This window comes from Dreissena polymorpha, chromosome 6, assembly GCF_020536995.1.
Source record: "Dreissena polymorpha isolate Duluth1 chromosome 6, UMN_Dpol_1.0, whole genome shotgun sequence".
In the NCBI taxonomy this organism is placed as follows: Eukaryota; Metazoa; Mollusca; class Bivalvia; order Myida; family Dreissenidae; genus Dreissena; species Dreissena polymorpha.
The window spans coordinates 58,917,802-58,989,890 of NC_068360.1; the positions used below are offsets into that span (position 1 = coordinate 58,917,802).

General features: G+C 33.4%; 2 protein-coding genes and 1 long non-coding RNA gene across 8 annotated transcripts; all 3 read right to left on the minus strand.

The window, feature by feature from the left end:
* Positions 1 to 15,325: 15,325 nt before the first annotated feature.
* On the minus strand, positions 15,326 to 52,013 carry LOC127833540 (heavy metal-binding protein HIP-like). 5 transcript variants are annotated; one of them, XM_052358849.1, is made up of 2 exons: positions 51,566 to 52,013; positions 15,326 to 15,848 (listed from the first exon to the last, which is right to left on the minus strand). In XM_052358849.1, the coding sequence occupies exons 1-2, from the start codon at positions 51,972 to 51,974 to the stop codon at positions 15,439 to 15,441; spliced, it is 819 nt and encodes a 272-aa protein (XP_052214809.1). In that variant the 5' UTR covers positions 51,975 to 52,013; the 3' UTR covers positions 15,326 to 15,438. The 5 variants fall into 5 exon arrangements, with proteins under 5 accessions (XP_052214809.1, XP_052214811.1, XP_052214808.1 ...); XM_052358851.1 differs by lacking the exon at positions 51,566 to 52,013 and adding an exon at positions 16,663 to 17,096 and having other exon boundaries at positions 15,705 to 15,848; XM_052358848.1 differs by lacking the exon at positions 15,326 to 15,848 and adding an exon at positions 41,198 to 41,904.
* On the minus strand, positions 26,032 to 27,972 carry LOC127833541 (heavy metal-binding protein HIP-like). The gene is made up of 2 exons (XM_052358853.1): positions 27,416 to 27,972; positions 26,032 to 26,651 (listed from the first exon to the last, which is right to left on the minus strand). The coding sequence occupies exons 1-2, from the start codon at positions 27,822 to 27,824 to the stop codon at positions 26,248 to 26,250; spliced, it is 813 nt and encodes a 270-aa protein (XP_052214813.1). The 5' UTR covers positions 27,825 to 27,972; the 3' UTR covers positions 26,032 to 26,247.
* Positions 52,014 to 61,279: 9,266 nt separating the features above from the next.
* On the minus strand, positions 61,280 to 66,802 carry LOC127833544 (uncharacterized). 2 transcript variants are annotated; one of them, XR_008027466.1, is made up of 3 exons: positions 65,976 to 66,783; positions 64,006 to 64,069; positions 61,280 to 63,919 (listed from the first exon to the last, which is right to left on the minus strand). It is a non-coding gene; the product is annotated as an uncharacterized LOC127833544 (long non-coding RNA). The 2 variants fall into 2 exon arrangements; XR_008027465.1 differs by lacking the exon at positions 64,006 to 64,069 and having other exon boundaries at positions 65,976 to 66,802.
* Between the last annotated feature and the right edge of the window lie 5,287 nt (positions 66,803 to 72,089).

Sequence of the window (72,089 nt, forward strand, 5' to 3'; positions counted from 1 at the left end):
ATCAAATATGTAAAAGAATAAATTTATTTTCCTTATATTATGCACGCTTTGCACAGTGTTAATCCCACTTTTACAAATATGAGCATTTTTAAGTCGGCAATGAATGTTTTAGCTAGCATTTCAACAATCGTTCTCAAAAAAAAAATTGCAAGAAGATATATGTTGTTCACTTCAGTGAAGTTGATATTTACATTGAACTGCATACATACAGATGCTATTGATAAGGGCTTACATTTGTCCTGTACATCTCTATTACTAATCGTCATATAAGTGTGAATGGGTCATATTAATCCGTTTTTCACAATTTACATACACACATGTACATGTACACGATAACATACCTGTAAGGTACATAATTACATACCTGTTCAAAATCTTAACACATCACTCACTGTATTAGTCGCTGAAATATATGTCGAAAGTAAATAATCAGTTTTATACTCCTCGCTTTTTTCTATCACGTATTACCAAAATAGCTGACGTACATGTTTCGGCATATACTTTCATCATTCTACAGCATTGAGAAACTATGTTATAAGAATCATCAAATGTTTCACAATAAGCACGGCCAAATTTCCCGATGATAAAATTGTAGACGTTTATATAAACGGACATAACGATGTTCGATTGTTCCAAGAGTATGTATAATTCTATTATGTATTACCTCCCATATCACTCCGTTAACGGGTCTGACAGGAGCAATAAAATGGCGGATTGAGGAAGGTTAAATTGTGCAATTAAAATATGAAGAAAGATCATGTGAAATAATCGACAAGCTGTTTTGGCATTGTGTTTGCGATAGACTGAACATAATTTTTGAACTCAAGTTCTCTTTTACCCATGATAATAAATCTACTTTTAAACATTCGTCACAAATAGGGTAATTATACTATTCGCTCTTAGACGGTTCATTCGGTATTTATTATTTGCGATTCGTACCGTATAATTTCATGAATGTTTGTGCGCATCAAACGAAGAAAAATGTTTCAGTATGAAACATTGTGATATATATATTGCTGGTTCACACTTGTGTTATTGTAAATTGGTATATTGTACTTGCGTTGCATAACTACAATTTATGTTGGTAATAAAATTTGGAATTTAAAGTAAATTTGTGATTGTTTATAAAACTCGCAATAGCATACCCTTTCTTATCAATCCTCATTTCCGTTTTATAAAATAATCCACAATTCCATATTTATAATTTGTAATAGTGTGTAGTAATAGTATATACTCCTTATTTCCAGTTCATTTCAATCTTATAATACAACTTTTTTTAAACAATGAATATAAAAAGAGATCAACAAGTAAATGTGTCTGTAACACTTTTAACTCATACCACAAAAGTTTGAAACCCACACGAATTTACTCTAAACCATTAATCAATTAACTACCGCACTCATTTGTTCAATTTCTCCAAATGTCAGCGTGTGAAAAAGCCAAATGGTTATCAGAGGAAATGTTTGCAGAAGGTTACATAAACGCTACGGCAAGAATAAATGAGTGGTTGGATACATTTTGGGACAAATCAGCCGGTTCATAGACATAATGATTTTTTGGTTCATTGAATTTTCATAAAATTCTTAAAAAATAAATAAGCTTTATAGATCAAGTGAAGAACTCGTTGGTATTCAAAATCGTTCGAAGAATTTACGCTTAGAAATTTTCTTCAATAATAATTTTTCCTAAACTATTAATAATTTTAGTTATAATCTTCGAACTTTTTTTTAGAAATTCGCTAAAATAATAACATCATGAACCAGCCAATCGAGTCACTAAATTATTAAGATGAGCAATTATTTAAACACAGTGAATGCAATTGATAGATGTGAAAGTTATTATTTTTAACTGAAAACAAGTATTTTATTGTGAAAATTATTTAATTTTCTAAGATTTAAATCAGTTTTTAAATAAAACACTCTTAGTTCTCTCCAATTATCATATTTTTTTAAAGAAATAATCTAAGTATAACTGTATTTTCTTCCAATGATAGACGGCTTTGCAGCAGTGTAAAGTGTAAAACGTTAAGACAAACCGGATCATCTGTCAAATTGGAACGCGACCGAGTTCAAGCAATGGATTCTTGATGTTGAACCGTGCGAGTATTTAGAAAGGTAGTTACTTGAAGATGATTTGCATCACCAATAAGTATAATTATTAAAATTCACTATCGTGATTAACATGTTTGTACCCATTTATATAATAGCTACATACGATCGGTCCTGTCAGATATACTGTTGTCTTATGGACAGAGATCTATGACTGGTATTTTACTATTTATATTGATGGACACAATTTTGTAACAATGTGTTCTCATTATTTGTTTTAAGTGGAAAATATTCGGGTTTTTTTTAATTCAGATGTCTTGGATTGATTGATGGACTTCAGTCTTCCAGCAAATTACTTGCACGTACATTCCAAGAGTGATGGCGTCTTATGTGTACATCCCCTACTTTTGAAAGTGGACTCTAGTAAATAGACCCTTAGAACACACTGACTGTGCCAGTGCTATAATATCTTGTTAAATATCTATACCTATAATGTCTTTACAGAATACAGACCGTTCGAAGTATTAATGAAAATCAAAATCGATTAATTGAATATGCATGTGCTTTGCTAGATCTTATCATACTGTTATCAATAAAAAAAACTGGTGTTAATAGGCGAGACATTTATGGCGGACCTTAATCACACAGAGGTTCAACGGTTTAAACTTCAACCACGACGGTAAAATGTGTTTTCCTTTATCATATAGAGGTTCAATGATTTCATCTTCAACAACGGCTTTAAAGTGGACTGAAAATGTGTTTATGTCTGATAAGACTGAATTCAAATGTGAAAACTGATTGCATTCAGTATAGTTGTTATAAACTCCACTTGCATAAGCAAAACTGAAATAGTATCGTCAATGACAACGAGATCATTATTAATGTCAATTGACTAAATCGAGAACATAGATATAGTAAAGCAAATACCGACATAATGATTACATTGACACTTCCACAGCCAATGAGTAATGTGAAATATTTTTTTCATGTAAGCCTGTATTAGACACAGATTGTGCACGATCTACTCATGAAAACAAAACTTGGAAGAAAACGACGATGAGTGTCGTAGTATGTAGGCTTGACATCAATAATCTTCCGTCTTTGCCTTTGAGTGTTTTTGTTTGCAAATTGGACGCACCTAGTCTCTTATGTATTTCAATGAAAGAGGCCAATTTAAAAGATTCACTTAATATAACACTAAAGCACAATTTGAGAAAAAACATATGGGTTGTGCTCTGTGAAAAAGGGGTTTAATGCATGAGCGTAAAGTGTCGGTCCAGATTAGCCTGTGCAGTGCACACAGGCTAATCAGGACTACACTTTCCGCCTAAACTATTTTTGCTAGGAAGAGACTTTCTTAAAACAGAAAATATCATAAAACGCACATGCATTAAGCCCCTTTTTCACAGAGCACGGTTCATATAGTTTCAAAACCATGTATTAAAATCCGAACTTTTAAAGTCGCGTAAAATCATGCTTACGCAAGAATTACAAGTCGAAAAAAGATTCCGGTAAAATAATAGTGCGCTTCCATTTATGTTTAAATTATTTAAATGGGTAAAGTAGACAGTTAATTTTCCTTATTGCCTGCACTCTTTTTCAAAAAAAATCATCTCACTTTTACAATGACGAGCTTTGTTCATTCAGCAAGGCACGTATATCGATATTCAACTTACATTTGAACCATCGTTCTTAATAACAGCAAAGTGCTTAAAACATTTGCAAGAAGATGTACGTTGTTTACCTCCCTAATGATCATATTTATATTGAACTGCATACATATGAATAGTATTGATATAGGCTTAAATTTTTGCCTATAAATCTTTACTAGCATTCAGATAAGTGTGCATCGATCAGATAAGTTCCTTTTAAACATTAACAGAAGAAACATAGACATGTACACAATTGCATACCTATAAGGTACTTAATTACATATAATTAAAAAACCTAAACCAATTACTTGCTGTATCAGTCTCTTTAATTGTATGTCTACAGAGAAACATCGTTTTATGTAACTCGCTTTTTTCTATCTCGTAGCCCGTCCACTTTTTTCTTCGTATACTTTATTAATCACACAACATATACAAAAAAGAAACTGTTTGTTTCGTTATAAGAATTATATACTGCTTCACAATAAGCACGGCAGAATTTCCCGATAATGTTAGTTGGGGCGTTTATATAAACCAGAACTTTAACGCTATTCGATTCTTCCAATAGTATTTATTAGTCTAGTCTTGGTTACCTCCCATATCAATACATAACCATTCTATACATAGATGGTGACGTCACTACGTTATTGTCAGTAAGACCGGTGTGTACACAATGATACATAACGGGTCTGACAGGGGTTACACAATGGCGGATTGAGGTGGCTAAAACTGAGCAATAAAAAGAAAAAGAAAACTCGTGAAATAATGATGCAGCTGTTTTGATATTATTTTTGCGATAGAATAAACAGAAGGTTACATCTCAAATGCTCTTTGACCTATGAATTTTAATGTACTATTAAACATTCGTCACAAAATACCACATCTAGCGTTGAAATTTTTTGCTATTGCCACAAGGAACATTATTTTTTATACATTAACTTTATTTTCGAAATATTGTACGAAATATTCGTTGATTTTGAGTGTTTATGGACATTTAACAAAATGCAAAATGCTCTTTTTTGTGGGACACTAAATTCAACACATGTTACGAAATATTTTACGAAATATTCGTTGATTTTGAGCATTTATTTTACTTTAACTAGAAAGTATTTTTGTTTATTAAATAATATCTATTGACTAAAATATATGCTTATTGTATGAACCAAACAAGTTACTTGATGAAAGTCATTTTTGTTTAAAAAAAGTAAAAAAACAACAGGTAAAATAATAAAACAATGTACAGTGTTGTTTAATATTAGGTAATATTTGATTTATATAAAACAGACTGATCTAATGATATTATGTCCTTTTGAGCTCTTCGTCAGGAATTATGGTTGTTTGAAACAAAATGTCTGATTGACCAGTTGTACATTTATCAATCAAACAGTAAAGTTAATTGTAATAACCTGCAATAATATTATATACTCATTTATATGTCCAGTTTATTTCAATGTTATAATACCCAATTTGTAAAGAAAATGTGTTACTATGAACATTAAAGAGATGAACAAGTCATTGTGTTTGTAACTATTCTATCCCAAACCAAAGAAGTATGAAACCCACACAAAGTTACACTAAATTAAAACAAATTGGACAATAAAATACCACACTAATTTTTATTTCAATTTCTCTCGATTATAGCATGTTTAAAACAAATCTATACAAATTACTCGCTTTATCAGTCGCTTAAATTTATGTCGACAGAAAAATATCGTTTTATGATTCTCGCTCTTTTTCTGTCCCGTAGCCTGACCACATGTTTCCGCATATACTTTATTTATCATACTGCATATACAAAATAGAAAATCCTTGTTTTGTTATAATGATCTCCCGCTTCACCACAAGCACGGCCAAATTTCGCGATAATGTTAGTGAGGGCGTTTATATACACAAGGACCATAACGCTATCCGATTGTTCCAAGAGTATTTATCAGTTTCGTCTTGATTACCTCCCATAGCAATTCATAACGGGTCTTACAGGTGCTACGCAATAGCGAATTGAGGTGGCTAAAACTGTGCAAGTACAGTAAAGAAGAAAACTCAGGTCAAATAATGGACCAGATGATTTAATATTATTTTTTGTATAGAATAAGCAGAAGGTTAGAACTCGAATGCTCTTTGACCTATCAGTTTCAATGTACTATTGAACATTCGTGACAAAAAGGGTAATTTAGCAATTCGACCCAAAACGGTTAGTCCCGCATTTAAAGCGATTCGTCACATATTTAAATGAAGAAAAATGTTTCGTTTTAAGGTGATATATAGTGCTGGTTCGTACTCGTGTTCCTGTAAATTGGTATATTGTTTGACTTTTTTTTTAATATGCATTGTATTACCACAATAGATATAATGGTAATACAATTGGAATTGAAAATAAATGTGTGTGTCTAGTATGTTTAAAACTTGCAATTGCACACACTCTCAGATAAACCCTTATAACAGTTTTCTACCTTATATTCAATTGAATAGTTTGAATTATATTGCTTATTTTGAATACATAGCATAATTCGCGTTGAACATAGCCAGACAGAAACATATAACAGACGATAAATACTTAGTCAAGGGTGTGGGAATGGCACCAACAAGTTATCTTGAACATGAACATTAAATGTCAAATCAGTGCCACAACTTTGAAATTCCACCTTTCAGACTACGCCAAAAAAGGTTGAGAGCGTCTAAAATGGACACTTGAAAACACTCATTAACATTGACACACAAATAACGAATTTTTATTGGTGAGATTCATAGAAAAGTGTAGTTGAAAATATTTTTATTTATTTCATAATGTATGTTGACTCAAATATAAGCTTACAGGATGAACCAAACAAAATTACTTCATAAAATACTTTTTTTATTTTAAAAAGCTGAAAACAGGTATAATAAATATCGGATGTGTTTAATGTACATAGTTTTTTAATTTTTATGTACCATTGAATTCTTCTTCAGGAATTATTGTTGTTCAAAACAAAATGTCTGCCTGACCGGTTGTGCATTTATCATGCACACAGTAAAGTAACTAGTAATATACTGCAATAATATTATAAACTCATTATATCCATTTAATTTCAATGTCATAATTCCCACTTTGGCAGCTTTTTTAACTATGAACATCAAACAGATCAACAAGTCAATGTGTGTCAATGTAACTGTTCTATCTCGAACCACAGACCTTTGAAACCCACACAAAGTTACACTAAATTAAAACCAATTGAACAATTAAATACCACACTTTTTGTTCAATTTATCCCGATTGTAGCATATCATGGATGTGCACTTGATGATTTGTAACTTAAAAGGGGCATTTTATAGTGCAAAATGATACGTTTTCTAATATTATTGCATCTTTTTCTAATAAAACTGTGTTGATCCCTTATTATCATAAATATATTAGAAATAATATAAGCATTACGTTTTCATACCTTTAAACATTAGGATGCTTTGCAGCAGATAAAATGTAACCCGACCGAGTTAAAGCAATTGTTTCTTGATGTAAGTATTTAAATGCGAAGAAGATAAGGTACTGGAAGACGTTGCGCTTGCATCACATTATTTTTGTTCCCTTGACAATATCAGCCTTATTTACATGGTTTGGTATTGAAAATATTGAAATCAACGTGAGAGTGTGAAGAATAAACATATGATCATTTAAAGTTAAATAAAAACTGATAATCAAAACGACAATAAATACCGTTCTTTTAATGCAGAGATTTGTAATATCCACGTCCAACTTATTTGTCTGAAGTTCAAATGTCATATTTTCAATGTTCGCGGTTTCTTCATTTAAAACTTGCTTTTGTTTGTCAATGCTCGAGGTCAAATTTTCAGTGTTCACGCTGACTTTATCAACGCCATGCTTTTTTCACAAGTCCGAATTTGTATAATTACGATGGCTTCATCAGCCATTTGCTTTGGTTTCTCAAGTCTCGAAGTCAAATGTATAATTTTAACGCTGTTTTCACCATCACTTGCTTGTGTTTTTCAAGTATCGAGGTAAAATTTTCAAATTTCACGCTGTTTTCAGCAGCCAATTTTTCAATTTTCGACGCTGACTACGTCAACCACAAATGGCGCATATGTATGAAGAAACCAATAAGTAAAAAACTTTTTAAAAGACTTTACCGAAAATGATGCCAATGTACCTCTTAAAACGTATGATATGTATCTAACAGTACAAATATTTATGGCAGTCGTAACATTTTTTATTGTAAAAAGATTAGATGGAGATCGCAACAGTCGCTCAATATTTCACAATCTTGTTTGCACAGAATATTAAGGAAGATATACTTTATCAAAACTCCGGTACGTTTCTTAAAGTAAAGATGTCGTGAAAGCATAGCACAGTACGATTATTTGGTATTGAGGACCGATTTCTTAGTTCGTCAGTATGTCTGTATTTGTCTTTAATATTTCTGTGAATGTCCAATTGATACTTTTTAAGAACTCGTGGATAAGAAAATATTCAATTGTGTTATTTGTGGCAAAAACTTTGTACTTCTGTTCTTTTACCTTTTAACTGTAATGTATAACATTGAATTTTGAAATTCTTGAACGGTAAAAGCTGGGCAATTTTTTTGACAACCGGTACTCTTTCGGGACAAATTGATTCCTATAATATTATATTCCACTGCCTACACTTTTTATGGCTATTTGTAGCGGCCTCTTCATCTTTTAGAAAATAATATTCTCTCTATGTATATATATATATATATATATATATATATATATATATATATATATATATATATATATATATATATATATATATATATATATATATATATATATATATATATATATAACGTACTTCTATATGGGGTTTGCTACTAGGTATGTATGTGTTAAGGTAGTGCACCTCTTATGATTTCCCGCGATTTCTTCGAAGGTTGAAGAGCCTACTATTAGGTGCCGTAGCCTAGTGGTTAAGGCGATAGACTAGAAATCTTTTGGGATATTCCCGCGCAGGTTCGAATCCTGCCGACGACGTATACTTTTTTGCGACGCGTTTTATTTATTTTCTAACGTAATTTGATTTAATATGGCATATAAGCTATATTTATTGTTAAATATGTTGCAATTTTTATGCACATTTTTCAATTATTAAAATTAAAACAACGTTATGGCGAAATTGGGTGATTTACTGTTGAAAATACGAACCATGCATGTTGCATTTTTATTTTTATTTCAAAAAGTAAACGGTAAATCTGTCTAGTTCTTGGTATTTTTGCTGTATATAGTGTTTCTATAAAAACTAAGTTTAAAATATGACTTAAATGATACTATTTTGAATTTTATGACACTTTGTTTTTAACCGACCCAATTTTTACTTGGCTGAAATCACTTACATTTCATGGTGCTCTTCCATAGATAAAAATTTGTAAAAAATAAATGTCTGTAAAAGAATACTTATTTCATCTTGTTTAAACTTTAAACACCTTTACAGCATCTGTACACACCAACTGCATGCCCATATTTGGAAATTTGAATGAATTATGGAACTTTTATATACCCCAGGGGTGAAAATAAACTGGACAAAAGCCGAGCGTGGGGGTGGTTTTGAAAAAATCGGTATATTTTTTTAAAAAGCATGGAAAGCCTACCTACAAATTTGCATGTAGTTCAGTGAAATGATGCTGATTAAGAAAATAATTAATTAGATTATATTTGGATATGTGCCCATTAGAGGTGCACTACCTTAAAGCGATACATTGTCCTCCTTTGTCAAAGTTGACTACTTGAACTTTGTTATTTCCAAAAACAAAAGAGAGTTTGAATAAAGCGCATAACTCAAGCGATATCTCAGATGGGTTTTCATATGATAAGTGGGTGACTTTCGATGTCATCGATGCAAAATACGTTATCGTACCGAAATGCCGCAACTTAAACCTTATAGTCTACTTTAACTTCCAAAAATGCACTTAAAAACGTATGTACATGTTATCATAAAGCATACATTAAAATATACTTACAATTCTTAAAAACATTATATTATGTGTGTTATTTTGACATATTGTTTACCATACCTGACCTAATTTTGATATCCACATGATAAATGTTCTAATACATTTGCATAAAGACAGTTATTGCTCTTTGTGTCTTACACGCTTTTTTTCAATTTGATAAAGTGAGAGAATTTTATTTTACTTAATAATTTCATGTTCGACCATGATATTATTCGGCAATTCTTCTTACCCTTTTGTGAAGATTTTGCAATCAATGTGGCATCTATATTGTTAAGATGCGATTTGTTTTATTAAACGTTTTGACCCAGTTTTTGACTCCACATGATCCAGTTTCGAACGCGTTCGATATAGCATAGGCATACAAATTCTGAAAAAGACTTTATTCGAAATGGTAATAAATCCGATGATTTGAATATTGAATAATCATAGGTCGAAGTTTGACGACGGACGATGCGCGACAGACACAATGAGATCATAAAAGCTCACCGTGAGCAGGTTGTGCTTAGGTTAACAAGCAAAATATTCGCATTTGTATGTTTTAAAACAAACACAAATGTGCACTGAAATCGTTTTAATATTTATAAAAAAACATTTGGTATGCACTTTTTATTTTAAAATCACATTATCTTAGGGATTAACACATGTAAAGGTATTGCTTCAACTTTTTAACACAGTATTTATAGTTTCTTTCATAAAGCAAAAACAGCAGACTTCTGAAGCTATCACCATTCTTTTTATATGACTCACATACACATCCGCCTTCCAATAGATGTAGATCTCGGAACGCAATTGAAAGTTGAAGTAATTATGTTTTTGACATTAGTAGACCAATAAATGCTGCGTGTCAATATTTCCGTTTTGCTGACACTAAACAGAGACTTGAGGCATTGGTGCAAAACCATTAACGATAAGTAAGATAAGCCTTCAAACCATCAGGCAATCAAACCGAATAACAGATAACAACTAAGGTTGGCAGATTGTGTTTTGCAGGAAAAAAGTAAATTGACATTCTTTTTTAATGCATCCAAAACTCTAAACAAAACCCCACCATTTAAAGACCGTACATAAACTGTCTCGCGATCTATCGAGATCATTTATTTAAACGACGAGTGAATGCCGTCCAAATATAGTGTTGTATTCCGGCATAGAACCGCACACACGTGGTAGACATTTTTCTGACAATGTTCAGAAAAAAATATAAATTTCTTTTTCCCGGAAAATAAAATACTAAAATGATCCATTGAATTCTTTAAATTGTAATATGTTTGTAAATAGCAATTTTCATGACAAAAGAATAACCCCATTAAGTGACTTGATCATGGATTTTCGTATTGTTAAGAGTATTCTTCAATGTATCTACTTACTATTTGTCGGTCCTGGGATTTTAACCTGGGACATTTATAAGCAAAAAATAGCATGCTACCACTAGCCCAAGAAGGTTTTTGGTATTGGACGATTACTCCACACGCGATGCATGTTATCAAATAGATTGATTATTCATTACAAATAAATCGATATTTTAACATTTTTGATTCAGTAGTGTAATTTCGATTGTTCGAAATATATTATATACCTGTTTTTGACTCGTATGACATTTTTTGTTTGGAATATTGTCATTATAACAATCGTGTTCGCTAAGAAGTTTATTATGTCTTTTTGCGCCTGAATCTGCGTTATATAATTCGAGAAGTTTGTCCGAAGCAATGCTACGTAATTAACTTACTTGACTCAAAAAAGTTTGGACACGTTTTGAATTAAAACTGTAATTTCCAGCAGCTGCTTTTTACTTAAAGATAAACACTGTTCGGTTAGTCGTTTGACGTGTTCGACAGCCAGAGTACACGGAGGAAACCCGACCTGCCCAGTAAAGCAACCATCAACCAAGCCCATATGCGATGGGAGCGGAGATTGAAACAGGGTCGCCTAGATGAAAAGCGTGTGTACCAACCACAACGCTAGCTTGACAGCCAACCAAAATGTGAACAAATGGCCTTAACTTTGTTTAAGCAAACCATACAAAGTACTCCAATATGTTTATTGTATAAAGACATGAATGCGATGCTGAAATTAACGACATTGTGTATACATAATACATCAATTTTAACGTGTTTTCAAATCATGAGGAACAAGAACCACTCAGACTGATTGTGAAATAAATGATCAATCTTTCCGTAACATATAAGACAAGTGATATACCAAAGTTTCTTGAAGCAAATTTCAAACACACTTATCTTTCTTTGCACTATTTCTTGTTATTTACAACGTTAAATCTTATTGGCAAAAACTGTAATACATTTGTATGTTACCATGACTGTAAATAAATGCACAGAAAATAATTCCTCAAAGATCATTACCACCTTGTTTCTGAACGAGAAACATAAACACCATTCTTTTAACTATCACTCATTTTAACTTTGTGTCAAAAATAGAGCGTCTAGGTAATAAGACAGAGAATAATCGGATAAAGTAATATAAACCTTGCTTACAGTTTATGGTTTGTTTTCCTACCTTTGGTATTTTTACAACTCCGAATCCCAATTACTTATCCTAAGATGTGATAAAATCGATATCATGATGACATGTTAACAAAACAACTTTCATTTAATAAATATCCAAACTGTCGGTATTGATCTGAGCAAACAAACTGCAAAAGGCATGGATATCTGGCATAATAAACAAATAATGTCATAACATTAACACCATGCCTCTTTTGACTTGGAATAGTGAACGATAGAGATATAATTTCACGCTTTAACTCCCACATTGACTGAAGACGGACGCAATATTCCATGAAAATTTCTGTTCCTTCTGTTCCTTCCCAGCGAAGCTTCCGTACATGTTTTCGTTCGATAAATCATGTCTTTATATCTTACTAGTATGTCGCTTTTGAGGCTATGGAACTTATTATAAATACAGCAAACATTAACAAGTGTCTAATCTGTACTCATGTATAATGTTGAAAAAGCTCTTGAGAGATCATTAAAGTTCAAATATGAATCCCGAATCTACCGAGTATTAAATGTACATCCATATTACTCTAAAAGTAACCAGCAAAATACAGTATAACACAGACACGGCATATTAAACAACAGGGACCTACAGAGATATGCCGAAAAAATAAGACAGATTGTTGAACATAAACGCATGGCGATTTTAATCATTCCTATCTACCATCTATATTTGTTTAATTTGTCATAGACTGTTTTGCTGCTTTGCGATCTCCAAATGTCACGTCAAGTCCAATTTTGACGTTGAAGATTGATTGGAGTGAAAACCAGAGTAAACAAGAGTCTCATGTTCTGATCAGAAGAGTTTTCAACAAACCCTCATAGGTTAGTTACGATTTATTAACCAAATTTTGAAGTGAACAATGTTATGCAACCCAACAGGCGTATTGAAACAGTGTCCTTTGATTTTATCTAAAATCCTTGTAAAAACATCAATATCAGCCATTATCTTAAGTTAAAGCCTTCCTTTCAGCGATTTGAAGAATGAATTATTAAGTTACTAAGTTAACACATGAATGAATTAGATCTTAATACGGGAAAATGATTTTGATTTCACTTCTTGCTTAGGTGAACAAAGGCTTACGACGGACGACGCGCGACGAAAGACGCACGACAGACAAAGGGAGATCATAAAAGCTCACCATAAGCACGTTCTGCTCAGGTTATCAAACAAAATATATGCATTGGTATATTTTATAACAAACGAAAAAAACACACAATATTTTAGCACTGAAATCGTTTTAATATTTATAACAATATTTTTTTTTAATATTTGTAAATCACAGTATCTGGGGATTGGCATATATAAAGGCAATGCTTCAACTTTTTAACACAATATTACTAGATTGTTTCATTTAACAAAAAAAAGGCTACTGGGGCTAACACCATTCTTTTAAATGACTTTTATACTCATCCGCCTTCCAATAGAAATAGATCTCGAAACGCAGTTTAAAGATGAAGTTATTCTGTAATTGAAGTAATAAACCAATAATTGCTGCGTGTAAAAATTTAAGATTTGCTGATACTGAACCAAGACGTAAGGCATGGGTGCCAAAAGATGAACGATAAGTAAGATAAGCCTTCAAACCATCGGGCTATCAAACCGAAGTACAGATAACAACACCGGCTTGAAGATTGTGTTTGGCATGCACAAAATGTTTATAGACGTTTTGTTTTTATGCATCCAAAATTCTGAATTAAACCAAACCATGTGAATACCGTACATAAACGGTCCTGTTATGTATCGGGATCTTTATTTTATAAGACGAGTGAATGGCATCTAAACATATTGTTGTCTTACGGTCAAGAACTGCACACACCTGGTAGACATTGTTGTGAAAATGGTCAGAACAATGAAGAATGAATGATTAAGTTACTAAGTTCACATATGAATGAATACGATTTTAATACAGGAACATAGTTTTGATTACATTTCTTGCTTAGGTGAGCCATTGTAAGCACATGTCCGGCGTTGTGCGGCGTGCGGTGTATGTCGTCCATCTTTAGCTTTTCATCACTATAGAGGCCACATGTTTTATCCAATGTTGGTGAAATATCGGCATAATGGTAATCTTGACAAAATCTAAGCCCATTTTGAAACTGAGTCACTTACGTCCAAAATAAGGTCATCAGTTCAATGTTGGACAAATTATACAGGCCACATTCTGACTCAATCTTGATCAAACTTGGTCTGACTGTTTATCTTTAGAATGTTTACATATAATAAGAATATGGGTCAAGTGGCCATCAATGGGCCATCAGTTTAAATGTGACAGAAACCTTGTTAAAGATCTGGAAACCTCATTTTGACACTGTCTTGATTTAACTTGCTGATAAGGTAAACCCTGCAATATATGGGCCGAGTTTGAATACGTGCGATAAGAAACTAGGTCAATTGTTCAAATTTATAAAACATTGTGTTACCTATGAAGTGGCCACATATATGAAAATAATGACTCAACCATGACGAATTATGGTCATAATGTATCACCCTGGAAAGTAGTGACTTATAAAAAAGTATATTTTCTCATCCATTAAAAAAGTAATTTTATATATACCATTTTTAATTATTACATCATTATGTGTGGCCTGCACAAATTCGTGCATTTTAGTGGCGACTAAGTTAGCATATAATTATTTTGTTTATTGCAATGTTCGAATAGTGGAAAACATAAACTTTATATAAATATGCAAGATCAAAGATAACAAACGCCAAGAAAGAAGCCCTGAACGCCCATCGTTTTGTCATTGATCACAATAAAAATTTAATTTAGTATTCTCTCACCGCAACGGTGTTAGAATAAGTTGGTCGGTATAGATTTATTCAAGCGGGACAAGTATTTTTCGGCATAGTCGTTATTTATGATATTTATACAGGTGTTCTCCCTTTAGTCTTCTGGAGCTTGCAGTTTCGTAGGTGTCTAGTCCACCTCGACGTATGCTACATTCTTTTTTTGTGTTACGATCAGTCCTGATTATTTTTTTACGAATGTATGTAACGTTCCTCTTTGTATTGTATAATTCAGTTGAATGTGTCGAAATTATCGAAAACAAACATTGCGAATATGAAATAAAAGATTAATTAAGAGTAAAATATATTCAGTTTGCATAAAGTACGTGGGAGTATATTTGGGATGATATTCTGAGTAAAACAGACACGGTGTCGGCAATAATATTTTATAGTTTAACAACTATATGTCATCATAAAACTGCATAAACGTCATACGATTTCACCAACTATCATGTGTTATGTGTACGCATGAAAACATTCCAGTTATGTGTGTATCAGGACTCCCGAAAAAGACGACCAATAATATGGATTGGTTTCAGATAAATAACAGTTTCCAGTCCATCCATTATCAGACCTCACCCAGATTTGCTCACCAGCAGCAACCGTGGCAAACGCTTGCATACTGCTACACGCATAGTTGCTGCCAGCGTGGTTAACGGAATTTTGTAAAGTGGTTCCATTTTTCACAATTTCCAAACATCCCCATTGGTTCGCTTGAGAACAGTACTGCACTGCAAAGATATAAATGCCAGAAACAGGTGCCGTAAACTTGCCGGTATCGCGAGCATAGCCTTGTCCTGTATTCACAACCACAGTGTTGAAGATCGCAATTTGATTATTTGTTAAGGCAGCGTCTTTTGGTGTACGAGCGAAAAAGAGCACATTCGTTAAATCTGAAATTATATACACAAATTATATATATTTGCATGCAATTTTGATGACGGGGGAAAGCACTATGTCGTTAACATAGGAGATTTATATTGGTCAAAACATTTAACTGTAATCTTTATAAATTAATGTTTTTAAATACTGATATGATAAATAGATCAATTCTTATAAGTAAGCCATTTTTAAGACATACAGTCCGACAGAATTGTATTGGCCTTTACGAATGTACCGTTCTTTTCCGTTTCTTCCCATCTGATACATATTTGTCTATTCCGACTAAATGTTTAACGAGTTTGAGGCAAAACGTATCCTCATATTGTTTATACGAATAAAACCGTTGCTCTACTCATTCATTAGCGTTATTTAAGTATGGTTAGTAACTTAATATTACGGTGTTGACCGGATTTTTCGTTTGAAGCTTTGTACAATGACCATGTATATTTGAAATACTGCATTCGTATCATTTTAAACTCAAAATCAGACTATGAACATATTTTGTCTCCATCAATGATGCACATTAAGCATTAGACACTCGTTACCGTACGACGCACGGTTACTTTGCGTATATAAGTATATAGTATAATACTATTGTATAAATGATTGCGGTAACATAAGAAATATAATGAAGAAATAATATTGTTAGCCGTTTCCTATAAAGAGAAATTTAATCTTAATTTAAAACCGTTATTACAAATTGTGAGCAGCATCTATATTAACTCACTCTTAATTACAAGGTTTCCTATTGAAATAATTGAAAATCAAAATGAGATAATGGAGTATCAAAATAAGGTACGTGATAATTACTATAACTTTAAATACCGTAATTTGTGAGCGGATAGTTATAAGATCCATTTCAAGCTTCTGCTTCTCAAGTCCCAACGTCAAGTTTTCAATTTTCACGCTGATTGCATTAACCACTTGATTTTGTTTGTCAAGCCCCAACGTCAAGTTTTGAATTTTTCCGCTGGCATCATCAACCACTTGATTTTGTATCTCAAGTCTCGACTTCAACTGTTCAATTTTCACGCTGGCTTCATCAAGGGCAGAATTGACATTGTCATTGATGGATTTAATGTCATTTACGATCTGTTCCCATTTGATTTCGTTCCGTATCATCCTCTCCAGAACCATCTCGTCGTAGTGATACTTAGAACACACCGGACACGACGGTTCAGCTGCATGTGCCGTCAAGAGTGCGCAGGCGACAACTAAAACACACTCAATAGCTCGCATTCTGAGTCGATCTCACTGTTCCTTAGTAGTCTTGTTCAATGTCTAACGCTGAATGGATTTGCTTAATATATGCATTCGCAAGCGCAAAAAGTGTGGAGTATATGACGTCAGATGTTATTGTCTTCTGGAGCTTGAAACGATACAGATTCCAAAAGCACGCAGTAAATTGCACATTATTTATTTTTATACTGTTTACGAAATGCCAAAAAGGCGTCATAGAAGGAACAATAATTATCAGTTCACATCTTTAGGTTAATGTTTCAAAGAACAGAATCTTAATCTCCGTAAACATGCACATCTCTTTATATTCAATTTATAGAAAGATCTTAAGAAAAGTAGAAAGGAGCTGCCACCTGCTCCTTGTTAGTTAATTTTTTCGCCTGAGAAATGTTTTAACAATTTAACGTGGACTATTGAAGGAATTTTCTTTGAATTTATAAATGACGCATATTACATTTGTCCAGCATATTTTCATCGAGTATTTATGATATTTTTATTAAAATTTCTATATACAACGCTAATCATGTTTATAGTATACGCCTCCAGTGGGTTTCGAGCTCACGCCAACAAAATTAGCGCACTTCAATGGGTATTTTTCACTAACAGGGTGCTTTAATCAAAAAGTGGTACTGTTTATAAGCGTTTATAAAAATGGCACATGTGTGTAAATGAACCATTGAGTGAATTTTTTTAAGCACCTTACCGTACATGCTGGCGATATGTCCCTTTAAACGTATGATATGTATCACTCACACAAAAAATCGGACATTCATGAAATGTATAATATAGAAGGCTGAGATGTAGGTCGTATTACTCTCTGATTTTGTCTTACTAATCAAGCTTGTTTGGACATTATATTAAAGAAGATATATTATATCAAAACTGTGGTAACTTGCTTAGAATAAACATTTCTTTATATCATCGCACAACACGATTAATTGGCACTGACAAGCAATGACCTAGTTCGACAGTATGTGTGTATTGGATTTTTCATGTGTCATAAATAGTTAAGTGAATGTCCTTTTGTTACTTCTTTAGATTGAATGTTGGAAAACATCGATTGTTGTACACATGAAATATTTTCGTTTTGCACTAACTCAATGAAAATCCTAAGTTTCGAAAAGTTTCGCACAATATTCGAAATGACGTCTTCAAATTGCTTAAGATAGGGCACGAACACTATGTCCGTAACATGGATTCTACGTGAAATTTAGGATACTAAACTTTGTGCATGTATCGTTAAAAATGAATACATATAAACAAGTTAAAGCAGATGTATTCCGCGAAATTCATCATCATGTTATTGAGTATTACAGAATAATACTATTCTGAATGATATTTTCTCAAATTTTAAATGACTAAAACTTTTTGTATTTCTAATGCTGTTTAAACAGAAATACTATTTATTGTATGTCATTCAAGAGAATATTACGCCAACTTAAGATTTTTTGTATATGTGTATCTATGCATATAAATGAATATAATTATATACATGTGTGAATGTGCGTGCGTGCGGACATGCGCGTGTTTCGGATGAAATATGTGAATCTTTTTGCTCTACTACATGAAATTACTGTATACTGTTTTAGCATGCTATTGTTAAGCATTGTTTACCACTCGACTATATGTTTAAATACTATGCTAACCATTTGTGCACACACCATTGTCTGCATGAATTGTAATATATATGTATGTGTCAGGGGCCGGATGCCTATATCACAAATAAACAGATTCATATATAAGAACTTTATAAGAACGCGGGAAATTGGAATACTGCACGCCACAATGAGTAACTAGAGATACCAAATAGCGTCAGAGTTGAACAGACTTGGGAGCTAATCCGGACCTTGTAATTCAGTCCATTATTTGGAATCCATTTCATATATCCTGTGGAGTGATAATAAGTAAGGGTTTCGTCAAATTTGAATTTATATTTGTTTTACAGCACGCTGTACTTTAAAAAGAATCGCAGCTTATTGAAAGAATGCAATCCATAGCCAATACTTCTTAAGGAAGCATAATACTGAAATTCTCTGATTCTGTAAGCTCTCTGTCAGACAGAACACTAATAGAGTGTTAACTATCCCGTATTCTCATAGTATCGTTGTATCGTGAGTTAAACGACTTCACTTGAAAACCCCTAAAGAAGTGTTTTACAGTTAATGCTTTTCAATTTTTGGAAGGTTTAATGTCATGGATATATTTAAATACATATAACAATTTGTGTATGCTTTTTTCATTACATAATATAGAGTTGGACAAGTATATAAGCAATTATTAATGTTTACATATGTTAAAACAAAACAAAGCTACTGGGGCACGTGTCATTATATTTGCATGACGTATGCCTCAGTCACAAATAATTCGGCCGAAGTGTCCGATCTCCAGGCATCGGGGAGACTGGACACGTCGGAGCCGTCCGCCGTCCGATGAGTGACAAAGTTTAAAACCTCAGTCACAAATAGACACCAATCACCGTCCGATCAGCGGCCGACTTTTTTTTACCGCTCATCGGGATCGCGCCGGCCGATGATCGCACGCACATCGGGTCATTTTGTGGCATCGGGTGGCGTCCGGATTAATTTTTTTATATCACAGTTTGTTTTACCCGACATCGGGCCCGGGAAAGAATCGAGTTGAGATCGAAAAAAGATCGGACGATCAACAAACGGTTATCGCCCGGCGTGCGCCCGACATCGGATTCATTGTTCGTGTATCATAACGAGCATCGTCCGGCGTCCGTCGGGCATCGTGTGGAGGCCCTCCGGCAATCAGACGGTCGCCGGCCGATGTGTATACCTCTGGGAAATACCTTTACTTTTGCCGATACACGTTCAATGAATCCGATGTCGGGCGATTGCCGGGCGATACCCGTGCGTTGATCGTCCGATCTTGTTTCGATCTCAACTCGATTCCTTCCCGGGTCCGACCTAGGGTAAAATTTTAAGTGATAATTAAAATTAATCCGGACGCCGCCCGATGCTACATATTGGCCCGGTTTCCGTGCGATCATCGGCCGGTCGCCAGCCCGATGAGCAGAAAAATACGTCGGCCGCTGATCGGACGGTGATCGGTGACTATTTGTGACTGAGGTATAAATACGCATCATCCTTCCAATTGAAATGGATCTCGGAATTCAATTGAGATGAATTGTGGAATTGACATTAATAGACGCATAACTGCGGCTCGCCAACATGTAAAAGTTACTGATACCGAGCCTTGAGCCATCAGTTCCAAAACATTAACGATAAGTTATATAATTAAGATATCAAAGGAATCTAACAACAGTTTTCTTTTAAAACATATGGCTTGTCTCACGGTAACATTACAGCTTCTTCGTCGAAAGCATGCCATTAAGCCATCATTCCAAATAACAAACTAAACAAAGACTGGCAGATTGTGCTGTGCGTGAACAAAAAGTGATTTGACGTTCTGCTGTTATGCCTTCCGAAGCACGGGGGAAAACCCTCACAAACTTCTAACATTAATGTTATTTCTGTTGTTCTCTATTCGTTTATTGTTGTCAGTTAAATGTTCAGATTGCGATTGTTAAAATTGTATTCATGCGTTTCAACAATACGTTTCCTATTTTTAGGGACTATTTTACGTATGGTAATTGTTTGTAGTTTCAGCGTATTAACTGTTATTATCCTCCCTCATTCATCAAGTTTTTTTGATAACTTGGTAACAATATTCTTACAAGAAATACATGTAGTTTCACAATGGCATAACCTACAAAATGTTTAAATAGCAGAGAGGCGTACACATCTCAAATGTGGGCGTTACTAAAATTATATCGGCAAGAGACATGATAATTATGGTAATGAGTGGAGTTAATTTGTGTATTCGGTCAGGGGTGTAATAACAAAGTATTCGGTCAGCGTCTCCAATGTAGTTGTGGAATGGTGGATAATAAAAGACAGCTCCGGGTTGAATTTTTTAAGGCTATCTAAAAACAATTGAGCTCGAAACGCTATCTGAACAAAATGGCATCAATAATGAAAATATCGCTTACAACTGAAACTTTAAAACAGATCAATTACACTATTTGAGCTTTCAAATCAGTCATTAACAAAAATTAATAAAACGGCACGCTTCTTTTTATAAGAACTGTAATCCAATGCTCATAACAATAGCAAAAAAACGATGATAATGTGCGCTTTTATTTTCTGTTCTTCCATCCATTCATCTTAATTCAATTTAAACAACCATATTTTTTGGAAACGTTTGTATCGAATACTAACTATCCTGACCAAAAACACGATTTACTGAACAGAGCAAATTGATGGTGTTAATATTAAAGTTCCCTATTATGCATGACAAACACAAACTCTAAAATATATTTAGGATTTGCTCGATGCATATTTATCAAACTTTTATTTCTATAATATTTTATAGAACCACCTTCGTTTAACTCGACCCCCATAAATTTCACTACGACCTCATGGCTGTAATCAGTTTTTATTTTTATTATTTATTAACGTGCATTGAAAACAACAGGGGTCGAAATCAAGTGCCCTGAAAAACAGTGAGTTCTTCAAACAATAGTTCATAAATAATTTCAACTTTGCAGAAACCATTTGCATATTGAACACAACAGACCTGTTCAATGTTAAAAAATAGTTGGCATTTCATCACATCGAATGCCGATTACAAATGTATTGAACTGTATTATAAGGATTTCAAAAGCTGTGTCAATATCCATAGCACTATTGTGTCCATATTTATAAACTATGTTGTGTTTTCATCGGGAAGGTGCTTTGTTTGGATTGTGCAAAAACTATATATTTCTTAAAATGACCATTTCGATACGTTTTAAATTGCATATATAGTATTCTTTGTGTTCAGTTCATGTTTTAAAAGATAAAAGGTCCGTTGCTTGAGCAATAAACTGATACCGTTGTTTCTGTCAAAAATCGATTTTGACCCATTTCATGTTTCTCTGAATCTTAATTTTCCATATTGCCCATAGCATGCTGGCCGTTTTGAACGTTTCATGCAAACTTCCCTATGAAGTTAAACTGTGTGCAGTGGAACGGATTTCCCTCTTTTACATTATATGGTTTTAACAGTTTATTTATAGGGACTAAAATGTTTCCATTTTAGCAAAGTTGAACTCATCTTGTATTTTTGCTAACAAAATTGCTACCCGTTATTTACATATTTTTGTGGATTTCATAAAAAATAAGTTTAAATTAACAAAAGATTATATATAAATAATTATAGTTTACATTTCGATTTTTTTTCCCAAACGCTAAACCATACAAATGTAAATTTTACTTTTTTATACCATATGTGTTAACATTTATGACAGCAATTATTTTATAATTTATTTAAAACATACCTTCCAATTCCCGCAATTTAATATAGAGATCATTTTTCTCTTCCTCATAGTTTGCTGTTAAATGTGTAATCTTCGCGTTTTCCTCAGACATCGTATTAAGAAAAGACTTTACATGTTCGTTCAAATCTTCATTGTGTCTCATCATCAGCTCCAATTTCAACTTATTCCGGATCATTTTTTCTAACAACTGTTCTTCATATTCAAATTTTGGTTTGTGCATTACTAAATTCTTATCGTTTTGAAAGTTTGAGCAGAGCTTTGTTTTAAAATAATTTACATAAATTTTAGTATCGATTTTGATTATCCATTAGACATGTCAGTGGCCATTTGCTAATTCGACTACTGGTAATTCTAATTTAGCAAGAAGTTTGTTGAGAATGCTTTTGATGAATTAAGGAAAAGATGGCAAAGCTTTTCCCGGTTTAAAATATCATGAACAAAATATGCCTCACATTGGCTAAATTCTCCATAATTCTAAAAGTATTTATTTACAAAGTGTACCCAATTTGTTTCATTGAATATCCATTAGACATGTCAGTAGCCATTTGCTAATTCGACTACTGGTAATTCACGTTGTGCTCAGGGTAACAAACAAAATATATGCAATTGTATGTTTAAAAAAAATACTTGTGCACTGAAATCGTTCTAATATTTATAACAATTTTTGTATGAATATTTTAAATCACATTTCATCTATCTGTGGAAGTGACACATATAAAGGCATTGCTTCAACTTTTTAACAATATATTTATAGATGTTTTCATATACCAAACACACGAGGCTTCTAGGGTTTACACCATTCTGTTAAAATGACTTATATCCGCCTTCCAATAGAAAAATATCTCGGCACGCAATTGAAAGATGAAGTATTTATGTAAATGACATTAATAGACCAATACATGCTACGAGTCAAAATTTTAGATTTGCTGATAATGAACCTTGACTTGAGGAATGGGTGCCACACCATGAACGATGAGTAAGAGTAACCTTCAAACCATCAGGCCATCACACCGAATAACAGATAACACTGCAGGCTGGCAGATTGTGTTTTGCATAAAAAATGTTCATTGACGTTCTCCTTTTATGCATCCAAAACACAGAACGAAACCCCACTATTTGAGGATTGTACATAAACTGTCTTTTTATTTATCGGGCTCATTTTTTTCACACAATTTTATGACATATTAGCATATTGTTGTCTTACAGCCTAGAACTGCACACACCTGGTAGACATTTTTCTTGATATCAATCGGGATCATTTTTTTACAAGACAAGTGAAAGCATCTAAACATATTGTTGTCTTACGGCCTAGAACTGCACACACCTGGTAGACATTTTTCTGACAATTTTCGGGAAAAAAAGAATATGAATTTCTTATTCCCGGAACATAAAGTACTAAAATAATCCATTGAATTATTCAAATTGAAAAATGTTTGTGAACAACGATTTTTATGAGAAATGAACAACACCATGAAAGGGACTTGGTCAGAGATTTACGATATTTTAGATTATGTTTCAATGTATTTACTAACTATATTGACTGTCCCATAAGTTTAGACCGGGACTTTAATAAGTAAATGATAGCATGCTACCACTAGAACAAGAAGGCCTTTGGTATTGGACAATTTTTTTAAATCGAATAGATTGAGTATTTATTATAAATACATCGATAGTTTACATTTTTTGTTTCGGTAGTGTTATTTCGCCTGTTTGAAAAATATTATATCACGTTTTTTACTCGTATGGCATTTTTTGTTTGGAATATTTTCAATTTAACAATCATGTACACTAAGAAGGTCATTATTACTTTTCGCGCCTGATTCTGCGTTATATAATTCAAGAAGTTTGCCGAAGCAATGCTACGTAATTAACATACTAGACTCGTAAAAGTTTGGAATTAAAGCTTTTATTTTCAGCAGCTGCTTTTTACTAAACGATAAACAATGTTCGGGTTGTCTTTTTACGTGTGAAATAGCCAGAGTACCCGGAGTAATCCCGACCTGTCCGGTAGGGTCACCATCAACCAAACCCATATGCGTAGGGAGCTAGATTGAACAAGGGTCGCCTTGATGATAAGCGTAGTACCTTCCTGGATAGCCGACCAAACGGTGAACAAATGGCTTTAATTATGTTTAAGCTGACCATACAAAGTGCCCCAATATGTTTATTGTATAAAGACATCAATGCGATGCTGAACTTAACGACATTGTGTATACATAATACATCAATTAAAACGTGTTTTCCAAACATGGTAAACAAGAACCACTCAGACTGTCTATAGAATAATGATTAATCTTCCGTAACAGATAAGAAAAGTGATATAACAAAGTTTCTTGGAGCAAATTGGAATAGCACTTTTCTTTTTATGCACTATTTGTTGTTATTTACAATGTTAAATCTTCTTCGCAAAAACTGTAATATATTTTCCTGACTGTAAAAAAAACCAAAGAAAATACTTGTAATAAGACAGAGAATAATCGGAGAAAGCAATATAATCCTTGCTTACAGTGTATGGCTTGTTTTCCTACCTTTGGTATTTTTAGACTCCGAATCCCAAGTACTAATCCTAAGATGTGATGAAATCGATATCATGATGACATGTTAACATGACAACTTTCATTTAATAAATATCCCAACTCTCGGTATTGAGCTGAGCCAACAAACTGCAAAAGTGATGGGTATCTGGCATAATAAAAAAATAATTGCTTAACATTAACACCATGCTTCTTTGGACTTGGAATTGTGAACGATAGATATATAATCTCACAGTTTAACTCCCACAATTAGTGAAGGACGCAATATTCAGTGTAAATTTATGTTTAAAGTTCCTGACCCGCGAATCTTCCGTACATGTTTTTGTTAGATAAATCGTGTCTAGTATTTCGCGTTTGAGGCTATTGAACGTATTATAAAAACATTAACAAGAGACCAATCTGTACTCATGTGTAATGCTCAAAATACTCTTGTGAGATCACCAAATCCTCTTTTTGTCAATACATGCAACCCCAACCTACCGAGTATTGAATGTACATCCATGTTACACAAACACGTCTAATTCAACCACAGAGACCTACAGGGATGTGCCGGAAAAAAAGGTTTGTTGAACTTAAATGCATGACGATATTAATCATTCATCTTTGTTTAGTTTGTCATAGACCGGTAGGAACCGTTGGAGAAAAAAACACAGTTTCACTGCTTTGTGTTAGTTTCGACTTAGCATATTTTTAGCATTTTTTATTGCGATTTTCGAATATACAAGATCCAAGATAACAAACGGCAAGAAAGAAGCCTTGAGCCTTCACTTGTTCGTTATTGGACACAATTGAAATTGAGTGTAATCGCACCTCTAGAGCGTTAAAATAACTTGGTCAGTATAAATTAATTCAAGCGATACAAGCATTTTTCGGCATAGTCGTTATTCATGATATATATCCAGGTGTTCTCTCAATATTGTATTGTCGTAGGTGTCTTTTCCACCTCGACCTATGCTACATTCTTTATTGTTTTAACGATCGGTCCTGATTTTTTTACAAATAAATGTAACGTTCCTTTTTGTATTGTATAATTCAGTTGAATATGTCGAAAATAACGCAAAACATACAATGCGAACGTGAAATAAAATATTTATTCGAAGTAAAATATATTCCTTTTGCAAAAAGTACGCAGGAGTATATATTTGCATTGTGTATGATATTCTGAGTAAAACAAACAGAGTGTCGGCAACATTATTGTATAGTCAAACACCTATATGTCATAATAAAATTGCAAAAACGTCATACGATCTCACCACCTATCACGAGTTATGTGTACACATGAACACATTCAAGTTATGCGTGAATCAAGACTCCCGAAAAAGACGACCAATAATATGGATGGTTTTCATATAAAGAACAAGCTGAATATCCATTAGACTGCACCCAGACTTGCTCACCAACAGCAACTGTGGCAAACGCTTGCATACTGCTACAAGCCATGCTGCCTGCTAGGCTAACGGAAGTCTGTAAAGAAGTTCCATCTTTCACAATTTTCAGACATCCCCAATTACTTGAATCTGAACAGTACTGCACTGCAAACATATAAATCCCAGAAACAGGTGCCGTAAACTTGCCGGTATCGCTAGCATAGCCTTGTCCTGTATTCACAACCACAGTGTTGAAGATCGCGATTTGTGATGCTGATGTTAAGGCAGCGTCTTTTGGTGTACGTGCTTGAAAGAGCACATTCGTTAAATCTGAAATTATATACACGAATTATTGACATCAATTCATGCAATTGTGATAAGAGGAAAGAACTATATAGTTAAGATCAAGCGGTTATACATTAAAGTAAAATCTTTATGGATGAATATATTGAATACCTATCTGATAAATATTGTTTCGTGATGTATTTCTTATTCGCGATTTGTCTCCAATCTATGTAAGTTTATATAGAACTTATGATAATATATTCCAATTAATTGTTTACTAGTTCAAGGCAATACACAACTTCAGATTGTCTATACAAACACACTGTTCCTTAACTCATTCAAAATCGTTATTCAAGTATTAAAATTGATTATATGGTCACTTTAAAAGATTTTATTCGTATTAAATTGTAATGCACATTCAAAAAGTGAATATGTGAAACTCAACATAGGACGGTACACATGTGTTGTTTCAACTAAAAATACACATTAAGCATTAGTAACTCGCTGACGGATGCCGCTAAGTTTCTGTGGGTATACGAATTTACGTATACAGTATTTAAATGTTGTTTAATTCATTGCAGCAATGTACACATAATATTGTTTAGCGTTTTCTATAAAAATCTAATTTAATCTCGATTTCAAACCGTTATCAGAACATTTCAATATAATATATAATACATAAGTCTAAATTACAATGTTAAGTATTAAATCATTGAAAATCAAACTGAGAGTCGGGATGGGGTATCAAAAGAGATTATTAAGAACCAAAATGAGATATCTGATAATAAAATCGACTATAAGTACCGTACTTTGTGAGCGTTGGTTTATAATATCCATGTGTAGCTTTTGTTTCTCAAGTCCCATTGCCAAGTTTTGAATTTTCACGCTGGCTTCATAAACCACTTGATTTTGTTTATCAAGTCCCAACGTCAAGTTTTCAATTTTGACGCTGGCTTCATCAACCACTTGATTTTTTATCTCAAGTTTCGATGTCAACTGTTCAATTTTCGCGCTGGTGTCATCAAGGGCAGAATTCACCTTTTCATTTATGGATTTGATGTCATTTACGATCTGTTCCCATTTGATTTCGTTTCGTATCATCCTCTCGAGAACCATCTCATCATAGTGATACTTAGAACACACCGGGCACGACGGTTCAGCTGCATGCGCCCTCAGAAGTGCGCAGGCGACAATAAAAACACATTCAATTGCTCGCATTCTCAGTCAATCTTAATGTCACTGTGTTTTCTTGTTCAATGTTTGCTGAATATATACTTTCGCGCAGAGTCTGGATTCTATGACGTCACATGTCAATCCACTTACCTTCACTTACGAGTTTGACTGACACGAAACATATTCCTAAGCTTTTCACATCATTTATTTGTTTACTTTTTAAAATGCAAGCAGTGCGTCAAGGATGGACATTAATAATCGGTTCCCATCGTTTTAGTTTATGTTTCAAATGACATAAAATCTTAATCGCCGTAAACATATATAGGCAGCTGTTTATATTCAAATATGATATAAAGATCTAAATCGATAGTGAATGGAGCTGCCACCTTATCGTTTGTGTAAACAAACATCTTTTCTCCGCATTAAAATATTTTAGCAACTTACCGTGGAATAATGAAGTTATTTTGTCTGAATTTAGAAAGGAATACAAATTAAGCATACTGCATTTGTCCAAAATATTTGAGTCAAGTAGAATTGATATATTGTTTAAAACTTCTATATGCAAAGAAAATAAATATTTTCTATATACGCCTTCGGTAGAAATCGAACTCACGCTCTAGTGTGTATTGTAATCAAACACAACAATTTTCAAAAGTGCGATGCGTATAGCGTTTATTAATATGACCCATATGTGTTATTTGTAAAGCACTTTACTTTTAATGATGTCGATTTGTCGATATGTCGATTTAAACGTATGTTTTTTGTCTTAGAATTAAATAGTTAAGACAGTTTTCAAATCTTGTATTGAAACGTGAGCTGTTGATCGCAAAACTCACTAAATTTATCTTACTTAAAAATCTTTTTTGCGCATGTTGAAAAAGATATATAAGATCTAAACTGTGCATCTCAGAGTGTACACCTTTTGTTATATCATCACACATACGATGAAAAGTCATTGAAAACCAAGTCTCAGTGTTAACATATTATTGGTTTAAAATATAAAAATATCTCAATCATGTGAATGTATATAAACTATAATATACCCTTTCACATATGTTTTAATCCGTTAGTATGTTTCTGATTGTCGTTTTTCATAAAAATTTCTATGAATATTTTAATGTAACTTCTTAAGATTTAACTTGAAAACAACAATATTTTATTTTATTATTTTTTGCACATGTTTAACAATTTAAATGTGCACTAACTCGCTGCAGAAAAAAATCAAAGTCTTCAACAACCCTAAAATATTCGAAATGGCTTGTCTCAGAAATTGCTCTCTATAGGGCATGGACATTGTATGGCAGCTAGTCCTTCTGTGAGGTCAAAGATGGATTCCACCATAATATACTACACCAAGATATATGCATATACTGTGAAATCATTTATTTTCGCCAGCACGAAATTTCGTCATTTTTATAAAAATGACGATTTCGTCAGCACTTAAATTCGCCAATTCCTGACTTTGAAAAAAAATGCTTCAGTCAATATCCGAAATATATCGCGGTTGCGAAAAATCGTAGTGGGGAAAGAGGGAGGACACTTGAGAGTCACTTGCATGAGGTGGGTCCTGTTTGTCACATGTCAATATACTAGTCTTTTGTTATCAGGTGATCAGTAATTTGCCCCCATTAGTGTATCATTATTATGATTAGTTGATTAGTGGGACCGAATAACCGTTAACGACTGTTTGAAACCCGGGTTTGAAACAGTGAAGCCAGTTGCCAATTCGTCCTATTCATTTATTATCATGGCCAAACTAATAACAATCTTACCTTTATCGGCGCAAATTAGAGAAGGTGCGAAGATTATTGGTTAAAATTAGTGTTAGCAAACTGTTTGGTCAGTTTTCAATAAAGTTTCAAGAGTTTTGCATCGTAAATATTTGATCACTTTAAGTACAATAATTTTCGGAAGTGTAAAATTAACAGTGCATTATGGGACAACGGTTTCATAGGGCAAAGTTCAGATTTAATTGTAACCACCAATGGACGAGTTAGTTTAAATTAGATTAAATGCAATAGGATACAAAGCAATGTTTTATTGCGTCATACTCAGTCATTCGAAACACGTGCTTTCCGGGGATTTCCTGGAAATCGCGCAAAAATAAAAGTGAATTTTTGAAAACAATTTCCCTACGTTTTGATGGAACTAATCGTTATGATTGCTAATTTCTCTTTACCTGTTACGTTATCAATTTCTACAAGTAACAATAATTTGAAACATGTATCGTAAAACTTCCTAAAACTAACTAAGATGTCAATGATTAAAAAGATCGATAGCCCATAAAACGAAGCACAAGCTATTTTTACACCTGTATTGTAGTTAAACGCAAACAACCAAACTGTTCTGTATTTATTTGTAAGCAATGCGGGGAATGTATACGGTAAGTATATACATCACCATCTTTTAATTTTGTTTATTGTCTTTGATTCGGATCCAATCCGGTGCGTGGAGGCTGTATAATCTTCTGCAACAACACTGAAAAACACAATACACACAATGGGTAATAAAGTTGTTAACAATTAGCGCTTATCATTACAATTCTACCTAAACGAAGTCAACGCAGTCGATACAGCTGTTCTGCTTTCGCGTTTTAGAGCAATGTCACGTGTCAGTTACGTACACTGTGTAATCCACGCCCTTTTGTGTCAAAACCGGATTTATCTTGATTACGTAACAGACGGAGTATGTATGCGTGGATTACGTTGGATTTTAGTGCCTCATGCCTTTGGTAATTCAGTCTAAATTTGTTCAAATATGGGACATAATTGTTCGTTAGGATCTTGAATTCGTCAATCGGTCGACTGACAAAATATACGAAAATTAATGCTTGACGATATATAATGGTTTCACAGTATATATTTAAATAAAGCAAGAGCTCCGCAGAAGGTGACATATGCCCCCCTCCCACCAAACAGGGTTTTGAAGTAGTGGCCCAAATTTCAATAGGGTTCATCTACTGTCGAAGGCAAATGCGCATGTAATGCATCAAGCCAATGTGACAATTCGATGACGACTTATTGATCGGAAACGATTTTCACACTTATTGTAACAGTGACCTTGACCTTTGACCTTATTACCAAAATTTCAATAAGGGTCATCTACTGTATAAGGCCAATGCACATGTGAAGTATCGGTCAATTCGTTGACGAGTTATTGATCGAAAAATATTTTCCCACTTATTGCGATAGTGACCTTGACCTTTGAACTAGTGACCTCAATTTCAATAGTTGTCATCTACTGCCCAAGGCAAATGCACATGGAAAGCAACACGCCAAACTGTCAATTCGTTGACGAGTTATTGATCGGAAACTTTTTCACACTTATTGTGAAACTGACCTCGATCTGTGATCTGGTGACCCCAATTTCAATAGGTGTCATCTACTGTTCAAGGCTAATGCACATGTGAAGTATCAAGCCAATCGGTCAATTCGTTGACGAGTTATTGACCGGAATCGATTTTCCCACTTATTTTGACAGTGACCTTGGCCTTTGACCTAGTGACTCCAATTTCAAAAGCGGTCATCTACTGTCCAAGGTTAATGCACATGTGAAGTATCAAGCCAATTGGTCAATTCGTTGACGAGTTATTGATTGGAAACGATTTCCAAACTTATTGTGATAGTGACCTTGACCTTTTACCGTGTGACCCCATTATCATCTACTGTCATCTACTGTCCAGGGCCAATGCACATGTGAAGTATCAAGCTAATTGGCCCATTCGTTGACGAGTAATGGATCGGAAGAGATCTACCAACAGACCGACAGACAGACCCGACAGACCGACATCCTGCAAAAAAATGTACCCCTTTTGTTCCAATGGGGTGGGGGTGGCATACACATACGTACAAACAAGTGAAATGCATGGGTCAAACGATGGACAAATTCTTGTACAGATGAACCCGCAAAAAATCGAAGCACGTACGGGACAAAGTTATTTCTATAATAGTATATATCCTGCCATTGGTCGTGGGTGTTAAATGAACACTTTTTCCTATAGATATTTTCAACAGTCCCTTGATATTTTATCAAAATGATATTCTACATATAAAACGTGTACATCGATATGGAGGTTGTGTAAAAGTTGGTCACGTGTAATAAGTATGTAATAAGTATGAATTGTTTATCTTCGTCAAAACGGACAGCTAAAACTTTGTTAGTTTGCAAAACATCACGCTATTGTTGCAAAAACCGAATATCAACCGATGCGACACATTTTGCATTAGTATTTGTGTGTACTTAAAAGATGTACAAATAGACATGCAAATGTAAATTAATTAAAAACACTATAAATATTCGTTTTATTTAACGGTATTGTCTATGTTTATGCCATATAATAGTGCTATTTAAAGAACCAGTATTATGGTTTGAACTTAAGTAATATTTCTGAGTTTCCATAGTCATATTTCTGCAATGGTTTGTTTAAACGAATAATTTTTGCGCATTTAAAGTGATATTATTGGCATTTTTCACTGTTGAATTAAGCTGAAAAGAATAAACAGGTCAAAAGAGTTAGTTATAATGTGGTAACTGACCAATTATCTACAACTCATCTTGTCAAAACGAAAGTACGGTAGATATTCAAATGCCTTATTTTTCTATTTCCGGTTTATTGTTATAGTATGTTGATACTGCATAAACAAATATAAGTGCATATAAAGTGAAAACACTAAAAATAAAAAAGGGTTGCGATAGACACCTATAAACTGTTAGATCCATCACCTTAAATAATTAAAAATAAAAAAACATTTAGCTAACATGGTCTACTACATTTCTTCCATCGACGTTGACTTTTATGTTTTTGAAGTTTTATATGCCTATAGTGCATATTGTAAGGTAGCGCTTTTTATGCTATAAACGTCCTATTTAATGCAATATTTAAAAGTCTTTACTCTAAAACTATATATAAAACAGTAAACGTATAAAAAAAGTGCCCCAACACCGGGCCCTCATGTTTTGAAAAAAGGCACAATCATTTTCAAAATATAGCCATTCGCAGATAGTTACAGATACAGATAACAAAACAGTTTATGCTATGATCATGCTTACCAATAAGTATATCAAAAGAATAACGCCTATAATATCCGAATGGTTTACTTACTGCCGCACTCCTTTCTCATTGCAGACACGTTTTTAAAAAAACTGGAACCATTTATAACTCAGGCGGAGAAACCTTAAGGTCACATGTTTTGAGCAAGTCAAAAACAATCGCAAATGTAAGTGTTACCAATATTTAAATAGATTTTACCTTGTCATCTAATTTTACCCTACATGACCAAGTTTCGAATTTGACCGAGATATTATCGGGGTAAATAAGAATAAAAGTTCTGACACAGTTTCATGACGAAAATAAAAGCTCAACGTGATTTTACAATCGTTTTCTTCAATTTTAGCTTGTGTTTAGCCAACTTAATTCAGTTTCAATATCGATTAAGATATAATTGGGATGAATGTTCTAACCAAGTTGCATGAAGATTTGCCAAGATTGTCCCCCTGAGTGTTAAGATGCGATTTCTTTGATTTGACCTTGGGACCAGATTTTTGACTCAACAAAACCCAGTTTAGAGCGCTGTCAATATATATCATCGGGACAAAAGTTCTGAAAAAAATTAATGAAGATTCGGCAGCAAATCCGGTACCTTGAATATGCATATAGGTAAAATGTTGACGACGGACGACGCGCGACGGACGACGAACGGCACACGGAGTGTGATCACAAATGCTCACCATAAGCACGTTGTGCTCAGGTTAACTAACACAATATATTAACAACCAGATTTGACAACAATAACAATGTTTGTAATGGATTTGTTTGAATAGAGATTCAAATTTGTGTATGAAGTTTTATATTCCATTAGCTTAAGAAAGACAATTATTTATGAATGGATGTAACTTTTTTAACATAGTATTTAACTATTTATATATGTATTCATATACTTTAAACAAAGAGCCTCAGGGTCACATGGCATTCTATTAAAATTACTTAAATACGTATCATCCTTTCAATCGAAATATGTCAAGAAATGAAATTGACAGATTTCGAATTGACATTAATAGACCAACAACTACCGACCGTCAACATTTAAGATTTCCTGATACCGAGTCTTGAAGCATGTGTGTCAAAACATTCAAGATAAGACATCAGGTACTCAACATCTAAAACCTGATTTGTTTTAAAACGTATGACTGATCGGAAGGTACCATTACCATTCAGTTTGGGTGGAAAAATATACCTACACACAAGTATGAGTTCACATTACTTCGTAACAAAACCAAGCAATAGCATAAACAATGTACAAACAGGTATGCACATGTAAATTAAATTCATACATTAAAAACACTATAAATATTCGTGACATTGTCGTTCTGAAGAATGCTGAGATTTATTTAACGGTATTGCCTATGTTAATGCCATATAATAGTGCTATTTAAAGCTATACAGCTATAAAATTGAACAAGAAATATCTTTAAAAAAGATATACGGCGTTGATTGTGGTTGTGGTTGATGAAAGATAAAGAGTTATATCAATGAGACAGCAAATTTCTTTTTCTACGCAGTTCTTAGCTGCATTACATGCACATAAATAACCTTGCGCCAGATTTCGTGGCTTATTTCGCATTATTAGATAATGTTGACCATATATCTATAGATATAGAACAAAGCAAGAGATGTGTTCGTCAGAAACACAATGCCCCCTACTGCGCCGCTTTGAAACATTTTTTTTTACCTTTGACCTTAAAGGATGACTTTGACCTTGAACTCCCATCACTCAAAATGTGCAGCTTCATGAGATACACATGCATGCCAAATATCAAGTTGCTATCTTCAATATTGCAAAAGTTATGGCCAACGTTAAAGTATTTTTTTCGGACGGACGGACAGACTGACTGACTGACAGACTGACTGACTGACTGACTGACAGACAGTTCAACTGCTATATGCCACCCTACCGGGGGCATAAATATACAAGAAGAATAGAAATTAAATGAAGATATACGAGTATATGGCCAAACACGAATCAACCGTACATATTTGAAATATAAATACGCGCGTTCTTTGAACAAACATTTATTGTTGTAGTGGTTTTTCGGACATAGTTATTTGATTCGACTGTTAATAGTATGATTAGTATCGCGCTCATCTTAGTAAATTGGTTGCGGTGGTGGAAGAATTCTTATTAAATTAATCAAAACTAGCACCTATCATGGAATTATTGAAAAACAATCCTTTATTGACATCCATTAATATATCGCAGATCTGCAATGAAGATATTTCCGGTCATGTTCACCGGGTTAACGCGATAGAGTTTATATAATGAGTCTTGTACTGACCGCGAACTGAACGTTATACCGTGCGAGATGGAATGCAATGCGTTAAAGTGAGGTCACGATTTCACTGCTGGAACGACAGTTTGTTTAAAGCTTTATACTTCTACATATTATTTTCGCTGTTTCGAAAACAATTTAACATATTTTGGTCCAAACAATTATCAGAATATGTAACAACAATATTTACATGATCTAAAATATGCGTGATCACAGAATGCAATACGGTAGTAATAACTAAATATGAGAACGCATCCTTTAAAAACAAACGCTATGGCGCTGACAATCCTCTGAAAATAAAAGTCGCACGCACAAACCGTATTGATGTCAAGAGTTGAGTGTAAAACTGTTCTATCTATCAAGCCTTTTCATTAGAGATACAATTGTTTCATGCTGAACACGCAGTAAAACAGTGTTTCAAAGACGCAGACATGTTTCGAATGTTTTGGTTGTATGCTGAAATCAGCCAATGGAATAAATTAAGTGTATTCATTTGTGTCTAGCCGCGGTCAGGTCAGGTAAGGTCAAAAGTGACGTTAAACAGCTATGCCAAAAAACAGAGTACAGTAAACATAGACTGGAATTGACGTTCTGATGTTATGCCTCACAAAGCTCTTGACACATTTACCATACTATTTGAAGATCGAATATACTTTTTTGTTTTTTAACCTTTCCTCTGTTCTCTTGTTCTCCATCCTGTTATTGTTTACATTAACTGTTAAGATTGCGATTGTTAAAATTGTATTTACATAATTTTTAAAAAACAACGTGTCCTTATTATTTCTGGTATATTTCACTTATGCTAATTTTTTGTAGCAACTGCATGTTTCCACGTATGAACAGTTTAAATCATCAATCACTCTTCAACGGGTTTAAACCTTTGACCAAGATCAATTCTGTGTTAACTTTTAAACGACATTCTTAAGAAAAGTAAACTTAGTTTCAAATTTGCACGAATAACGAATTGATAAACATTGCCGAGAAGCATTATATTATCAAATGCGGGCGATAATAAAAATATATATGATACCTAGAATACAACGGACACGACAGTTCAACTAAACGTGCCTTCAGAAGTATGCATGCGACAACTAAAACACGCTCAAAAGCTCGCATTCTGAGTCGATCTCACTGTAACTTGGTCGTCTTGTTTAATGTCTTGCGCTGAATATATTCGCTTCGTATTTACCTTCGCAAGTGCAAAGAGTGTGGAGTATATGGCGTCAGATGTTATTTCACTAACGAGCTTGACATTAAACAGATACCGAAAGCACGCAATACAATTCACATCATTTCTTTGTTGACTGTTTTCGAAATGCACGCAAGCAGACAATGATGAACATTACTAATCGGTTGCCAGCGTTTACGTTTATGTTTCAAAGGAAAAAATCTAAGTCGCCATATACATAGACATATGTTTATTTTGAATTGTGAGAAAGATCTCGGGCTAAATAAAAGGGAGCTGTAACCTGTTCCTTTTAGGTTCCCCGTCGTGCTCTTCTAGATAAGTCAATACAAAAATGTACAAAGCTTTTAAAATTGTATGTTTTTTTAAATTAGCAATTGACATATACATGGACAATGGTATTGAACGTTAAGTGCAAGTGTTTGATTTGTAAGGATTTCTCTAGATACCATTTAAATGGTCTGATTATACACCCTGTCCCTTCTGAGCAGATCCTAGATATTTGCCTATAAAAGTCATGCGATACACGATTTTGTGTATGATAAGTTCCATACCTGTTATACGTAACCAATAACAAACATCCTTTCTTCGCTTAGAATATTTAGCAACATGGTGCTTTAAACATGTTTCCATCATATTTGAGTCAAGTATCAAGTTTGTTTATTAAATATGTACATTAAGTTTTTTATATACGCCTACGGCGGAATTCGAACTCACGCCCACAAAAATAGTCACTTCAATGGGTATTTTTAACAACGCTATTATCAATAGCTCGATGAGTTAAGCGGTATTTTTAAATAAAAGTTCATAAAAACGAGACACTTGTGTAACGGAACATTTAAATAAATACTTTAAAAATATTTTTTTTTCAAGTAATTAACCAGACTTAGTATCGATATGCCTTGTCAAACGTATGGTGTGCATCTTACAGTAAAATATTTATGGCAGTCATAAAATCTTATATTTTAGAAAGTTGAGATGTAGATCGAAACACTCTCTGATGTATGTATACTTAGTAATCTTGTATTCAACATAATATGACGAAGGCATATTTTATCAAAAATGCGTACGTTTCTAAAAGTAAAAAGTTACATCATCGCTCAACTCATTAATGTGGTCCTGAGAAACGGAGTCTTCGTTCGTCAGTATGTATGTGATTATATAGTTGTCATAAACATTAATCTGTATGTCGTTTTGTTATAAACATATGTATTTCGCAAAAATGGATTATCAGCTCATTGATTATTACAGAAATAAAAAAGGTTTTCTCAAAATTGTAATGATTATAACGTGTTGTATTTCTAAATCTATTTGCGAAATTCAAACAGATATGCTTTTGCATATCATTTTCAGCTTATAATTTTATTTAAAAAAAAAATCTTGGAATCTATTTAATTGAAAATAGCACTGATTACAAATTACAAGTCCTGAACAAACTATGAGAAACTACCTTAAAAGAGAAAGGGTGATGTTCGAAGCTTCTCCTACAAACTGTCAACATCTAAAATAAAACCAAAACCATCATTTAAATATTGTGTAATTCCTGTGTCTGTTCCTTTGAATCCTGTGACAATTCAGGTGAAGCTTTGATTTCACAAAACATGCAAACAAAATTTATTAATTAAGAAAAGGTTTACTGTTATTGTAAACTTCATTAAAATTGTTTATGCGATAACTTCGAAAACCGCATGCCACAATACGTAACTGCAGATACCAAATAGCATCAAAGTTGTGCACACTGGGGAGCTTATCTTGACTTATCAATTTAGTCAAATATTTGAACTCAATTTAATATATCATGCGGAGTGATAGTTGGTAAAGGTTTCATCCAATTTGAACGTGCGTGCATTATTAAACTCTAATAACATTACCATTACACAATTTTTAAATGTTACTCGCTAGAATGGTATATAAGTATCATGAGTAGTTGCGTATTCAAAACATTGATAACCATATTACAATGAAATACAACTTTCAAATTATTCGTATTTTGGTCGGGGCGTTGGAACGGTCGTGATTGACGGCGTAGCAAACCCTTAACTATGCTAAGCAATTGTTATTTAAGATCAAATGTACAATGTGCCTATTTAACAACATATACTATATTTATTAAACGCCATTGCCTACTGGTTATGGGTGTATAATGAACACTTTTTTCTATGGATATGTTCAGTGGCCCCTTGATATTTTATCAGAATAATATTATACATGTACAACTTGTACATCGATATGGTTTTTTGATACAGGGAAATTAATTTGCAACAAAAATGAGCATTTCTTCTTTGTCACACTTGAAAAGTTCATCTTTGTTATTTCAAAACAACATGACAAATTTAAAATGAAGTTCATAAGACTAGCGAAACTTCGCTTGGTTTTTGGAACATATAAGTGGACGACGGTAAAGGTCATTAAGCAAAAAAAACCTTCCAACCGAAGGTACACAACTTAAGCCTTACAACCTGCGTTTACATGCATGTTTTTGACCTCAGACATTTTGTGTTTTAGATATTATGTATCTTATGTCCTTTTTCAAAATCGAGTATGTGTTTTGAAGTTACTTATGTCCTTCCACTTCTGAAGCTGCATCATTTGAGTATCCAAAGTATGTCTATAGCAATACCTAACTTACATACTAGATTAACGATTAACGACCGTTTGGACATTGTTTCATTAAATCTGTACTCTGAGAAATCCCACCTGCACTGTATGGCGACTCGCTAACTAACCCAGGAATCAAACCGGGTCGCTAATGTAAGAAGCCCGTGAAACACTACATTAACTGGACTGCCAATCAAACTGTGAACAAATTCCTTTAACCATGTTAATGCTTACCTTACAATGTACCCCAATATGTTTATTGTATACATACATAAATGCATACCTGAAAATTAATACATTGTTTGTCAATAATTTAACAACTTCAACTTCTTTGCCAATGAAATAACACAAAACAACATAGGCTGCTTATACAATTATGTATGATAAGACTATTTTGATAACACAATTCATGAAAGGCAAGTTGAAACACACGTATCTCCTTCAGCACTGTTTAAGGTGGAATTTACAATACTATATTGTGTTGGTATTAGCTGTAAAACCATACCTCGACTTTAAAAATTAATTCAAAGAAAAACCTTTCCCATGAATCACCAGCACCATGTTTCTGATTGAAAAAGAAAAATTCGAAATATTCTAAAAACGATTATTGATTTTAACGATATGCAGGAAAGCTTAGATTTTTGTGTCTGTTGTTATATAACAAAGGAATACAATAATTGCAGAAAGCAAATAAAAACTAATCCCGCTGATATTATATTGCCAGTTGTGCAACTTCAAATTTCAAGCACTAATTATCGATGTGATAAACACAATATTACATGTGTAACTAGACAACTCTTATTTGAGAAATTTCCAAACTCTCAGTATTCAGGTGAGCCAACGAAAGCCAAAAGTCGGTTAATCTGGACAAATAAACACTTTATTTCTGAACATAAATACCATGCATATATCTTCTTTACATAATTATAACTATGGGTATCACGTATTCCTTTAACAAGTTGCTGCCAGACATTAAGTAGATTAGCCTGCATTTAATTTTTTTTCGTTTTTTATGCATTTGACTTATTATATAGAAACCAATTACATGATAAGTTTCCCGTCAGTTCTCGTAAATATAGTATAATATCAAAATCTCATGATGACCACCAAAACAAACCTCTGTTTAGACATGAACCCCAAATCCACCGAGTAATGAATGTACATGTATCTTACTCTAAACTAGCCAGCAACAAGCAGTGAAACACAGGCAGGTTTTATTAAATCAACAGAGACCCAGAGATGTAACAGCGAAGAACATAAATGCAAAGGGACATAATTCTGTCCTATCTATCGTTTATATTTGTTTTTGTTTTTTATTAGACCGGTAGAAACCATTGGAGACAAAACTGCTGTACTACTTTGCGGACTCCACATGTCACTTCAAGTCGAATGTTGAAGGTGAAAATTGGTGGCGCGTGAAAATCGGATAAAACGAGACCCCATGGTTTGATAAGGAGACTTTCAATAAACTATTGAAACAGGCTTATTGAAACGGTTTTCTTTGATTGTATCATCTAAGCTTCTTGTGACAACATCAATATAACTCGTGCTCTAAAGTTAAAGCTTTGCGTTTAGCGATTAGAAGAATGACTTTTCAAGTGACCAAGTTCACCCATGAATTAATTAGATTTTAATACAGGAAAATAATGTTCATTATACTTCGAGCTTAGGTGAGCTATTGTAAAAAAAACTATTTCCGGCCTCCGGTGTCGAGTGTTATGGGATATGCGGTGTCTGACTTATACCTTTAGCTTTTCACTTCTCTAGAGGCCTCATGTTTTATCCAATTTTGATGACATTTCGTCAAAATGTTAATCTAGATAAAATCTAAGCCCATTTTGAAACCGAGTCACGAACGTTCGAAATAAGGTCATGAAGTCAATTTTGGACAAATTCTAAACGCAAAATTCTGCCTCAATCTTGATCAAACTTGGTTAAACTTTGGCTAGCGACCGGGATATCAGGGGCTTGTTCCCGACTGTTGGGGCGTTTTTTAGATTTCCCCCAAAGACACCAAGTACTGGTTATAGGCCCAGGAAACGGACTCAAAAGCGTTTCAAATCAAGCTAAAAAAAAGGTTTTAACTAAACTTTGTTCAAATGTTTATCTTAAAAACGTTTACTCAAAATAAGAATCTGGGTCAAGTGCTTTCAAACAAAAGACCATCAGTTCAAATCCGAGAGAAACCTTGTTACCGATCTAGAAGCCTCAAAATGACTCTGTCTTGATGATAAAGTTTACCCTTCAATATATGGGCCTTGTTCGGATCTGAAGTACGTGGGGGAAAATAAAGGTCAATGTTCAATTTTAGAAAATATCTTGATACCTCTTTAGTGGCCACATTTATGATAATAATTACTCATCATTGTCTGTTCCACCTCGACATATGCTTAATTATTTTATTGTGTTACGATCTGTCTGATTATTCTGTTTACAAATGTTTGCAACGTTCATTCTTGTATCGTTTAAGCAAAAAGTACGTAGGAGTATACATTTGCATTGTGTATGACATTCTGAGTAAAACAAACACATTGTCGGCAATATTTTGTATAGTCAAACACCTAGATGTCATCACAAACTGCAAATACGTTACACAATTTCACCAACTATCATTTGGTATGTGGATTCCAGGAAAAGATGACCAAACTTGTCCCGAATGTTCGTATAAATAACAGTTTCCATCCCATCCATTAGACCTCACCCAGACTTGCTCACCAACAGCAACCGTGGCAAACGCTTGCATACTGCTACACGCATAGTTGCTGCCAGCTGGGTTAACGGAATTTTGTAAAGTCGTTCCATTTTTCACAATTCCAAGACATCCCCATTCGTTCACTGGAGTACAGTACTGCACTGCAAACATATAAATCCCAGAAACAGGTGCCGTAAACTTGCCGGTATCGCTAGCATAGCCTTGTCCTGTATTCAAAACCACAGTGTTGAAGATCGCGATTTGATTATTTTTTAAGGCAGCGTCTTTTGGTGTACGAGCGAAAAAGAGCACATTCGTTAAATCTGAAATTCTATACTCAAATTATCAAATAATATTATATAAATGTATGCAATTTTGCTGACGGGAGAAAGAACTATGTCGTTAATATAGGAGATTTATATTGGTCAAAACATTTAACATTAAATCTAAATAAATTAATGTTTTTAACTACTGATATGTTAAAAAGATAAATTCTTATAAATAAGCCTTTTTAAAGACACACAGTCCGACAGAATTTTATTGGCCTATGCGAATGTACCCTCTCTTTCCGTTACTTCCCATCTGATACATATTTGTCTATTCCGACTGAGTTTTTAACGAGTTTGAGGCAAAACATATCCTCAGATTGTTTCTCATTCATTAGCGTTATTTAAGTATGGTTATTAAATTAATTTTACGGTGTTGACTGGGTGTTTCGTTTGAAACTTTGTACACTGATCAAGCATATTTGAAATATTTTATTCGTACCATTATAAACTCAAACATCAGACTGTGAACATATTCTGTCTCCATCAATGATGCACATTAAGCATTAGCCACTCGTTGCCGTACGACACACAGTTACTGTGCGTATACAAGTATATAGTATATTACTATTTTATAAATGATTGCGGTAACATAAGACATAAAATGAAGAAATATTTGTTTATACGTTTCCTATAAAAGAAATTTAATCTTAATTTAAAACCGTTATTAAAACTTTTTAGCAGCAGATTTGTTCACTTACTCTAAATTACAAGGTTAACTATTTAAATAATTGAAAATCAAAATGAGAGAATGGAATATCCTCATGAGATACGTGATAATTAAAATGACTTTGAATACCGTACTTCGTGAGCGGAGCGTTTTAAGATCCATATCAAGCTTCTGTTTCTAAAGTCCCAACGTCAAGTTTTCAATTTTCACGCTGGCTGCATAAACCACTTGATATTGTTTGTCAAGTCCCAACGTCAAGTTTTGAATTTTCCCGCTGGCTTTATCCACCACTTGATATTGTTTCTCTATGAACAAAAAGTTTTTTAAAGTTCTGTTGTTATGACTTCCAAAGCACTGGGGAAAAACCTCACACGTTTCTAACATAAATATTCGTTCTCTTGTTTTCTGTCCGTTTATTGTTGTCAGTTAAATGTTAAGATTGCGATTGCTTAAATTGTATGCACGTGCGTTTCAACAATACGTTTCCTGTTTATTTAAGGGACTATTTTACGTATGGTAATTGTTTGTAGTTTTAGCGTATGAACTGTTATTATCCTCCTATATTCAGCAAGGTTTGTTGATATTTTTGTAACAATTTTCTTACAATAAAAAAAACATGTACTTCCAAGTGGGCATGACCTACAAATTATTAAAATTGCAGAGAGGCATACACATCTCAAATGTGGGCGTCACTAAAATTATATCTGTCAGAGACATGATAATATGGTAATGGGTGAAGTTGATTTTTTAGTATATACCTGTTTAATGCTTTTAACAAAATACAGGTTGTGTCAATCGTTGATATAAATCCCGTATTATGCTGCTCGCTGTTTTCCGATTCTGTATTACCATACTAGCCGGACTACTTTCTATGAACCATTTAATGACGTCACATAACGCGCAACGAAAATAGGAAACCCCTAATTAATATTACGAAATATATAACGTAGTACATCGCGTGACGTCATTTCTGTGACGAAACACAATAGTTTTATTTAAACTCTCTGGAATTTAAGGACATGTCGGACGTGATTATTTTTAACAGTAAACTATTCGTTTAAAACATCGAACGAATGCAAAACGTATTTCGGAGTGTGTGTTTACCATGCATAAATGTAAATTTCGATAGGAATACAATAAAATAGTGTGGTTCAAACTAAGTTTCGATGAAGATATGGAAGAATAGAAGTGGAAGTGCATATCGTTTCAACTTTTTTGTTATTGGCGTCGCACTGAAGTGCGGCGACTAGTATGCAATACGTTTTTTTTTCGCTTATGGGAGGAGAAGTTATTTTACGGATCAATGTATATATTTTTGATGTCAGAATATCTTGGATAGTGGTGATTTTTTGTGTGTTAATTAGTGTAAATAAGTACTGCATTTGTGCCTATTACATTTACTTCAACATTTATTGTCAATAATGCAAAGCTAATTTAATTTCAATGTCATAATTCCCAATTTGGCAGCTTTTTTAACTATGAACATCAAACAGATCAACAAGTCAATGTGTGAAACCCACACAAAGTTACACTAAATTATAACCAATTGAACAATTAAATACCACACTTTTTTGTTCAATTTCTCCCGATTGTAGCATATCATGGATGTGCACTTGATGATTTGTAACTTAAAAGGGGCATTTTATAGTGCAAGTTGATACGTTTTCTAATATTATTGCATCTTTTTCTAATAAAACTGTGTTGATCCCTTATTATCATAAAAATATTAGAAATAATATAAGCATTACGTTTTCATACCTTTAAACATTAGGATGCTTTGCAGCAGATAAAATGTAACCCGACCGAGTTAAAGCAATTGTTTCTTGATGTAAGTATTTAAATGCGAAGAAGATAAGGTACTGGAAGACGTTGCGCCTTGCACCACATTATTTTTGTTCCCTTGACAATATCAGCCTTAATTTACATGGTTTGGTATTGAAAATATTGAAATCAACGTGAGAGTGTGAAGAATTAAAATATGATCATTTAAAGTTAAATAAAAACTGATAATCAAAACGACAATAAATACCGTTCTTTTAAGGCAGAGATTTGTAATATCCACGTCCAACTTATTTGTCTGAAGTTAAAATGTCATATTTTCAATGTTCGCGGTTTCTTCATTGAAAACTTGCTTTTGTTTGTCAATGCTCGAGGTCAAATTTTCAGTTTTCACGCTGACTTTATCAACGCCATGCTTTTTTCACAAGTCCGAATTTGAATATTTACGATGGCTTCATCAGCCATTTGCTTTGGTTTCTCAAGTCTCGAAGTCAAATGTATAATTTTCACGCTGTTTTCACCATCACTTGCTTGTGTTTTTCAAGTATCGAGGTAAAATTTTCATATTTCACGCTGTTTTCAGCAGCCACTTGTTCAATTTTCGACGCTGACTACGTCAACCACAAATGGCGCATATGTGTAAATAAACCATTAAGTTAAAACTTTTTTAAAGACTTTACCGAAAATGATGCCATTATACCTCTTAAAACGTATGATATGTATCTAACAATACAGATATTTATGGCAGTCGTAACATTTTTTATTGTAAAATGAATAGATGGAGATCGCAACAGTCGCTCAATATTTCACAATCTTGTTTGCACAGAATATTAAGGAAGATATACTTTATCAAAACTAGAAAAATAATATCCTCTCTCTCTATATATATATAATGTACTTCTATATGGGGGTTGCTACTAGGTATGTATGTGTTTAAGCGATACATTGTCCTCCTTTGTCAAAGTTGACTACTTGAACTTTGTTATTTCCAAAAACAAAAGAGAGTTTGAATAAAGCGCATAACTCAAGCGATATCTCAGATGGGTTTGCATATGATAAGTGGATTACTTTGCATACACCAAAATATATTTTAATTCAAAAATGCCTTTAAACAATTATAGAACTTGATTTACTTAACCTAACGAAATTCATCGAAATCTATCGGCAACTTCTCCTAGCACATCCAACTTCTCACAGCATATCGTGTTTCCGGGGGTGACAAAACAGATTCCAAAAGCACGCAATAAATTGCACATTATTTATGTTTATACTGTTTACGAAATGTCAAAATGGCGTCATGGATGAACACTAATTATCAGTTCACATCGTTTAGGTAAATGTTTCAAAGGACAGAATCTTAATCTCCGTAAACATGCACATCTCTTTATATTCAATTTATATAAAGATCCTAAGAAAAGTTGACAGGAGCTGCCACTTGCTCCTTGTTGGTTAATTTTCCGCCTGAGAAATGTTTTAGCAACCTAACGTGGAATATTGAAGGTATTTTTTTGAATTTAGAAATTATTTAAAATGACGCATATTATATTTGTCCAGCATATTTTCGTCGAGTAGCAATGGTATTTTGATTAAATCTTCTATATACAATGCTAATCATGTTTATAGTATACGCCTCCAGTGCGTTTCGAACTCACGCCTACAACATTAGCGCGCTTCAATGGGTATTTTTCACTAACAGAGTGCTTTAATCAAAAAGCGTTACATTTTATAAGTGTTTATAAAAATGACAAACATGTGTAAATGAACCATTTAGTTAATACTTTGTTAAAGTACCTTACAGTACATGCTGTCGATGTTTCCCTTTAAACGTATGATATATATCCAAAAAAAATTATTTCGGGCAGTCATAATATGTATAATATAGAAGGATGAGATGTAGATCGCATCACTCGCTGATTATGTCTTACTAATCAAGCTAGTTTGCAGATTATGTTGAAGAAGATATATTATATCAAAACTGTAGTACCGTTCTTAGAACAAACATTTCATTATACCATCGCACAACACGATTATTTGCCACTGAGAACCGATGTCTTAGTCCGTCAGTATGTGTGTATGAGATTTTTCATGTGTCATTTATCTTTATGTGAATGTCTTTGGATTCTTCTTAGGATTGAATGTGGAAATGTACAAATTTAATAATTTTGATGTGCAAAAAACTACGCGTTGCTAGTCGGTCTGCTCTTAACTACGCTAAGAACGATAACCACCGCATCTGAGGCTATTAATAGATGCTGATAACCAAGTATAGTGGGATGTTGTGGAATCTCGTTTATAGTGCATCCTACTATTGCTGTTTCTGGAAACATTATTTTGTTCTCAACATATAGCGGCGATTTTTTGTTCTCACGGGTGCTTACAACGCAATAGTAGAAGGTTAAGTTTGTTTACATACACAGTTCTTAATTAATAAAACGTTGAACATGAGTTCGCCAATTACAACAGGTAAATTATAGTCAAAAACAAAATGCTTTAAAATCGCTAAAACCGAATATTAGGTAATCGGCGTAAATGCTGACTTCGAAGTAAATTTTGAAATTAACGTTTCTATATAATTAAATTGAAAACAAAAGATTAACTATTGTGTTTGTAAACTTGTTAGTCACATATTCTCCGCATGAAATGTGTGTTATCAACTTATCATTGTCAAACCACACATTAGTGAAAGTAGATAAAAAAATTACTACGGGATTACCACGTGTAAGTGTAAGTAGATACAAATTATGCACATCATATGTGTCCTCACATGCCTTATCATGAGTGTATTTCTTCACCATCGAAATATATCGTATGTTAATATTTGATAAACACGCAGTTTTCTTTCGACACATTTAAATCTCATGTTCATAGCCGCACCATGCGAAAATGGGTCTTATGCGTTTCGGCCAGCGTATCTTAAGCCCAACCTGTGCATTTGCGCAGTCTGGTCAGAGGCGATGCTGTTCGCTATAAAATCACACAATGTGTTATGTTCTCATATGTATCTCCTGACCAGACTGACAAACTGATCTCGGAGTGCAATTGAAAGATGAAGTTATTGTGGAAATTGCATAAATAGACCAATAACTACGGCTCGTCAACTTGTCAGATTTGCTGATACCGACCGTTGAGCCATTTGTGCCAAATTATGAACGAAAAGTTAAGTAATTAAGATTTCAAATAAATCTAACAACAGTTTTCTTTTAAAACACATTGCTTGTCTCGCGATACCATTATAGCTTGTGTCAGTCAATATATACAGTGTTGGTGAACAATGTACCCACACAAAATGATGACTCTTATTTCTTCGTCAAAAAACCATGCCATAACGTCATCCTACCAAATAACAGACTAAACAAGACTATTGCCAAGCAATATATGTCCCCTACCGGCTCCACCATTGTCAGATTTTTTTATATTATTTGTTGCCATAGCAACCATAAATTTTGACGTAGGAACAAAATGAAATGACGTGCATAATGGCCATATTGTCATCTATCCATGTTTTAAGTTTCATGAAAAAATATTTAGAACTTTTAAAGTTATTGCAGAATCCATAAAAGTGTGACAGACTCACAGACTGACGGACTGACGGACACACAGAGCGCAAACCATAAGTCCCCTCGGGTGAAACCGGTAGGGGACAACAAAGATTGGCACATTGTGTTATGCAAGAACGATACGTGCTTTGACTCTCTGTTGTTATGCCTCCCAAAGCACTGGGAAAAAACTCACAAGTTTCAAGCATAATTGTTTTTTCTCTTGTTCTTTATCCGTTTATTGCTGTCAGTTAAATGTTAAGATTGCGATTGTTAAAATTGTATTTACACGCGTTTTCAACAATAAGTTTCCTATTTCGTTTAGGTACTATTTTACGTATGGTTATTGTTTGTAATTTCATCGAATGAACTGTTAGTATCCTCCCTCGTTCATCAAGTGTTTTTTTTATACCCTCTGACCCATTTCGATTTTTTGTTTACTTTGTAACTATATTCTAACAAAAAATACATGATGATGTAGTTCCAAGTGGGCATGACTTGAAAATTATAAAAAATTGCAGAGAGGCATACACATCTAAAATGTTGGCGTTAATAAAATTATATCGGTAAGAGACATGATAATTATAGTAAGGGGTGGAGTTCAGTTTTGTATTCGGTCAGGGGTATACTAACAAAGTATTTGGTCAGCCTCTCCAATGTAGTTACACAATGGTGGTATAATAAAAAGCAGCTCCGGGTTGACTTTCTTAAGGCTATATCATAACAAATGAGCTCGTAATGCAACCTGAACAAAATGGCATCAATAATGACAATATCGCTTACAACTGAAACTTTAAAACAGATCGATTTCACTAATAGAGCTTTCAAATCAGTCATTAACAAAAATAATAAAACGACACGCTTCGTTTTATTAGAACTTTAATTCAATGCTCATAACAATAACAAAACAACGATGATCATTTGCGCTTTCATTTTCTGTGCTTCCATCCATAAATCTTAATTTAATTTAAACCACTTTAAATGGCTTAGGTGAGCCATTGTGAACAAACAAAATGTCCGGCGTCGTGCGGTGTGCGGTGCCTGTCGTCCACTTTTAGCTCTTCACTACTAAAGAGACCACGTGTTTATCCCATTGTGATGAAATTTCGATTATGTTAATCTTTACAAAATCTAAGACCATTTTGAAACTGAGACACGTGCGTCCAAAATAATTCCATCAGGTCAATGTAGAACAAATTTTACACGCCACATTTTGACTCAATCTTGATCACACTTTGTCTAGCGACCGGGAGGTCAGGGATTCGATCCCCACTAAGGAGGGAGCGTTCTTTAGATCCCCCCAAATACGCCAAGTACTGATTCTAGGCCCAGGAAACGGGCTCGAAAGCGTTTCAAATAAGAAGTAAGTAATTTCAATCCGATCGAGCTAAAATAAATAGGTTTGAACTAAACTTGGTAAACATGCGCAGCTTTGAAATGCTTCCTTATAATCAAGTGATGTCAAACAAAAGGTCATCAGTTTACATCTGATAGAAACCTTGTTAACGATATAGAGCCTCATTATGACTCTGTCTTGATGCAACTTGGTGATAACTGTACCCTGCAATGTATGGGCCGAGTTCGAATCTAAGTTACGTGCGATAAAAAAACCAACAAGGTAAATAGTTAAAATCTAAAAAAACATCTTGTTACCTCTGCAGTGGCCACATATATGATAATTATGACTCAACCTTGACGAATCATGGTCACAGTGTATCACCCTTGAAATTAGTGGCGTTTTTAAAGAGTAAATTGTTTCATCCATTAAAAAATAATTTTATATATACCAGTTTTAGTTATTACATCATGATGTATGTGCCTGCAAAAACTAGTGCATTTTAGTGGCGACTTTGTTAGCATATATTTTTATTGCAATCTTCGAATAGTGGAAAACATAAACCTCATATAAATATGCCTTGAACGTTCACTGTTTCGTAAATGGACATAATATTAAGTTATTTTAGTATAATCTCATCGGAACGGCGTTAGAATAACTTGGTAGGTATAGATTAATTCAAGCGATACAAGCATTTTTCGGCATAGGCGTTATTTATGATATATATCCAGGTGTTTTCCCAATATTGTATTGTCGTAGTTGCCTTTTCCGTCTAAACACTACATTCTTTTTGTGGGTTTCGATAAGTCCTGATTATTGTGTTTTACGAATGTTTGTAACGTTCCTCTTTGTATTGTATAATTCAGTTGAATGTGTCGAAAATATCGAAAGCAAACATATCGAATATGAAATAAAGGATTTATTAAGAGTAAAATATATTGCTTTTACAAAAATACGAAGGAGTATATTGGATAGGATATTCTGAGTAAAACAGACACCGTGTCGGCAATATTATTTTATAGTCAAACAACTATATGTCATCATAAAACTGCAAAAACGTTAAACAATGTCACCATTTATGATGTGGTATGTGTCCGCATGAAGACATTCCAGTTATGTGTGTATCAGGACTCCCGAAAAAGATGACCAAACATATGTCTTATATTCGTATAAATTACAGTTTCCACCAAATCCATTACCCCTCACCCAGACTTGCCCACCAACAGCAACTGTGGCAAACGCTTGCATACTGCTACACGCATAGTTGCTGTCAGCTTGATTTACGGAATTTTGTAAAGTCGTTCCATTTTTCACAATTTCCAGACATCCCCATTGGTTAGCTTCAGTACAGTACTGCACTGCAAACATATAAATCCCAGAATCAGGTGCCGTAAACTTGCCGGTATCGCTAGCATAGCCTTGTCCTGTATTCACAACCACAGTGTTGAAGATCGCGATTTGTGAACTTTTTAAGGCAGCGTCTTTTGGTGTACGGGCGTAAAAGAGCACATTCGTTATATCTGAAATTATATACACAAATTATTAATATATTTGCATGCAATTTTTTGACGGGGAAAGCACTATGTCGTTAACATAGGAGATTTATATCGGTCAAAACATTTAACTGTTATCTTTATAAATTAATGTTTTTAAATACTGGTATGATAAATAGATCAATTCTTATAAGTTAGCCATTTTTAAGACATACAGTCCGACAGAATTGTATTGGCCTTTACGAATGTACCGTTCTTTTCCGTTTCTTCCCATCTGATACATATTTGTCTATACCGACTAAATGTTTAACGAGTTTGAGGCAAAACGTATCCTCATATTGTTTATACGAATAAATCGTTGCTCTACTCATTCATTAGCGTTATTTAAATATGATTATTAACTTAATATTACGGTATTGACCGGATTTTCGTTTGAAACTTTGTACAATTTCCATGTATATTTGAAATACTGCATTCGTATCATTTTAAACTCAAAATTAGACTGCGAAAATATTTTGTCTCCATCAATGATGCACTATAAGCATTAGACACTCGTTTCCGTACGACGCACGGTTACTGTGCGTATATAAGTATATAGTATAATACTATTGTATAAATGATTGCGGTAACATAAGAAATATAATGAAGAAATAATGTTGTAAGCCGTTTCCTATAAAGCGAAATTTAATCTTAATTTAAAACCGTTATTAAAAATTTTGAGCAGCATATATATTAACTCACTCTTAATTACAAGGTTTACTATTGAAATAATTGAAAATCAAAATGAGAGAATGGAGTATTAAAATGAGATACGTGATAATTAGAATAACTTTAAATACCGTACTTTGTGAGCGGAGAGTTATAAGATCCATATCAAGCTTCTGTTTCTCAAGTCCCAACGTCAAGTTTTCAATTTTCACGCTGGCTGCATAAACCACTCCTTTTTGTTTATCAAGTCCCAACGTCAAGTTTTGAATTTTTCCGCTGGCTTCATCCACCACTTGATTTTGTTTCTCAAGTCTCGAGGTCATCTGTTCAATTTTCACGCTGGCGTCATCAAGGGCAGAATTCACCTTGTCATTGATGGATTTCATGTCATTTACGATCTGTTCCCATTTGATTTCGTTCCGTATCATCCTCTCCAGAAGCATCTCTTCATAGTGATACTTAGAACACACCGGGCACGACGGTTCAGCTGCATGTGCCCTCAAAAGGGCGCAGGCGACAACTAAAACACACTCAATAGCTCGCATTCTGAGTCGATCTCACTGTCCCTTGGTAGTCTTGTTCAATGTCTTATGCGCTGAATGGATTTGCTTAATATATTCATTCGCAAGCGCAAAAAGTGTGGAGTATATGACGTCAGATGTTATTGTCTTCTGGAGCTTGAAACGAAACAGATTCCAAAAGCATGCAAATAAATTCACATTCTTTCTTTAAGTACTGTTTACGAAATGCCAAAAAGGCATCATGGATGAACAGTAATTATCAGTTCACATCTTTTAAGTTAATGTTTTAAAGGAAATAATCTTAATCTCCGTAAACATGCACATCTGTTAAGATTCAATTAATAGAAAGATCTTAAGAAAAGTAGAAAGGAGCTGCCACCTGCTCCTTGTTGGTTAATTTTCCGCCTGAGAAATGTTTTAGCAACGTAACGTGGAATATTGAAGGAATTTTCTTTGAATTTAGAACTTATTTAAAATGACGCATATTACATTTGTCCAGCATATTTTCGTCGATAAGCATTGGTATTATGACAAAATAAGCGCGCTTCAATGGGTATTTTCACTAACTGAGTGCTTTTATCAAAAAGCGTTACTTTTTTTTTATAAGCGCTTATAAAAATGAAACATTTTGACATATGTGTAAATGAACCATTTAGAAAATAAATTGTTTAAGAATCTTACCGTACACGCTGTCGATGTATCCCTTTAAACGTATGATATGTATCACTCAAAAATATTTCGGAGAGTCATGAAATGTATATTATAGAAGGATTTGATGTAGATCATATTACTCGCTGATTTTGTCATACTAATCAAGCTTGTTTGCAGATTATGTTGAAGAATATATAGATCTATTATATCAAAACTGTAGTACCGTTTTTAGAATAAACCTTTCATTTGACCGTCGCACAACACGATTATTTGGCACTGAGAACCGATGTCTTACTTCGTCAGTATGTGTGGATGGGAATTTTCATGTGTCATAAATAGTTATGTGAATGTCCTTTTGTTACTTATGAAGATTGAATGTGGAAAAAAATCGATTGGGATATTTGTTGTTTACATTAAATAATTTTGATGTGCACTTACTCGCTAAAATTCCTACGTTTTTTACAATCTAACAATATTCGAAATGGCGTCTTGAAATTGCTAGATAGGGCACGGACACTATGTCAATAAAATGGATTCCATGTGAAAATGTTATTTAGGATACGAAACTATGTGCACCTATCTTTCAAAGTAAAAAATACATACAAACAAGTGAAAGCAGTTGTATTTCGCGAAATGCATCATCATGCTGTTGAGTATCACAGAATAGTACTATTTTGAATACGTATTTTCTCAAATTTGAAATGACTATAACTTTTTGTATTTCTAATTCTGTTTAAACAGAAAAACTATTTATTGTATGTCATTTTAGAGAATCTAACGCCAACTTAAGAACTTCATAAGAACGCGGAAACTTGGAATACTGCACGTCACAATGTGTAACTAGAGATACCAAATAGCATCAAAGTTGTGCAGACAGGGGAGCGAATCCGTACTAAGCAATTTAGTCTAATAGTTGGACTTCATTTTATATATCCTGTGGAGTGGAATTAGTAAGGGTTTCATCCCATTTAAATTTATATGAATGATTTAACTCTAGTAACAGTACCCTTACGCATATTTTTTTTATATTTGACCGCAAGTTTGTCATATACATGACTAACTACAACAACGACATAAAACGTTCAAATGATTAAAGTTGTGTTCACCGCCTTGGATCTGTCAGGTTTGAAGGCGCGCCAACCCTTACATTATGCGCTAGCAAATATTTAAAACTGTATAATTATGAAAACGGAAAGTGCATAATTGACAACATAGAAATAAAACATCTTATAGAATTATACAAAAAATGATCAGTTATAAGGTTCAATTGAAAAACACAACTTAAACCGATTTAGAGGCGTAACGAAAGGCGCACCGAAACTCACATCTATATAGTCCACTATTAACCACTAACACAGACGTATAAATAAACATTTGCCTCATAACATGGCATTACAATTGAAAAGCAACTAAAAGAAATAAATGTTAACAGCGCGATGAAAAAGTTTGGATTTATAAAGAGAAATACATGAAAAAAGCATGATGATAACGTAAGGATTTATAAACAATTACATTTTACATGTATCATATTTTAAGTTATATGGAAACAATCATCCTTGCTGAATCGGCTAAACATTTTGCTATCAACATGCTCTCAATTAGCAACACAGTGTTCAAAAACAATGTTAATGTTCGTGTGTCGTATGAATAGACCAAGTAACGATAGATAGTAAATTAAGTATCATGGTATAGGTTTAAAATATATGTATACGTTTATACCAAGCCTTTCGATAGATTTTAAATAACGTTAATACATATGGCATTTAAACAATAAATAACTTTAAAAAGAAGTTCGTTTTAAATGAGAATCCAAAATAGACATCAGTGCCTTTTTTTACTCTGATTGTTCTTCTTGGATTAACACTGGTTTAACTCAAATGTTAAAAAACAAGTTACAAGTCGACCAAAATAAACTTATTAGGTTCATATTAAATTTGCATACTGGGTCCCACATAGGTATAAAACATTTTACTAGTATAAACTGGTTGCCTATTGAAAGTCGAGTAAACCAGATCACACTTTGTCATGTTTTTAAAAGTAGCTCAAAGTTGGCTCCGCTATATTTGGGAGATTTCACTCCAGTCAGTAATATCCGCAATAAGAATACTAGGTTCAGAGTTAGAGCACAGTCAGACTCACCTAAAACCGATTTTGTCATGCATGATTGCCATTTCAAGGGTCAATGGGTCAGGCAAAAAGTCATTTGCTTTCAATGGCTGTACTCTCTTGAACTCTCTTCCTCAGAATATAAGAGATGTCAAAAGTATCGCATCTTTGAAACACAGTGTTAAGGAGCATTTTTAAGACAGATTGATTTTTAATATGCATCTCTTTTCATGCCTTACTGTTGATTTAATACGAATGTTAATATTGATAGTTTTATTGTGTCTTAATATCTAGTTGTTGTATGATTATTTTATAGCATGGCAATTAACTGTGTTTAACTTTTTAACACTTAAAATGTGATGACTTCTTAAAAATGTCTAGTCAATAACTTATCAGAGTATTTTCTATGCAAAAGTAAGTGTAAATAAAATATGTCAAATGTCTTTCATTATAACATACTGTGATATAATCATATACTGTGATATAAAACGTTGTCTATTATGTCATATAATATTGTATCTAAAGGCCCACAGTGGAAATAAGGGTTTAATTACCAAACCCTTATTGTGCAATCCTTAACGTATAATGTTGATTGACATGGATTTGTTTATACATGCAGGTTTTTTTATTTGTTGTGTGTATATAACATGCTGCCATGTAAACATTTGCATTTTATGTTGAAATAAATCTATCTATCTAAAGATTTCAAATCAGCCATTAACAAAAATTAATAAAACGACACGCTTCTCTTTATGAATACTTTAATCAAATGCTCATAACAATAACAATGCAAGTTGATCATGTGTGCTTTTATTTCCCGTTCTTCCATCCATTATTCTTAATCGTATTTAAACCACAATATTTTTGGAAGCGTTTTTATCGAATGCAAACTATCCTGTCAAAAAACGCGATTTAGGAATCAAATGACTGAACAGAGCAAATTGATGGTGTACATATTAAAGTTCCCAATTATGCATGAAAAACACAAACTCTAAAATATATTTTGGATTTGCTCGATGTATATTTATCAAACTTGTATTACTTTAATATTTTTCAGCTAAACAAAACATTCACCTCAGAATTAAAATCCATAAAATTCTGCGAGTCTAGCTTATCTATTGTGTGTTTCGTCACATAAGAAACGGCATAAGTTGTAAAATGAAACATGAAAGTGCAAACAATTGGTTTATTAATAAATCGCCCCCCCCCCCCACCCCTTGATGCAAAAAGGTACCATGTGCCTCCTTATTTTAATGTCATGGGTTAATGTCATGTGGTGCCTTTTTCCACCAAGGGGGCGATTACTGTTAGGGAAAGAATAACATTTGAAGACATATACTAAACAATAGTCCCTACGATACATCTGTGTCAGACGTGGGCCACAGATTATCGACATCCGGTCCGGCTCAGCAGTATATTAATGTCTACTGCTAACACAAGTTACACGTTGAGTTTCGTTTACACAGGCCATTACGAATATGGAATAAAATGAAATTCTTAATTCAGATTGGTTCCACGTAACGTGCGTGGCGTATGTGTCCATTCCTCACAGAGCAGAACAAGTAAGCATGTTGTAAGCTAAGCTTCCATCCAGACTCGTCTTTAATAAAAATTCCTATGTAGTACATTAAGAAAACATGCATATTTTAAAACGGCAAGCGATAATATAAACGACAAACGACATTTGCACATTTGATCGTAGCATTTTTTGGATTATATTTGCCAAATTGCATTGAAAATTAAGGTCGACTTATTTAGTCGCTTGTCGTGGTAATCAAATATGCAATATTGAATACCACCGTATTAGAAACGTAAAGCTTAGAATGAATACATTGTCGTGTGCAATTTAGCATGTCCCATCTAGCAGAACTTTACACATTTAAAAATATGTGTTATTTGATATATAATTAGTTGATGTTCTTGTTAAGGGATGAGTCTATAGTGAAAGAAAGTATAACCCCTTTTTAGTATTCTCTCCATTTATAAGAATTTCAATCTGATAATTCAACAATCATTATTTGTTTCACAAACATAAGACAAAAAGCATGAACGCTTTCTTATTTTGTTGCACGATATGGTATGTTGTTTTGTTAAGACTATAGCTGGGTCCGCACTCGAGGCCATGGCACTGGCGGTAGAGAAGGCTGCGGTCGTGCTGCTGTGCATGTCACAGAAGTACAAGGAGAGTCCAATCTGCCGAACTGGTAGGACAAGTCGTGTCCATTAACAACAAGCCAATATATGTCTTATAGATATAAAGAAGTACAAGGAGCCTCCAAATTGTAGAACGGGTATGATAATTATTGTCAATTTACAGTCGACAAAAATATGTGTAATATATGTAAATTATTTTATTCGTCGCAATGTTATTATTATGCATACATGTCAGGCGACAATACGAAAAGTTTAATTAACATTTAAATAAAATAATGAATCATTTACATATACTGAAGTTGTCTATTTTGCAACGCACTAAAATGCAACAGCACATATTATGTGTGTAGCCATTAAACCAATTAATGGTATTGTGATTGACGCAATAGTATTTCACTTGTCTACTTATCTTTTAATAAAACTTAAATAGTAACCAAATATTATATTCAAAGATATTAATGACAGAAAATATCTCAAACAAATTCCAGCAAATAGGTTTAGTTTGAATTAGACTTTTATGTCTAATGTGTCATATTTTTCAGAAGCTGAATATGTATCAGGACTTCATTCCAATGCGCGTTCAGGAAAATACCTGGCAGACGGCTGGCTGGGCATTTTGCGGAAACGAGACTGTATTTCTCGGAGCCAAAGGTTGATGTCGACTTCCCTAGACTGGTGAAGGAACTCAATGGAAAGTGACTCATTTATCCGGCGATGAATTATTTCCAATGAACACCCGTCTTTTCGAGCATATTATTAATAATGTAAACTTGTCTTGGAATTGATTTTTTTATTTCAATTAGTACCGTATGATTGCATTGCTATGTGCCTTGATCCATTCTTTTTTTACACACATCCGATGACCTGTACATTTTGAATGGTGAAAGATCAAGGCCATCCTTCAAGGTCAAAGGTAAAATATATGGCTTCAAAGCGGCGCAGTAGCGGGTATTGTATTTCACAAACACAGCTCTTGTTATTTCCTTTATTTACGTTTGCCATAACTGACAAGTGCGAACGTTTTCGATCAAAATTTAAATAAATTAGAAGATCAAAAGAGCTGTTTTTCGAAAATAATGGATAGATTAAAAAAAATCAATTTATCATGAAAAGTTTTCGTTCACCTGATTCTGGCTGATAATTGATTAAAATTATCAGTATCTTTTACTATGTGTTCATGTAAGGTAAATAAACACACACACGTCGTACCTTTTATATACCAATGACAAATAAAATGAGTACGCATGCAACGACAGTCATTTAGGTGTGCGTCAGGACTCCCGCAAAAGATTACTAAAAATATGGATGGTCTTTATATAAAGATCATATTCTAGCCCATCAATTTTACTTCAACAACACCTACTCAACAGCAGCATCTGTTACACACGTTTGCATACTGCTACACGCTGTGCTTCCTGCTGCATTGACGTTATTTGGTAAAGCTGTTGTTTCTTTCATAATTTGTAAACATCCTCATTTGCCCCGTTCAGTACAGTCCTATATGCTTACCCCAGTAACGGTTGCCGTAAACTTGCCGGTATCGGGGTGATAGCGTTGTCCGGTATTCCCCTCGACCGAGCAAAAGATCGCCTTTTGTCCATGTGTTCATTGGTTTAAGCGCGTGAAAAAAGCACATTAGTAAATCTGACATTAAATTGTTTATATGAATATTAAATTATCTCGCGAGAAGATAATGAAGTCGATTGTCTGTTATGAATATAGGAAGTTATATTGGGCGAGAACATAAATTAAGGAACGAAATGGAGGAATATCGTCAGATACCGTTTAGATGAATAGTTACGTTTTCAGAAGTAAGAGTTGTAAAAGATATACACTCCGACAAAATTGAAGTGCCATTCGCTAACATTCGGTTTTTACGTATCTTTTTTTCTGAAAAATATATACACGCGATTGGTCTTTACAGTTTATTTCCGATAGATGTAAGTTTTAAAACAAATACTATCAAAGTCGACGAAATGGTAAAAGAAAATCAGACAAGACTTATCCCTTTGTTGTCTACATGAAAACATGTTATTGCGAATTGTATTATTGCAACTAAAAATATTATTATCAGTTTGCGTTATATATTAATGACCGTAAGATTGATTAAATTTGTTTAAAGTAAGATAACCCTTGAATATCTCATTTGTAAAACTCTATAATAGAAAATAGAAAAACAAAAGTTTATCTTTTCAGAAATTTAGTTTTTAAACCAACTTCACAGACTTTTAGTATTGATTGACAAGTTTAACATTGCCGTTTTAGTAACTAGCATTTTTTCACTTTAATATTAATTTTTCATGTCCGCCCCTGATGCATAGACCAGAAGTGCATCTCACCTGCTGACTGGGCAAATTAATAAAGTTGTAGCAGTAATACGTGATTGTGACGGACATACCAATAACAGTATGTGATAGCAATCATGTTTATCTTCTTAAAACACCAATTTATAAAGAAATGGTAAGTTATGTATCATAACGGACTATGGTTGTGAAGGTGAAGGTCATGACAATGCGGAAGTACATTAAAGGGACTGTCAACCACGACGACGAAGAAAAGAACAGTTGTAAAATACCGTATTTTTTACAATTATTAGTTTATATTGATTAAAATATAACGACTGATATATTACATTACTTGAAAAAAAGTTGTTTAGTTTTCATATTTTCCGTATATTTGGTATTAAATTATACTGGATATGTCTACCAGTTAACTACCAGTTAACGATAAATAACGCCAGTAGATTGATCATCATCGTCACGTGGTAAACCCAGAATGCATGCGTAGTGAATTGTATATATTTTATATACAAAGGGATCAATCTTTTTGCGTTATTTATAGTGTGTATATCGTTATGTCACCTATTTTCGCGATGTTCTTTCGAATTCACATCGCGAAATTTTATTACCGAATATTCTGAAAATATGAACTTTTTTCAAGTAAGGTAATATACCAGTTGTGATATTTTAATCAATATCAACTAATAATTGTAAAAAAAAATACGTTTTTTAGAACTTTTCTTTTTTCGTCATTCGTGGTTGACAGTCCCTTTAATGTACTTCCGCATTGTCATGACCTTCACCTTCACAACCATAAACAATGCAATTACAACTTTTAAAAAAAGGACAATACTTTTACTTGATCGACACTTTATCATTAAGTAATTTCTGATTTGAACGTCAAAATCTGTTATGACTGTGCGACCCCATATTGAATCAAATCACACATTGTCGTATACTTCTCAGTTAATATGTGCATGTGAATATATACATATAAATTATATAAAGACTTTAAATGTATTCCAAAATATGAGTAATTTTGTATATAATTGTTTATTGTTTCCGATTAAGCCAAAACATAATTTTTATGGAATTTTTTTCTAGAAGCATATATACATAATACAGTTGTCTAAATTACAAGGATTTATATTGAGAATAATGGCACTAAAATGCGATGATTAACATTTAAAATGAAAATATTAACGTTTATAGTATTGGGTACAAGTACCGCATAAAATGCAAAGCATAGGTAACGGATGCAACAGTGACAAATAAAGAAATTAAATAACTAGTTCCAAATTAATCATTTTTTGCGCTAAAACTGTCAAAACGACAGGGTATAACCCATCGAAACAAAAGATGATGTATGATTTCTGTTGAAACAGTTATCACACATTCCTGAAGGTTATTCATACCAGCAAGAAATTATTCACCTGTTCAAATAAACAAATGTAACAGGTGTGCATAAAGACTTCCTTTGCAAAATCATGAAATAAGTAACCTAACGTGCGAGTCAATTTTCACATTCATGCCTCATTCTTACAGTGAAAATTCAAAGCATTATTAAGTACATCAATGAGTTTTGTTGTCGCATCGTCTCGCATACACATAATTATAGACTGCAATTTTAAAATTAGTTTTAAAATATCTTATTTGCGTTGAAAACAATCTATCGCAACCACTGAAATTCAGTAGATTTTTTTCGAGTGAGTCTCGTGATTCTCCTATATGGTTATGGAGACTTGTAACATGGGTCACAGAGGGTAGTGCGAGATGCAGGAGACGTACCTTTCAAGAGGCGACACTGCGTCTTTTAGTTCCCGGACAGAAGCACATAATACTGTACACCTCTAATAAATATCTCCGGTCAAAGACGAGTTAGGCAAGGGTCTGGATGGGGATTGAACATGCGAAGACCCCTAATTTATGGCGCTAGAGTGGTATCTGAAGACCACGGATCTGCTCATCGCAAGGCATTATTGGTCGTATTATACCCTGGAAATGAATATTATAGTTTACCCAGCGTTGGTATCGTTGTATTTTGTGTGTGTTTATTTATTAGCGCAAAATAAAATATTCATAGATTTGCGTCAGATCTTAATTAAAAAGGATTCCGTAAACAGATAAGTCGACCCAAAATAACCACGTCATACTTTATAAAACGCTATTAGCATGTGGTGGAAGTCAGCATTATCTATCGGTATTATCAATCTAAAATAACATGCTAATTTAAAATGCCCTCTTGATATAATAACGTAATAATTGTATTCGTATTAATACAATGAATATAAAAATGAAACAGTAATATTCTGATACATGCAATTCAATTCTTCGTAAATATATACAACACTGCTAAACATGCGCATATTTTATAAATATAGTGTTTACAACAATATGTTTGAAAAGGATACTGACAAGAAACGAATGTATGAGTGTTATAACGAATGAACCAATTGTTAACTGTTAATGGTAAAAAACCCAATTTGTTTTATTTTCAAAAGCTTCTTAATGGATTGGGTCTGTTTGACATATGCATGTAGGTTAACAATTGGTTTACGAATTCATAAAATATTTAATCTCTAATTTTGGCTACATGCTAAATTTAAGAAAAGAAAACGATAAAACTTGACAATTCAAATAAAGAAACAAACCAATTTGACTCGTTGTCATGTGTCAACTCCAGAAACATGCTCAAACGAGAAATTGTTGTCTATCTTCGATAATCTTTTATTTAAGATAATCTATTATTGTCGTTATAATTAAGGGCAATACAAACTAGGCAACATAAACAATAACAATTGATTAAAGCTGGAGGCGCCGTCTTCGAATGGTCAAGAAAAGGCATTATGGATTTAACAGGTTTAATACCAGTTTAATCATTTTATGTCTGTTACAGGTTTCTGATATAAAAGTAGGGCCACTACAGATTGATTTGTTGGTCTACGGATTTTTTTTTAAAGTTGAAGAGGCGAGCAAAAAAAATATTTGAAAACAGGAACATTTTCGAGCGAGCGAAGAGCGAAGAATAAAAAAATCACATTTCGATAGAAAAATATTGCATTAACAAGAGATGCAGGTTTAAACAGCTTTAGTTTACATTCAAATAAATTCTTATACAAAGAAAAGAATCTTTGTACAATACTATATCTATGAGTTACATAATTTTCAAATAAAAATGCACTAAAATAAGGTTTCAGCACTTAAACTTTAAAATGTAGAACACAAGTCTAAAGCTAGTGTTTTCATATCAGGAATAGCAATTAGTAAAATAATGTTTATATTTTTATATTGAATAACTCTTCCAAGAAGATTCTGTGCTGTTATATGAATTTGCAGCCGTTACAGCTTCCGATATGATCGGAACGATCGACCTCATATTTATAGGAGTATTATCGATCGAATTTTCGAGCGACTACAGTTATCTATTAAAAAGGTTACGAAACACTTTATTTGGCATTCATATTCAGCGTCAAAATCGTTTCTGCGATATTGCTTTTTTTTCTTTTATCACCAATTAAAAAAAACACATGCGCTATGGTTACAGAAGGACACAAAAATGAGTGCGAGCGGTAATAAAAAATACGTTTTTTTCCATTTTGAAAAAATAGGTGCGGCAAATCCGACGACCAACAAATCAATTTGGAGTGGCCTAGTGGACAAAAACAAAAAATCATCTTCGAATAAGATGTTCTGGAGTTTCATTGTTTGCTTAATATAAAACATTTAGCCACGACTTATTCACAGAAGGTACAAGTGTAATTATGCATTAATCTCATAATGTCGCAAATATATTAAAACAACAATAAAACATAAATAAATTGCAATTCAATCACACAATGGTTAAATATTCACAGAGCAAAAGGTACGCGACTTTGATGTAATAAAATAAATACAAGCACAAACTTCTATCTTTCTTTATGACAATAATTCAGGACAGATCATCATTATTGCACATTTCAAATCATCGTAACACATCAGTAAGAAACGGTCAAACTGATGTAACATAGTAAGGGCGTTTAAACTTCTATGTACGATCTTTATATTCTTAGTCGTCAGAACCAGATTACACATTGATAAAAAACGGACAAAACCCACTATCATAAGAGCTTGATTTGTTTTTAACTATTTTTCGTGTGTATTGCTGTTCAACACTTTAACACGACAAGTTTTATATGCAAAACAGAAGAACAAACAAACAGACTGATATGTTGTTAAATAATAATAAAACTTTTTGATCACAATATAAAAGATTATCTACGTGTCGTCGTAATAGTTTGACAGGTTTCCGTGTTGTGATTTGTTATTTTAGGTAGCACAATTTGTTTTGATAAATACGATGATATAAAACACTGAAATAAATTGTGCTCGTTCGGTGTTATGCGCTTTCCACGAAGTGAGGTTAGGGTTCAATACCTTCTTCTTTGATTTTTTTTTAATTGCATTCTTATCCTGTTATTTATTATTCTAGTCCATCATCGAGATCTTGTTCCTCTTCTTCCTTTTCTTCGATAATTCTCATAGAGAAGTCGATGTCCAGGTTCTCAAAAGAAAGACAGATTGGGCTTTGCGGAACGACGTCATGGTGCGTCCGTTCATTGTTTTCTGCACTCCTAAATGAGTCGGCATATCCCTGTTCAGTGTAGGATGTGGTTCTCAGTGGGCATGCGTCGTCAGTAGAATCCAGTGGAACACCTCTAAATATCTTAACTGTTTGCTGATTGTCACAAGTTGCGACCATTGCGAACTTTTGCGATAATCGGTCAAATCCCAGATAGTACCCTGTGAAATGATAAACACATCGTTATTAAAATGAACGCAAACAGTTATCACGTTAAAAGCCTACTACAGAAAAGCTGTCGACTTACCATTTGTTCCAAAGCTGTCGTCGTTGCCTTCATGTTTTTCCTCATCGAACCAAGTAGGCTTCTTCTGTAAAGGTTTAATGATCATGCATACAAACCCAAAGCATAAAACATGCACGAAATTCAATATACAGATCATCTAGTATATATGTGATTAATAATTGTTAAAATGTCTGTCTATAATTAGCCAGGTGATACTTTTTCTGCGACAAACTAATATAAGACAGTGATTGAGTTAATACATGCGGTAGATAGTATTTATGTGAACAAGCACAAATTAACAATTTGAAGAAAAGTAAATTCAAACTTGAATACTGTGTTTAAATTAAACAAAATCCTTGCGCCAGTTACAGCAAAAGTACATAGGTGAACCGAAGGAAAGTGTTCAATGTTAGGAGAGTTGTTAAATAACCCATTCCAACGAGTTGAAATGACGAATTTACATTCATCAGAATAAACGTTGCTGTATTTTAACATTCAGGATACAGCTAATATGCGAAGTTCGATGACGTCATATGCCTTTTATGCCTTTAGAAATTATGTTACGTTGTTGAGTTTTTTCCATTTTTATATTCATCACAGAGATACAACATATTGCAAAATGAAATGAAAATAGATTATCAAGTTATGAGTAAATAACGAAAAGCGAGAAGTAAATTTTAGAATGTAACGCTTAAGCTGTATTCTATCTACACAAATCATATTATTCCCTTCTCAAAACATACACTGCTTTAATGACATACATCATTGTGTACTTATATATTGTGTATGCACATTTTAATGATATATATCACCTATTTATAGGTTTACAGAATGGGTGTAACGCGTATATAAACCAACCGGACTCTCGATTTATGAAATGTTCAAAACGAAATTATCAACCAATCGGTATTTCGGTTTATGAAATTTGCTTAACGACATTAGCAACCAAACTTTCGGTTTTGGGAATGTGCGTAACGAAGGAAGCAAAACGTTCTTATCCCAATGCACACGTTTCTCTGTTCGTCTTTGCGAACGTACATTGTGTTGTCTTTGCCACACAATGCTATGTGTGAAGTATACCCTTTTGGTGTTAACGCGAGTTTGATAATCTTGTTGACATAGTTTTTTGACATAATTTTCGAGCGACTACAGTTATCTATTAAAAAGGTTACGAAACACTTTATTTGGCATTCATTTTCAGCGTCAAAATCGTTTCTGCGAGATAGCTTTTTTTTCACCAATTAAAAAAACCACATGCGCTATGGTTACAGAAGGACACAAAAATGAGTGCGAGCGGTTAAAAAAAATATGTTTTTTCCATTTTGAAAAAATAGGTGCGGCAAATCCGACGACCAACAAATCAATTTGGAGTGGCCTAGTGGACAAAAACAAACAATCATCTCCGAATAAGATTTTCTGGAGTTTCATTGTTTGCTTAATATAAAACATTTAGCCACGACTTATTCACAGAAGGTACAAGTGTAATTATGCATTAATCTCATAATGTCGCAAATATATTAAAACAACAATAAAACATAAATTAATTGCAATTCAATCATACAATGGTTGAATATTCACAGAGCAAAAGGTACGCGACTTTGATGTAATAAAATAAATACAAGCACAATCGTATCTTTCTTTATGACAATAATTCAGGACTGATCACCATTATTGCACATTTCAAATCACCGTAACACATCAGTAAGAAACGGTCAAACTGATGTAACATAGCAAGGGCGTTTAAACTGCTATGTACGATCTTTATATTCTTAGTCGTCAGAATCAGATTACACATTGATAAAAAACGGACAATAAAGCGAAATATAATCTTATTTTAAAACCGTTATTAAAATATTAAACATTTTGAGCAGCATATATATTTACTCACTCTAGTTTACAAGGTTTACTATTGAAATAATTGAAAATCAAAATGAGATAATGGAGTATCAAAATGAGATACGTTATAATTAGAATAACTTTGAATACCGTACTTTGTGAGCGGAGAGTTATAAGATCCATATCAAGCTTCTGTTTCTCAAGTCCCAACGTCAAGTTTTCAATGTTCACGCTGGCTGCATTAACCACTTGATTTTGTTTCTCAAGTCCCAACGTCAAGTTTTCAATTTTTACGCTGGCTGCATTAACCACTTGATTTTGTTTCTCAAGTCCCAACGTCAAGTTTTCAATTTTCACGCTGGCTGCATTAACCACTTGATTTTGTTTCTCATGTCCCAACGTCAAGTCTTCAATTTTCACGCTGGCTGCATTAACCACCTGATTTTGTTTCTCAAGTCACAACGTCAAGTTTTCAATTTTCACGCTGGCTTTATTAACCACTTGATTTTGTTTGTCAAGTCCCAACGTCAAGTTTTGAATTTTCCCACTGGCTTCATCCACCATTTGATTTTGTTTCTCAAGTCTCGAGGTCAACTGTTCAATTTTCACGCTGGCTTCATCAAGGGCAGAATTGAACTTGTCATTGATGGATTTAAAGTCATTTACGATCTGTTCCCATTTGATTTCGTTCCATAAGCATCCTCTCCAGAAGCATCCCTTCATATTGATACTTAGAACACACCGGGCACGACGGTTCAGCTGCATACGCCTTCAGAAGTGCGCAGACGACAACTTAAACACACTCAATTGCTCCCATTCTAAGTCGATCTCACTGTTAGTTGATAATCTTCTTCCATGTCTATCCGGAATTGATTCGCTGAATGTATACCTTCGCACGGAGTCAATGACGTCAGATGTTATTGCCTTCTGGAGCTTGAAACGAAATAGATTTCAAAAGCACGCGATAAATGTCACATCTTTCAATTTCATACTATTTACGAAAATGCCAGCAAGGCGTCATGGAATAACAACAATCATAGGTTCCCTTTGTTTAAGGTTATGTTTCAAAGGGCAAAAATATAAATATCCGTAAACATGAACATCTGTTTATATTCAAGTTTGAGAAAGTTCTTAAGCGAAATATATAGAAAGTAGCTGTCACCAGTTCACTGTTAGTTATTTTTTTCGCATGAGAAATGTTTTCGCAACTTAACGTGGAATATTGAAGGTATTTAAAATGATTTAAAATGACGCATAATACATTTGTCCAGCCAGCATATTTTCGCCGAGTGGCAATGTTATTTTGATTAAATCCTTTATATACAATGCTAATCATGTTTAAAGTATACGCCTCCCGTGAGTTTCGAGCTCACGCTTACAAAATTAGCGCTCTGCAGTGGGTATTTACTAACAGAGTGCTTTTATCAAAAAAGCGTTACTTTTTAATATAAGTGTTTATAAAAATGACACATATGTGTAAATGAACCATTTACTGAATTCCTTTTTTGACGATGCTGGAACAGCATCGTCTAAGGTATGATAACCATCAAAAAATTCTTCACAATGGCGACCTATGTAAAAGACCGAGCCAGTCCGATTGAGATAACTCGATTTTTTTTATTGAAATACCTCGACCTTGTTGATTTTCATTAATAACATTCTCCTAGCAGAGTTGTCGTTCGTGTTTCAACATTCAACAATGGCCGCCCCCATGAGAGTCTCGAGTCAAGACTTTCTTACTGCATAGATTGCCTTGTTTCGCTATTTAGAAGCTGTCATTTATGATAAATGAATTATCAATTCACTAAATCTCCGCTAATGACAACAATAGATGGAATTCGAAGGGTATATTCAATGTTAATGGATCACTTTCTACAGTCTCTCATGAGAGACTTGATAACACTCGTGTCAAAACCTTCTTATAGCTTAAATCGGCTTGTTTCGCTATTTAGTAATGCAACAATAAATGGAATTCGAAGGATATATTCAATGTGAATGAAGCACTTTCTGGATCTCGACAGCTTGACAAGGCACAACTGGCATACTGATGATACTGGTATTTTTAGTTATCAATTTAAGTCACATTTTGCTTGATAAATTTAGTTTGAGCATTTTGCGACTTATTGAATGGCTATGATACCCGATATCAACATCTCGTATGGGATTTGCATATCACTAAGCTGTCCTTAAATACTACATTGATTACAAACTCTTTACTTAAATTACTGGTTTGTATGAATTCTTTCTTCTTTCTATTTAAGTAGTTGATATCATTATAGTCCAAATAATTAGACGTATTTTACCGTTTAGTCCATGTATATCGACCTCATATTTATAGGAGTAGATATTATGTTAAAGGGGCCTTTTCACAGATTTTGACATATTTTGAAGTTAGTCATTAAATGCTTTATATTGATAAATGTAAACATTGGATCTTAAAAGCTCCAGTTAAAAATCCAGAATAAAATTCTTAAAAAAAAATAGTCCGCAGCAGGGCTCGAACCAGTGACCCCCTTAGTCTTGGAGTAAAAACGCATTAGCCTGCTCGACTATTCTGCAAAGTATAAATGGTTGACGTATTTTATACCTAATATAAGCAATTTTCGTAGTTTCACACAACTAAACAACAACAACATAACTCTCCAAATTATTCAATCGTTTCGCGTTGCAACGCTTTATTATTCTTAAATCGTTAAAAGATGCATATAATGGCTATATTAAACCATGGTAAATGTTCAGTAATACTGTTACCTAAACTAAAAATAACATAACTATAACGAAAATTTGCGAATCCGATACAACTTTTTTCAATTTTTTGTCAATTTACCAAAACGTGAAAAGATCCCTTTAAAGTTAAAGTGATAGTATGGGCATTTTGCACTGTTGAATTGAGATCAAAAGAGTTAGTTAAATTGTGGTTACTGATCAATTTTCTGCAACTCATCTTGCTACCAGTTGTTTATAAAAATATATTTTATATTCGATATTCTTACGTGACCCACCCAGTCCTGTAAGCCGAAATGATCCGTAAAACAAAATTGTGTCTTTGTGTCGTATGAACGAATCTGAACTTAAACTAAATTTAGGTTCAAAACGTACATGCATGATCAGTTGTCAAATGAAAGTACGGTCGATATTCAAATGCATTATTTTTCTCTTTCCAGGATATTGTTTTAGTATGTTGATGCTGTATTAACATATAAGTGAATATGAAGTGAAAACACCAAAAATAAACAACGGTTGCGATAGACACCTATAAACTGTTAGATGCCCATAATATCACTTTAAATGAACTTTATCCCAGTAAAAGAGACATTAAGGCGATTGTGGCCAGTTTAGATCCTGTTCAGCCTGCAGTTGCTTGAAAGCTGTTTGGTTAAGAGCAGTTTTCTGACAATGACAAATAGTTTAATTGGATACTGATTAGACTGCCCTTTTCCTGTGATCTGGCTTATTAAATTCAGAAGCCTGGTAACAGTTTAACGTTAATGTTACCAATGTGTCAGACCAGGGCCTGGATTTTGAAATCTAGGACATGCATGGTCAGAATATGTCATTTAAGATTATACATTTTTCAAACACATACAAATGCATACAAATATTAATAGTAAAATGCACTAAGTCAGAAGGCATTTGACTTCGGCTTCTGCCTTGGCGCACCAGGTGTTTCGGTTGCAATAGTTTGATGGACTCACTACTTGGATGTGTAGTTTCATTATTTACAGTATATCAAACAGTATTTAGCATGAACCAATGATTTTTTCAAACATAAATAGTTGATGTAAAATGCGTGAAGGAATAATATTTAAGGTTTAAGAATGCATTTTCTTTTTGTTTTAAAGGATATCTTTGAAAATTATATTTTTTATGATTTTTTTGGCAACAAGGGGTAACGCATTTTTAAAAAATGTAATTAATTTTCTGACAAAAAACTGGTACCTTGAGTAGCATGAAACAATAATTTTTTAAACATTTGTAATTGATGAAAAATGATTGCAAAAATAATATCTAGGGTCTAATTAAGCTTTTTTTTTATTTTATTTTAATAGGTTACTCTGAAAATTATATTTTTCATGATTATTTTTTTTGCAACAAGGGGTTATGAAATTTAAAAAATGTTACTGGATTTTTAGACCAAAACTGGTACTATGATAATACTATGATGCACTTCGCCAAAACATTTATAATTATATTGTTTATTCTTGAAAATGTATTTCCCCTATTCACTAAAAATTACACTTTTGATCAGAAAATTCATATATAATGATGTTTACTTTTATTTTCAAGAAGCATAATGCCTCTTTTTAGTTGTATTCAGCCACAAGTTCTTGTCAGCCACTTAAGGGTATATGTTGCCTTTCTTTTACTAAATGCAAACTAATTCTACACTTTGAGACATTCATAAAATATTTTATGTCTTTACAACACCGACAGGCTAATAAATTTATATATCAAGTACTTCCATACTAACAGGACTATTCTAGGAGGGCAACCTAGCAACCTTAATTTGTTCATATCTTCCTTTCAATCTGTTATATGTGTTATGAATCATTTGTTCGGAGAACATTTAATGTTTGTTATAACTTTTAAATAATTCAATGTTCAAAGTGATATTGTTATTGACCGATAAACCAACATACTGATTAAAAGGGAATATTTGATTAATTATTTGCATTTATCTTACAAAATAAATATTTGCCTAAATGTTTTTCAAACTATAGAGAAATCTATATAGAATTAATAATTGACGACGCTTATCAAAAAAGCATTTATGAAATGGAAGTTTAAAGATGAAAATAAATAATGCAAGTTTTATCAGATATTCGTAATAATTTCCAATATAATTGAGTGTCTGAGCAATGTGGATGAATGAATATATCGGATAAAACGGACACTTGTCTACACTTGAATTATGATTTATTTTTCAATATTTTATGCACTTAAGTTTAGCCTTAATGCGTTTTTATAAGCATTTATAGACAGTGTCCCTCCCCAAAATCAAGGAATTATTACTTGTCATTCATTTGTGTTATGGTATACAATAAATTGGTGGTAGAATATTTGAGAAAAACATTAGAAACGAAACTTGTCAGTGATGACATTTTCCATATGGTTATGGAAATTACCGATCGTCGGTTTCAGAAAAACAATACGTCACGGTTTCCAAAAATATGATGGTTGTGCCCAAAGATTTTGGTGTTAATGAATATTACTGGTTTATATTTTAATAATTTCGATTCTCATTTGATTAATAGGTAATTTCAAGGCTGATAAACTTGAAATATGCAAGCTATCCTTTCGTTTTGCATATGTCTGTCGATACATCTGTACAATCGGTAATTACCGTAACCACTCGTTAAATTGTAGCAGACACAAGTTTAAATTAAAAAGATTATGTTTTACACTAATATTCTACCTCTTTCTTGCTTAAAACTAATGCATGAATGATTTAAAGCGGGTAAATACGATCTTGTCAAATATTTATTAATTAATATAAAATGTGTAAAAACTTATTATACATATATTTCAATATAAACTAAAATAAAAGTTAAGAAGAACATGTGTCGAAAAATGCTAAATAAGCCAGATATTTAATTCTGAAATCGAAAAAGGCTGTACAGCCGAATTCGCCAGCATGTATATCATGCATGTACGATGTGAATCTAAATTTAGTTTAACGGTTCATTTGAAATTCCTGCAGCGATATCGATTCATACGACACACGAACACTTACTAAAAAGACGAATGCATCGGTTATTGTAGGAAAATAATTACGAATTATCTTCGTCACAATCGGCTCGGGGCGCTAATTTGTATTTGCTGCATTTTACGAAATTCGTCTTAAATGTATCATTTTTCTTGCATATTGTGTGTTATTATAACATATTTGTATCAATATTTTACGATTCAGCACATATAAAAATCGTATATACCCGCTTTAAAAGTATTGCATCGTTTTCAGCCAGGAACACTGTCTATGACCGCGAAAAAAACATAACAAACTTTTTGATTTACGATATTTACTTTATAAATAGCTTGCATGCGGCATGGCATTGCATGTTCCGCAAGATAAATATCTCGACTTTATTTATTGGATGATTTCGGACTGTTTCATCCAATCAGAAAATAGCTTTTAAACGTAATTTAGACCCATGTTTAGCGAGATAATTAAGTACCACTTTTTATACACTGCCAAATTGTGACATAACAAGTTGCCTCCCCTTGTTGGTTCATGCTGTTGTATTATTATGCCCCCTTCGAAGAAGAGA

Excerpts from the sequence above, each read along its gene's own strand:
- LOC127833540 (XM_052358848.1), bottom strand. The coding sequence starts at position 51,974 with ATGCGAGCTATTGAGTGTGTTTTAGTTGTCGCCTGCGCCCTTTTGAGG. Across the intron at positions 41,905-51,565 it reads TATAACTCTCCGCTCACAAA|ATTTAACGAATGTGCTCTTT; the intron begins GTACGGTATTTA and ends ATAGAATTTCAG.
- LOC127833541 (XM_052358853.1), bottom strand. The coding sequence starts at position 27,824 with ATGCGAGCAATTGAATGTGTTTTTATTGTCGCCTGCGCACTTCTGAGG. Across the intron at positions 26,652-27,415 it reads TATAAACCAACGCTCACAAA|ATTTAACGAATGTGCTCTTT; the intron begins GTACGGTACTTA and ends ATATAATTTCAG.